The 72,089-nt window shown below is 40.9% G+C and overlaps 3 pseudogenes; 2 read left to right on the top strand and 1 right to left on the bottom strand.

Annotated features, from left to right (window-relative positions):
- Positions 1-12,732: 12,732 nt before the first annotated feature.
- Positions 12,733-65,808, top strand: LOC104666410 (annotated as a pseudogene).
- Positions 15,669-16,356, bottom strand: LOC115898303 (annotated as a pseudogene).
- On the top strand, positions 41,826-42,663 carry LOC104666402 (annotated as a pseudogene).
- Positions 65,809-72,089: the final 6,281 nt, after the last annotated feature.

The raw sequence follows: 72,089 nt of genomic DNA, 5'->3' as shown, positions 1-72,089 counted from the left end.
ATGGATAGGAAGAATCAATATCGTGAAAATGGCCATACTGCCCAAGGTTATTTATAGATTCAATGCCATCCCCATCAAGCTACCAATGAGTTTCTTCACAGAATTGGAAAAAACAGCTTTAAAGTTCATATGGAACCAAAAAAGAGCCCGCATTGCCAAGACAATCCTAAGTCAAAAGGACAAAGCTGGAGGCGTCACGCTACCTGACTTCAAACTATACTACAAGGCTACAATAACCAAAACAGCATGGTACTGGTACCAAAACGGAGATATCGACCAATGGAACAGAACAGAGTCCTCGGAAATAATACCACACATCTACAGCCATCTGATCTTTGACAAACCTGAGAGAAACAAGAAATGGGGAAAGGATTCCCTATTTAATAAATGTGCTGGGAAAATTGGCTAGCCATAAGTAGAAAGCTGAAACTGGATCCTTTCCTTACTCCTTATACGAAGATTAATTCAAGATGGATTAGAGACTTAAATGTTAGACCTAATACCATAAAAACCCTAGAAGAAAATCTAGGTAGTACCATTCAGGACATAGGCATGGGCAAGGACTTCATGTCTAAAACACCAAAAGCAACGGCAGCAAAAGCCAAAATTGACAAATGGGATCTAATTAAACTAAAGAGCTTCTGCACAGCAAAAGAAACTACCATCAGAGTGAACAGGCAACCTACAGAATGGGAGAAAATTTTTGCAACCTACTCATCTGACAAAGGGCTAATATCCAGAATCTACAAAGAACTCAAACAAATATACAAGAAAAAAACAACTGCATCAAAAAGTGGGCAAAGGGAGGCGGAGCAAGATGGCCGAATAGGAACAACTCCAGTCTCCAACTCCCAGCGCGAGCGACACAGAAGACCGGTGATTTCTGCATTTTCAACTGAGGTACTGGGGTCATCTCACTAGGGAGTGCCGGACAATCGGTGCTGGTCAGCTGCTGCAGCCTGACCAGCGAGAGCTGAAGCAGGGCGAGGCATCGCCTCACCTGGAAGCGCAAGGGGGAAGGGGATCCGTTTTCCTAGCCAGGGGAACTGAGACACACAACACCTGGAAAATCGGGTAACTCCCACCCCAATACTGCGCTGTAAGCATACAGGCATTCCAGGAGAATATATCCCACACCTGGCCGGGAGGGTCCCACGCCCACGGAGCCTCCCTCACTGCTAACACAGCAGTCTGCCGCGATCTATCCGCAAGGCAGCAGCGAGGCTGGGGGAGGGGCGCCCGCCATTGCTGAGGCTTAAGTAGGTAAACAAAGCCGCTGGGAAGCTCGAACTGGGTGGAGCTCACAGCAGCTCAAGGAAGCCTGCCTGTCTCTGTAGTCTCCACCTCTGGGGACAGCGCACAGCTGAAGACCAACAGGGGAAGTAGCGGGAGCCGGTGCAGACGCGAATGACTCTGTCTGACAGCTTTGGGGAGAGCCGCGGATCTCCCAACGCGGAGGTTGAGATCTGAGAACGGACAGACTGCCTGCTCAGGTGTGTCCCTGACCCCTGAGTAGCCTAGCTGGGAGAAATCCCCCACTAGGGGCAGTCTGAAACCCCACACCTCACAGGGGGGAGTACCCCTGAGAGGACACTTCCAAAGGAAGAATCAGACAGGTACACTCGCTGTTCAGCAATATTCTATCTTCGGCAACCTCTGCTGCTGATACCCAGGCAAACAGGGTCTGGAGTGGACCTTAAGCAATCTCCAACAGACCAACAGAGAGTCCTTCTGACTGTCAGAAGGAAAACTATCAAACAGGAAGGACACCTATACCAAAACCCCATCAGTTCGTCACCACCATCAAAGACCAGAGACAGATAAAACCACAAAGATGGGGAAGAAGCAGGGCAGAAAAGCTGGAAATTCAAAAAATAAGAGCGCATCTCCCCCTGCAAAGGAGCGCAGCCCATCACCAGCAACGGATCAAAGCTGGTCAGAGAATGACTTGGACGAGAGGAGAGAAGAAGGCTTCAGTCCATCAAACTTATCAGAGCTAAAGGAGGAATTACGTACCCAGCGCAAAGAAACTAAAAATCTTGAAAAAAGAGTGGAAGAATTGACAGCTAGACTCATTAATGCAGAGAAGATCATAAACGAAATGACAGAGATGAAAACCATGACACGAGAAATACGTGACAAATGCACAAGCTTCAGTAACCGACTCGATCAACTGGAAGAAAGAGTATCAGCGATTGAAGATCAAATGAATGAAATGAAGCGAGAAGAGAAACCAAAAGAAAAAAGAAGAAAAAGAAATGAGCAAAGCCTGCAAGAAGTATGGGATTACGTAAAAAGACCAAATCTACGTCTGATTGGGGTGCCTGAAAGTGAGGGGGAAAATGGAACCAAGTTGGAAAACACTCTTCAGGATATCATCCAGGAGAACTTCCCCAACCTAGTAGGGCAGGCCAACATTCAAATTCAGGAAATACAGAGAACGCCACAAAGATACTCCTCCAGAAGAGCAACTCCAAGACACATAATTGCCAGATTCACCAAAGTTGAAATGAAGGAAAAAATCTTAAGGGCAGCCAGAGAGAAAGGTCGGGTCACCCACAAAGGAAAGCCCATCAGACTAACAGCAGATCTCTCGGCAGAAACTCTACAAGCCAGAAGAGAGTGGGGGCCAATATTCAACGTTCTTAAAGAAAAGAATTTTCAACCCAGAATTTCATATCCAGCCAAACTAAGTTTCATAAGTGAAGGAGAAATAAAATCCTTTACAGATAAGCAAATGCTTAGAGATTTTGTCACCACCAGGCCTGCCTTACAAGAGACCCTGAAGGAAGCCCTAAACATGGAAAGGAACAACCGGTACCAGCCATCGCAAAAACTTGGCAAAATGTAAAGACCATCGAGGCTAGGAAGAAACTGCATCAACTAACGAGCAAAATAACCAGTTAATATCATAATGGCAGGATCAAGTTCACACATAACAATATTAACCTTAAATGTTAATGGACTAAATGCTCCAATTAAAAGACACAGACTGGCAAACTGGATAAAGAGTCAAGACCCATCAGTCTGCTGTATTCAGGAGACCCATCTCACATGCAGAGACATACATAGGCTCAAAATAAAGGGATGGAGGAAGATCTACCAAGCAAATGGAGAACAAAAAAAAGCAGGGGTTGCAATCCTAGTCTCTGATAAAACAGACTTTAAACCATCAAAGATCAAAAGAGACAAAGAAGGCCATTACATAATGGTAAAGGGATCAATTCAACAGGAAGAGCTAACTCTCCTAAATATATATGCACCCAATACAGGAGCACCCAGATTCATAAAGCAAGTCCTTAGAGACTTACAAAGAGACTTAGACTCCCATACAATAATAATGGGAGACTTCAACACTCCGCTGTCAACATTAGACAGATCAACGAGACAGAAAGTTAACAAGGATATCCAGGAATTGAACTCATCTCTGCACCAAGCGGACCTAATAGACATCTATAGAACTCTCCACCCCAAATCAACAGAATATACATTCTTCTCAGCACCACATCGCACTTATTCCAAAATTGACCACATAATTGGAAGTAAAGTACTCCTCAGCAAATGTAAAAGAACAGAAATTATAACAAACTGTCTCTCAGACCACAGTGCAATCAAACTAGAACTCAGGACTAAGAAACTCAATCAAAACCGCTCAACTACATGGAAACTGAACAACCTGCTCCTGAATGACTACTGGGTACATAACGAAATGAAAGCGGAAATAAAGATGTTCTTTGAAACCAATGAGAACAAAGATACAACATACCAGAATCTCTGGGACACATTTAAAGCAGTGTGTAGAGGGAAATTTATAGCACTAAATGCCCACAAGAGAAAGCAGGAAAGATCTAAAATTGACACTCTAACATCACAATTAAAAGAACTAGAGAGGCAAGAGCAATCACATTCAAAAGCTAGCAGAAGGCAAGAAATAACTAAGATCAGAGCAGAACTGAAGGAGATAGAGACACAAAAAACCCTCCAAAAAATCAATGAATCCAGGAGTTGGTTTTTTGAAAAGATCAACAAAATTGACAGACCGCTAGCAAGGCTAATAAAGAAAAAAAGAGAGAGGAATCAAATAGATGCAATAAAAAATGATAAAGGGGATATCACCACTGACCCTACAGAAATACAAACTACCATCAGAGAATACTATAAACGCCTCTACGCAAATCAACTAGAAAATCTAGAAGAAATGGATAATTTCCTGGACACTTACACTCTCCCAAGGCTAAACCAGGAAGAAGTTGAATCCCTGAATAGACCAATAGCAGGCTCTGAAATTGAGGCAACAATTAATAGCCTACCCACCAAAAAAAGTCCAGGACCAGATGGATTCACAGCTGAATTCTACCAGAGGTACAAGGAGGAGCTGGTACCATTCCTTCTGAAACTATTCCAATCAATAGAAAAAGAGGGAATCCTCCCTAACTCATTTTATGAGGCCAACATCATCCTGATACCAAAGCCTGGCAGAGACACAACAAAAAAAGAGAATTTTAGACCAATATCCCTGATGAACATTGATGCAAAAATCCTCAATAAAATATTGGCAAACCGGATTCAGCAGCACATCAAAAAGCTTATCCACCATGATCAAGTGGGCTTCATCCCTGGGATGCAAGGCTGGTTCAACATTCGCAAATCAATAAACGTAATCCAGCATATAAACAGAACCAAAGACAAGAACCACATGATTGTCTCAATAGATGCAGAAAAGGCTTTTGACAAAATTCAACAGCCCTTCATGCTAAAAACGCTCAATAAATTCGGTATTGATGGAACGTACCTCAAAATAATAAGAGCTATTTATGACAAACCCACAGCTAATATCATACTGAATGGGCAAAAACTGGAAAAATTCCCTTTGAAAACTGGCACAAGACAGGGATGCCCTCTCTCACCACTCCTATTCAACATAGTGTTGGAAGTTCTGGCTAGGGCAATCAGGCAAGAGAAAGAAATCAAGGGTATCCAGTTAGGAAAAGAAGAAGTCAAATTGTCCCTGTTTGCAGATGACATGATTGTATATTTAGAAAACCCCATCGTCTCAGCCCAAAATCTCCTTAAGCTGATAAGCAACTTCAGCAAAGTCTCAGGATACAAAATTAATGTGCAAAAATCACAAGCATTCTTATACACCAGCAACAGACAAGCAGAGAGCCAAATCAGGAATGAACTTCCATTCACAATTGCCTCAAAGAGAATAAAATACCTAGGAATCCAGCTTACAAGGGATGTAAAGGACCTCTTCAAGGAGAACTACAAACCACTGCTCAGTGAAATCAAAGAGGACACAAACAAATGGAAGAACATACCATGCTCATGGATAGGAAGAATCAATATCGTGAAAATGGCCATACTCCCCAAGGTTATTTATAGATTCAATGCCATCCCCATCAAGCTACCAATGACTTTCTTCACAGAATTGGAAAAAACTGCTTTAAAGTTCATATGGAACCAAAAAAGAGCCCGCATTGCCAAGACAATCCTAAGTCAAAAGGACAAAGCTGGAGGCGTCACGCTACCTGACTTCAAACTATACTACAAGGCTACAGTAACCAAAACAGCATGGTACTGGTACCAAAACAGAGATATAGACCAATGGAACAGAACAGAGTCCTCAGAAATAATACCGCACATCTACAGCCATCTGATCTTTGACAAACCTGAGAGAAACAAGAAATGGGGAAAGGATTCCCTATTTAATAAATGGTGCTGGGAAAATTGGCTAGCCATAAGTAGAAAGCTGAAACTGGATCCTTTCCTTACCCCTTATACGAAGATTAATTCAAGATGGATTAGAGACTTAAATGTTAGACCTAATACCATAAAAACCCTAGAAGAAAATCTAGGTAGTACCATTCAGGACATAGGCATGGGCAAGGACTTCATGTCTAAAACACCAAAAGCAACGGCAGCAAAAGCCAAAATTGACAAATGGGATCTAATTAAACTAAAGAGCTTTTGCACAGCAAAAGAAACTACCATCAGAGTGAACAGGCAACCTACAGAATGGGAGAAAATTTTTGCAACCTACTCATCTGACAAAGGGCTAATATCCAGAATCTACAAAGAACTCAAACAAATATACGAGAAAAAAACAAACAACCCCATCAAAAAGTGGGGAAAGGATATGAACAGACATTTCTCAAAAGAAGATATTCATACAGCCAACAGACACATGAAAAAATGCTCATCATCACTGGCCATCAGAGAAATGCAAATCAAAACCACAATGAGATACCATCTCACACCAGTTAGAATGGCAATCATTAAGAAGTCAGGAAACAACAGGTGTTGGAGAGGATGTGGAGAAATAGGAACACTTTTACACTGTTGGTGGGATTGTAAACTAGTTCAACCATTATGGAAAACAGTATGGCAATTCCTCAAGGATCTAGAACTAGATGTACCATATGACCCAGCCATCCCACTACTGGGTATATACCCAAAGGATTATAAATTAGTCTACTACAAAGACACATGCACACGTATGTTTATTGCGGCACTATTCACAATAGCAAAGACTTGGAATCAACCCAAATGTCCATCTGTGACAGACTGGATTAAGAAAATATGGCACATATACACCATGGAATACTATGCAGCCATAAAAAAGGATGAGTTTGCGTCCTTTGTAGGGACATGGATGCAGCTGGAAACCATCATTCTTAGCAAACTATCACAAGAAGAGAAAACCAAACACCGCATGTTCTCACTCATAGGTGGGAACTGAACAATGAGATCACTTGGACTCGGGAAGGGGAACATCACACACTGGGGTCTATCATGGGGAGGGGGGAGGAGGGAGGGATTGCATTGGGGAGTTATACATGATATAAATGATGAATTGATGGGTGCTGACGAGTTGATGGGTGCAGCACACCAACATGGCATAAGTATACATATGTAACAAACCTGCACGTTATGCACATGTACCCTAGAACTTAAAGTATAATTAAAAAAAAAAAAAAAAAAAAAAAAAAAAAAAAAAAAAAAAAAAATAAAAAAAAAAAAAAAAGTGGGCAAAGGATATGAACAGACATTTCTCAAAAGAAGACATTCATACAGCCAACAGACACATGAAAAAATGCTCATCATCACTCACCATCAGAGAGATGCAAATCAAAACCACAATGAGATACCATCTCACACCAGTTAGAATGGCAATCATTAAAAAATCGGGAAACAACAGGTGTTGGAGAGGATGTGGAGAAATAGGAACACTTTTACACTGTTGGTGGGATTGTAAACTAGTTCAACCATTATGGAAAACAGTATGGCAATTCCTCAAGGATCTAGAACTAGATGTACCATATGACCCAGCCATCCCACTACTGGGTATATACCCAAAGGATTATAAATTATTCTACTACAAAGACACATGCACACGTATGTTTATTGCGGCACTATTCACAATAGCAAAGACTTGGAATCAACCCAAATGTCCATCTGTGACAGACTGGATTAAGAAAATGTGGCACATATACGCCATGGAATACTATGCAGCCATTAAAAAGAATGAGTTTGCGTCCTTTGTAGGGACATGGATGCAACTGGAAACCATCATTCTTAGCAAACTATCACAAGAACAGAAAACCAAACACCGCATGTTCTCACTCATAGGTGGGAACTGAACAATGAGGAAACTTGGACTCGGGAAGGGAAACATCACACACTGGGGCCTATCATGGGGAGGGGGGAGGGGGGAGGAATTGCATTGGGGAGTTATACATGATATAAATGATGACTTGATGGGTGCTGACAAGTTGAGGGGTGCAGCACACCAACATGGCACAAGTATACATATGTAACAAACCTGCACGTTATGCACATGTACCCTAGAACTTAAAGTATAATAAAAAAAAAAGAAAGAAAAAGAAAGAACAGAAAAAAAAAAAAAATACAAAAATTAACCGGGCATGGTGGCGCATGCCTGTATTTCCAGCTCCTTGGGAGGCTGAGGTGTGAGGATCACTTGAGCTTGGGAGGCCGAGGTCCATAGTGAGCCGTGATGGTGCCACTGCACTCCTGCCTGGTTGGTAGAGACAGACCCTGTCTCAAAAAAGAAACAAATAAACCAAAAAAATCTACTCTGCTAGATGAGTGTTAGGATGAAAAGTGATACATGTATGTTCCTGAAATAAAGTTTGTCCTCAGTTGTAGCTGTCACTATTGATTGGAGATGTTCCTTTTTTTTTCAGTGTTTGATAATAAGTGCCTTTAAGTATAATAAGTTTCTTGTATATACTTGTTTATATATTTGGATATTAATTGTTTTAATGTAGCATATTGCTGACATAAAAATGTGTTCATTTAAAACAATTTTGAAGTTGTGCAAGATAAACTAATATGCGGAATTTTTTTTTTTTTTAGATGGAATCTTGCTTTGTCACCCAGGCTGGAGTGCAGTGGTGCGATCTCAGCTCACTGCAACCTCTGCCTCGTGGGTTCAAGTGATTCTCCCATCTCAGCCTCCCGAGTAGCTGGGATTTCAGGCACCCGCCACCATGCTTGGGTAAGTTTTGTATTTTCAGTGGAGACAGGGTCTCGCCATGTTGGCCAGGCTGGTCTTGAACTCCCGACCTCAGGTGATCCACCTGCCTTAGCCTTCCAAAGTGCTGAGATTACAGGCGTCAGCCACTGTGCCCAGTTTTAATATGCAAAATATTCTATGTAAGTATTTCCTGTATATTAGACCCCCTCTAAGAAGGGTTTCTATGTAAGCATAGTACAAATGATCTGGAAAGGCTCATAGACTTGGCAAATCTACGTTTCTTAAAACTATAAAAATAGTCCGGTTGTCCTACGGTATATGTATAGGACATATACTATAGGGGATTGGTTCCAGGACCCCTGTTTTTGCCAAAATCCTGGCATAGTCAAGTCCCCAGTGTGGGCCCTGCAGAACCTGGGTATATGAAAAGTTGGGCCTCCATATATGCAGGTTTCATTCTGCATTTGGTTGAAAAAGGTCCACATGTAAGTGGGCCCACGCAGCTTAAACTCGTGTTGTGTAAGGGTCCACTGCGTTTGAAAATCAAGTCCACAAAAAAGTTGCCATATTTTACAAAATGTTGAATTACTACCTTCCCCATATCAAAATGTTGGATTATTACCTCCCCTGTATCTTAAAGTACAATCTATTTACTACCCCATTGAGATAATGAAACTTTTAGAATTAGAATAGAACCTCGAGCCAGACATGTTGGTTCACGCCTGTAATCCCAGCTGATGTGGGTGGGTCACTTGAGTTTAGGAGTTTGAGACCAGCCTGGCCAACACGGTGAAACCCTCTCTACTAAAATTGCAAAAAATTAGCTGGGTATGGTGGTGGGTGCCTGTAATCCCAGCTACTCAGGAGGCTGAGGCAGGAGAATCGCTTGAACCCAAGAGGCAGAGGTTGCAGCGAGCTGAGATCACACCACTACACTCTAGCCTGGGCAACAAGAGCCTTAAAATAAAAAAGCCGGGTATGGTGGTGGGCACCTGTAATGCCAGGCAGGAAAATCGCTTGAACCTGGGAGGAAGAGGCTGCAGTTAGCCGAGATCATGCCATTGGACTCTAGCCTGGGCAACAAGAGAAAACTCCATCTCCAGAAAAAAGAACATAGAAGTATTTACTGCTCCTTGCTTTGTCTGAGATTCACAGGTTAAGTGACTTGCCCAACACAGGTTGTTGTTACCTTGGGCAAGATATCTTGGGCAGGATATCTTGGAAAAATTGAGACTTGACACCTGGCTTCCAGAGTACTTATTTAGAGTCCCCTTTGCACCCTACTACCTGAGCCTGGAAGTTCTAAATGAGTTTGAACAACATAGTGAGGCCCTGTCTCTACAAAAAATAGCCAGGCATGGCAGCATGTACTTGTAGTTCTAGCTACTCAGGAGGCTGAGGTGGGAGGATCACTTCAGCCTGGGAGGTTGAGGCTGCAGTGAGTTGTGATCATGCTACCGCACTGCAGAGAGGGCCACAGAGCAAGACCCTCTCTCTCTCAAAAAAAAGAAAGGGTTAAAAGTATATCTTCTTTTTAAAAAATAGAAGGCCAATATAGATATAACAGAAATTGTCATATTGTCAGATTCTTTTCTGCACTCAGACCTAACAAAACATGCTGTCTTCAACTTTACTTAGTTGAAGACAACTCTATTTAGTTGAAGAGAGAAAAGGTTCTAATTTGGGTTCCCTTTATCCAAGGAGTCTCCACTTTTACTGTGTATTGTTCAAACTGAAAAGAGACTTTGTATTTAATCTCAGATGTCATTAAGTACTTGAAATAAATTAGATTTCTAGTTAAATTAAGAGCTGCTTCAAGTTCTTAATTAGTAGTATATTCAATAATCAGGAATACACACCGTTGTTGTTGAGACAGAGTTTCGCTCTTGTTGCCCAGGGTGGAGTGCAATGGTGCGATCTCGGTTCACTGCAACCTCTGCCTCCTGGGTTCAAGCAATTCTACTGCCTCAGGCATGAGCCACCATGCCCAGCTAATTTTGTATTTTTAGTGGAGACGGGGTTTCTCCATGTTGGTCAGGCTGGTTTTGAACTCCCGACCTCAGGTGATCTGGCTGCCTCAACCTCCCAAAGTGCTGGGTGTAAGCCCCCATGTCTGGCCAGGATACACACGCTTAATTTCATGGTCACCTGTTACCATGAAGCCATTTTCCAGATATATAAAATCTCTAATTTTCACAAAACCAATATATAGAGTATGTGCTACTGTCTTTCTTTTTTCGTTTTTTGAGACAAGGCTTCCCTCTGTTGCTCAGGCTGGAGTGCAGTGGCATGAACAAGGCTCACAGCAGCCTCGACCTTTCAGGCTCAAGGGATCCTCCCACCTCAGCCTCGAGTATCTGGGACTACAGGTGTGTGCCCACATGCCTGGCTTGTTTTTAGTTTTTTGTAGAGACGTGAGTCTTGCCATATTGTCTGGATGGGTCCGGAACTCCTGGGCTCAAGTAATCTGCTGGCCTCAGCCTTCTAAAGTGCTGGGATTACAGGTGTGAGCCACCGTGCCCTGCTTGTCTTCTTTTTCAAGTTGGTCAGTTCTCCTTGCAATGAATGCCTTTCCCCTTAAATTTGAAAACCTGAGGAATTACTGACATAGAAAATTTCCGTTTCTTTCTCTCTCTCTCTTTTTTTTTTCTGAGATGGAGTCTCACTCTGTCACCCAGGCTGAAGTGCAGTGGCTCGATCTGGGCTCACTGCCACCTCGGCCTTCCGGGTTCAAGCGATTCTCCTTCCTCAGTCTTCCGAGTAGCTGGGATTACAGGTGCCCACCACCATTCCCAGCTAATTTTTGTATTTTTTAGTAGAAACAGGATTTTCACCATATTGGCCAGGCTGGTCTTGAACTCCTGACCTCAGGTGATCCACCTGCCTCAGCCTCCCAAAGTGCTGGGATTATAGACTATGAGCCACCGCTCCCGGCCTGTCCATGGATTTTTAAAAAATGTGCTTTGAGCAATCTAAAATGAAAGCAGTCTGCCTAAAATTTTTATTCATATATTTCTACTGTGTTACATATATTGATTTTGTGGAGCTATGATTTAATAAGATATTTTAACAGTAATGAAACATTTTATAATTTTGTATATTGTTATTTTCTAAAAAGTTTAGTTATTTAAGTGCAAATACAAAGGACAGGAGTGATCATATTGAAGCACTAGGAAAAAACTTTGTGGGTAAAAATTCAACTTCAAATATACAAATATTTAACTTCCCATGTGGAAATAATGTCTTTTTACAAAAGAAAAATGAACATATTTGTTTGCAAGGTGTTCTTATACACACACACACACACACACACACACATACACACACATGCCTTTAGAAATGGTAACCAGACCGGGTGCAGTGGCTCATGCCCGTAATCCTAGCACTTTGGGAGGCCAAGGTGGGTGGATCACCTGAGGTCAGGAGTTTGAGACCAGCCTGGCCAACATGGTGAAACCCTGTCTCTACTAAAAATACAGAAATCAGCTGGGTGTGGTGGCACTGTAATCCCAGCTACTCGGGAGGCTGAGACAGGAGATTGCTTGAACCTGGGAGGCGGAGGTTGCAGTGAGCCTAGACTGCACCATTCTACTCCATCCTGGGCGACAGAGCAAGACTCTTATCTCAAAAAAAAAAAAAAGAATGTGGTAACCAATCTATATTCTTTTTAGGTGATCTTTGAAAAACAAAAGCAAATCTATCTGCAAACACATCTAGGTGGGGCAAGAGTGTGTGAAAATGGGACATTAATTAAGATTGATTGATGGAATAAGTGATGTAGAAAGTAGACAAAGTCCCTTCCACAATTTTGATTAAAGTTCTTTCAATTTGTCTCATCACTCAGCTTAATAAGAAATAAAATTGAAAATAATTTACATTGTCCTACTATTTACATTTTACTAACTCCATATGTGTAGAGGCATAAGGGATTTTTAGAAGAGAAACAAGGTTGAGACTTTTAAACCTGAATTTGGATAAAAGATGAATCTTCAAAAGTGATAATTTTGGAAAACAATTTTTAAGAAAGGCATGACAGCCAGTGATTATCTAGTTAGGCAATTTGTTGCCAGGAATTGTGAAGCTTTACTATAAAAACTATAGGATGAACGATGAATCCTTGCTGCTGAGATTTTATTTGTCTTCTTTTTTAATAGGTGGACATTGTACCACTGATTACCAAAGCAGACACAATTTCTAAAAATGATTTATGGATGTTTAAGAGTAAGATAATGAGTGAATTGATTAGCAGTGGCATCCAGATATATCAGCTCCCAACAGATGAAGAAACTGCTGCTCAAGCGAATTCCTCAATATGTTTCAGTAACAATATCTGACAAAGAGGCTATAAATGAGTGTTTATCCAGAATCTAGTGTGAGAATTTTTACATTTTCTTTATTTTGAAAAGCTTCTGCTGAGAATTGATTCTTTGTAAGCAGATTTATTTAGATTTAATTCAAACACCGTGTTCCTCAAGGATATTGGCCTATAATTTTCTTCTTGGAAGTATATTTTCTTGCTTTGATATCAAGGGGATGCTGCCTCATAAAATGACTCTGGAGGTGTTACCTCTTTTTTCTATTTTTTCAAAGAATTTGAGGATGTTTTATATTAAAATTTCTTTGAATGTTTGATAGAATTTACCCATGAAGTAATCTGGTCCTAGGCTATATTTTGGAGTTTTGAAAAATGACTTCTTTAGTTTCTGTATTTGTTATTGGTCTCTTTAAGCTCTCTATTCTCCATTCAGTCTTGGTAGGTTATATGTTTCTAGCCATTTCACCATTTCTTCCAAGTTGTCAAATTGGTTGATCTATAATTGTTCATAATACTCCAGTATAATTCTGTTTATTTCTGTAAGAAATAAATTTCTGTAATAAGTTGTAATATCTTCTCTTTCATTTCTTATCTTATTAACATGTTCTCTATTTTTGCCCTTAGTCAAGGTAAGGGCTTTGATTTTGATTTTTTTTTCCCAAAATCAACTCTTAGCTTAATTGATTATTTTTTTTGTTTTATTTTTTGAGATAGAGTCTCACTCTGTTGCCCAGGCTGGAGTGCAGTGGCACAATCTTGGCTCACTGTAACCTCCATCTCCCGGATTCAAGCGATTCTCCTGCTTCAGCCTCCTGAGTAGCTGGGATTACAGGAGCATGCCACCATGCCTGGCTAATTTTTGTATTTTTAGTTCAGACAGGGTTTCACCATGTTGGCTGGGCTGGTCTCGAACTCCTGGCCTCAAGAAATCTCCTGGGATTACAGGCGTGAGCCACTGTGCCTGGCCGATTAAAATTTTTTAAATTCTCTGTTTCATTTATTTATGCTCTAATCTTTGTTATATCTTTCCTTCTGCTAATTTATTTATTTATTTATTTATTTATTTATTTATTTATTTATTTATTTATTTGGTGTAAGATTAGGTTGTTTATTTGAGATCTTTTTGGGTTTTTTTTGAGATAGAGTATCTTTCTGTCGCCCAGGCTGGAGTGCAGTGACGCAATCTCGGCTCACTGCAACCTCCGCCTGCCAGGTTCAAGCAATTCTCCTCCCTCAGCCTCTTGAGTAGCTGGGACTACAGGCATGCACCACCATACCCAGCTAATTTTTTATGTATTTTTGGTAGAGATGGTGTTTCACCATGTTAGCCAGGCTGGTCTTGAACTCCTGATCTCAGGCAATCCACCTGCCTCAGCCTCCCAAAGTGCTGGGATTACAGGCATGAGCCACCATGCACAGGCGAGATCTTTTTTTAAGAGATGTAGGTGTTTACTACTATAAACTTCCTTTGTTTTTTATTTTAGATTCAGAGGGTGTAAGTGCATATTTGTCAAATAGATATATTGCATAATGGTGAGGTCTGGCTTCTAGTGTAACTATCCTGAGATAGTAAACTTTGTACCCAACAGATCATTTTTTTTTTTTTTTTTTTTTTGAGACATGGTCTCACTCTGTTGTCCCAGCTGGTGTGCAGTGCCGTGATCACATCTCACTACCAGTAGATAATTTTTTCACCATCAACCTCCTTCCAATCTCTGCCTTTTGGAGTCTCGTTATCTATTTTGTTTCCATCTTTATGTCCTTGTGTACTCATTGTTTAGCTCCTGCTTATGGGAACATGTGGTACTTGATTTTCTGTTTCTGAGTGATTTCACTTAGGATTATGGACCCCAACTCCATCCATGTTACTGCACAGAGCATGATTTCTTTTTTTTGTGGCTGCATAGTATTTCATGGTGTAGATGCACTACATTTAAAAAATCCAGTCCACTGTTAATGGACATTTAGGTTAATTCCATGACTTTACTATTATGAGTAGGAATGTAATACACATATGAGTGAAAGTGACTTTTTTATATAATGTTTACTTTCAGGTAGATGCCTAGGATAATCACTGGGTCGAATGGTAGCTCTATTTTTAGTGCTTTGAGAAATCTCTATATTGTTTTTCATAGTTTGTGCTAATTTATGGTCCCACCAACAGTGAATAAGCATTCATTATTCTCTGCATCCACACCAACATCTGTTGTGTTTGCAGTAATAGCCATTCTGACTATGTAAGATGATTGTGTGTGTGTGTGTGTGTGTGTGTTTGACACAGAGTCTCACTCTGTCACTCAGGCTGGAGTGCAGTGAAATGATTTCAGCTCACTGCAACCTCCACCTCCTGGGTTCAAGCGATTTTCCTGCCTCAGCTTCCAGGGTAGCTGGGATTACAGGTGCTCACCACCAAGCCCAGCTAATTTTTGTATTTTTAGTAGAGTTGGGGTTTAACCTTATTGGTCAGGCTGGTCTCAAACTCCTGACCTCAGGTGATCCACTCGCCTTGGCCTCCCAAAGTGCTGGGATTACAGGTGTGAGCCACTGCACCCAGCCTTTATTGTGGCTTTAATTTGCATTTCTCTGATGATTGGTGATGTTGAGCAAGTTTTCGTATGTTTGGTGGCCACTTGTGTGTCTTCTTTTGAGAAATGTCTGTTCATATCCTTTGCGGTCTTTTTAATGGGGTTGTTTATTCTTGGTTGTTGTTGAGTTGTTTGTGTCTTTGTAGATTCTGCATATTAGTCCTTTTTCAGATGCAAAGTTTGCAAATATTTTGTTTCTATTGTGTAGATTGTCTTTTTTGTTTTGTTTTGTTTTTGTTTTTGTTTTTGTTGTTATTTAGTTTTTATTTCATAATCATAAACTCAACTCTGCAATCCAGCTAGGCATGGGAGAGAACAAGGAAAACATGGAACCCAAAGGGAACTGCAGTGAGAGCACAAAGATTCTAGGATACTGCGAGCAAATGGGATGGAGGGGTGCTCTCCTGAGCTTCAGAAGGAATGGTCTAGTGGTTAAGATAAAACACAAGTCAAACTTATTCGAGTTGTCCACAGTCAGCAATGGTGATCTTCTTGCTGGTCTTGCCATTTCTGGACCCAAAGCGCTCCATGGCCTCCACAATATTCATGCCTTCTTTCACTTTGCCAAAGACCACATGCTTGCCATCCAACCACTCAGTCTTGGCAGTGCAGATGAAAAACTGGGAACCATTTGTGTTGGGTCCAGCATTTGCCATGGACAAGATGCCAGGACCTGTATGCTTTAGGATGAATTTCTCATCTTCAAATTTCTCCCCATAGGTGGACTTGCCACCAGTGCCATTATGGCGTGTGAAGTCACCACCCTGACACATAAACCCTGGAATAATTCTGTGAAAGCAGGAACCCTTATAACCAAATCCTTTCTCTCCAGTGCTCAGAGCATGAACATTTTCTGCTGTCTTTGGAACCTTGTCTGCAAACAGCTTGAAGGAGACACGGCCCAAGGGCTCGCCGTCGACGGCAATGTCGAAGAACACGGTAGGGTTGACCATGGCTAGTAGTGCAGGAATTTCCTCGGTGGCAGCGTCTGCAAAGCCAGATTGTCTGTTTACTCTGTTGATTATTTCTTTTGCTGCACTCTTTAGTTTCAGTCCCATTTGTGTATATTTGGTTTTGTTGCATATGCTTTTCAGGACTAATTTATGACTTATTTGCCTAGGCCAATATCTAGAGGAGTTTTTCCTACATTTTCTTCTAGGATTTTTGTAGCATCTGGTGTTTCATTTAAGTCATTAATGCATCTTGAGTTAAAGTTTGCATATGATGAGAGATGGGTATTCTTTTACCTATGGGTAGCCAATGTTCGCAGCACCATTTATTAAATAGAATGACCTTTCCCCATTGTTTATTTTTGCCAAGTTTGTCAAAGATCACTTGGATGTAGGCATGTGGCTTTATTACTGGTTCTTTATTCTCTTTTCTTTCACAGTTTTTTTCTTCCTTTTTTAGCTTTATCCTTCCTAGCAATGAACTTTTTATTCTGTGCCATAAATCAATCAGTCTGTTTTTGTACCAATGCCATACTGGTTTATTTAGTATTGCATTATAGTATAATTTGAAGTCAGACACATGATGCCTCTGGCTTAGTTTTTTTTGCTTAGGATTACTTTTGCTATTTAGATGCATTTTGGGTTCCATATGATATTTAGGATCTTTTTTTCTAATCCTGTGAAAAACGCTATTGGTAATTTGATAGGAATTGTGGTGAATCTTTAGGTTGCTTTGGTTAATATGGTCTTGGTAATGATATTGATTCTTGCAATCCAAAAATTCCGTAAATTTTTGGAATAGTTTCAGTAAGATTGATACCAGCTCTTCATTGTAATTCTGGCAAAATTTGGCTGAAAATCCATCTGTTCTTTTTGTTTGTTTGTTTGTTTGAAATTATTTTATTACTGAGTCTATTTCATTACTTGTTATTGGGCTATTTAGGATATCTAATTTTTTCCTAGTTCAGTCTTAAGAGGTTGTATGTTTTCAGGAATTTGTCCATTTTCTTTCTTTCTTTTTTTTTTTTTTTAAGGAATATAAAACCATTACTGACAGCTGTTCACCAGTATTTACAATAAGGTAAACAACATACAGTTGGATAACATTCTCATTACCACAAAGTTGTTTTTCCCGGCTTTTACTAAACCAGTAAAGCAAATACTGAAAAGATTGAGTCTACACGTAAGGAATGAGTTGGGGTAAAGAAAAACATGTAAGTCTTTTAGTTTACTTTTGTAATTTAAGCCATGAAGAGGCCTTTTTTTTTTTTTTCTTTTTTTTGAGACAGAGTCTCGCTCTGTTGTCCAGACTGGAGAGCAGTGGCACTATCTCAGCTCACTGTAGTGTCTGCCTCCTGGGTTCAAACAATTCTCTAGAAGAGGCCATTTTTCATTGCAGACTTGAAGAGCTATTATTCACTGCCTCCAAGCTGCTCTGGGTTGAATGTCTGCGGCGTCTCGCCCTGTGCGCCTCCAGCTCGAGCCACATCTGAGCAGGGAGGGATAAATTTAACGATTTTATCTAGGTTTTCTAGTTTGTTTGCATAAAGATATTATATTAGTTTCTGATGATCTTTTGTTTTCTGTGGTATCAGTTGTAATGTCACTTTTATCACTTCTGATTGTGTTTTTGCTTACTTGAATCTTCTCTCTTTTTTCTTGGTTAATCTAGCTAGCACCACATCAATTTTCTTTCTTTTCTTTTTTTTTTTTTTTTTTTTTTTTTTGAGACAGAGTTTCACTTTGTTGTCCAGGCTGGGGTGCACTGGCATGATCTTGACTCACTACAACCTCTGCCTCCCAGGTTTGAGCAATTCTCATGCCTCAACCTCCTGAAGCTGGGATTACAGACACCTGCCCCCATGGCCAGCTGATTTTTTGTATTTTAGTAGAGACAGGGTTTCCCCATCTTGCCCAGGCTGGTCTCGAACTCCTGAGCTCAGGCGATTCACCTGTCTCGGCCTCCCAAGGTGGTAGGATTACAGGCATGAGCCACTGTGCCTGGCCTAGCACCATATCAATTTTCTTATCTTTTCAAAAAACAAAACAGGTTTTTTGAACTAACACAGACAAAAAATAAAGAAAATTTAAATAAATAAGAGGTCAAGAAATAGGAAATTATGTAAAGCAACCCAACTTATGAGTTGTAGGCATTCCTGAGAGAGAAGAGAAGGTAAAAAGATTGGAAACATACTTGAGGGAATAATCAGAAAAACTCTCTTGGCCTTGCTAGAAAAGTACACATCCAGATGCAAGAAGCTCAGAGAACATCTGGAAATACTTTGCAAGATGAACTTCAACAGACTATCTAAAGTCAACTAGAAGGAAAATACTCTGAAAGAAGCAAGAGAGAGTTTTCAAATCACCTATAAACGAAATCACATTAGACTAACTGCAGTCTTCACAGAAGAAACTTTACAAGCCAGAAGGCACTGGGATTCTATTTTCTGTCTGTCTTCTGCTTAGTCTAGCCTATTGTTAAAGCTTTCAACTGTAAATCGGTCCTGCAGTGTGTTTTTCATTTCTACAAATTCCATTCTTTTAATTTAAAGATATCTGTACTTAATTCACATTCTGCATTGCTCTGATATCTTTGTGATGATTTTCAATCTTCTCTTGGATCTCATTGAGCTTCCTTATAATCCATATTTTGAATTCATTATCTTTCACTTCAGAATTGTCATTTTGGTTGGTTAGGATCCATTGCCAGAGAGCTAGTGCATCTTTTGGTAGTGTCAAAACATTCTACTTTTCTTTTTTTTTTTTTTTTTTAAATTCATGATGCCAAAGTTCTTATGATGGTTTCTTCTCATCTGGGAAAGTTATCACTTCTTGTTTTTGAATTTACTTTAATTTAGGTGGGGCTTTCCCCCCTTGTGGGTGTAACTATAGCGTCTATTGGGTAGGGGGCTTTGGCTTTGTTTCTTTAACCCTGTGCCCTTCTGTCAGTAGACTTTTTATTGTTTTGTGCCATTTAACCTCCATGCCAGTAAGTGGCACTCATGAGTAAGAGCCAGCTATGGCAGAAGCAGATGGTGTGTGTTTGATATCTGTTTACTGTGATTTCATCTCTGTTGTTTCAGGTGATAGGCTGGTCTATGTAATGCCTAGACTCTGAGTTGCCTGTTCAGCCTAGAGGGGAAGACAAAGCTTGGCAGAGCTGGACCACAAAGCTTACCCACCAACATCTCAATGATGAACGTCAACAGTAGCCTTTACAGGGGTGGCTGGGATAGCTCCTGGTGAAATGCTCACAGGTCTCTGTAGGGAGGGAGGAGCTGTCCCAGCTCTGCCTCCTATGTAGGTAGGAACATGATCTGTTTCCCTATCCTACCCCTGTCCCACAGAGCTCATGACTCTTAGTTCAGACAGACACTGTCATCTACCTCCAGGTCATAATGTAGCCAAGAGCCATTGAAAATGCCTGTCTGGTGACTCTTCATAGGAGCAACCTCAGGGTAGGACCTCTTCCCTCAGCCTAATACAGACAGCCCTGTGGTTTACCTGTTCTCTCATGCAGGAACGCTGCTACTTTGTGTACATAGGGAAAGCAGCTTCACCTTTCAGCACAGGAGGGTGGGTTTCAGCTGTTGTGTCGGCCGGCTGGGTCAGCACAGCCTTAGTCTCTAGAAGGGGTGATCAGGTGCCAATGGTGGACTGGGCTAGCCATTTTCTTGATTCTCAGATCCCAAATGGTGTTCTGGATGGTATGCATAAGTACTGGAGGGACTGGATCAGAAACAGGCTGGCATATGTGTCCTCAGGTACCCAGGGTTCAGATGCTGGCTGTGATAGAGAGGGGCAGGCTGGCCCCCACACAACTGGCAGAAAACTTAGGCAGGGGCAGGAAGAATTCTCAGGCAACTGCAGAATGCTAAAGCAACAGCAGTGCCAGGGCTGATTGCAAGTACCTGGGGCTGGGCTCTCAGAAGAGTGCCAGGCCACAGCTGAAATGATCAGATAGGAACATTGTTCTTAATTATTTTTCTTTGAGACAGAGTTTTGCTCTTGGTGCCCAGGCTGTAGTGCAATGGTGGTGCCTCAGCTCACTGCAGCCTCTGCCTCCCGGGTTCAAGCAATTCTCCTCCCTCAGCCTCCTGAGTAGCTGGCATTACAGGCACCTGCCATCACACCAGCTAATTTTTGTATTTTTAGTAGAGATGGGGTTTTGCCACGTTGGCCAGGCTGGTCTTGAACTCCTGACCTCAGGTGATTTGCCTGCCTCAACCTCCCAGAGTGCTGGGATTACAGGTGTGAGCCACTGCACCCAGCCTGTCCTTTATTCTTAAAGGACAGTTTTTTGGGGGTAAAGTATTCCTTTTGGTCTTTCTCTTTCTTCCAGTACATTGAATCATCCCACTGTTTCTTGACCTGAAAGATTTCTGTTGAGATATCTGTTGATAGTCTTATGCGGGCTCCCTTATATGGGACAAGATGTTTTTCTCTGGCTGCTTTCAGAATTCTCTTTGTGATATAGGTCAGAGTATACAAAGATTCAGTTTGCAAAATGAGTAATTTCTTTTTTTTTTTTTTTTTTTTTTTGAGATGTAGTCTCACTCTGTTGTCCAGGCTGGAGTGCACTGGCAGCGATCTTGGCTCACTGCAAGCTCTGCCTCCTTCTGAGATTTCTATAATGCGTACATTGGTTTTCTTGATGATTTTCTGTAAGTTCCATATGCTCTCTTCACTTTTTCCGTCCTTTTTGTTTTTGTTCATCTAATGATAATTTCAAATAATTTGTTTTAGAGTTCACTCATTCTTTCTTCTGCTTGATTGAGTCTTGCATTGAAGTTGTCCACTAAAATTCTCAGTGCAATTATTTTACTTTGTAGAACCAGAATTTTTGTGTTTTTTATTTCTTGATTGAACTTCTAATTTTCATGTATTGTTTTCCTGATTTCATTTTGTCATTTATCTGTATTTGCTTGAAGCTTATTTAGCTTTTTTTATAGACAATGATTTTGAATTTTGCCGGGTGTGGTGGCTCACACCTGTAATTCCAGCACTTTGGGAAGCCCAGGTGGGCGGATCACCTGAGGTCAGGAGTTTGAGGCTAGCCTGGCCAACATGGTGACACCCCTTCTCTACTAAAAATACAAAAACTAGCTGAGCATGGTGGTGCGTGCCTGTAGTTCCAGCTACTCGGGAGGCTGAGGCAGAATCGCTTGAACTTGGGAAGTGGAGGTTGCAGTGAGTTGAGATCACACCACTGTACTCCAGCCTGGGTGACAGAACGAGACTCTTGTCAAAACAGACAAACAAACAAACGTAATTATTTTGAATTTTTTTCAAGTAGCACATGGATCTTCATTATTTTAGGGCCTGTTAATGGCTTTATATTAGGGATTTTTTTCTCTCTCTCTTTTTTTTGTGGGGGGGGGCGTCATGTTTGACTTATTCCTCATGATCTTCATAGTCTTGCATTGGTCTTTGCTTATTTAAAGGAGCAATCTTGTCTTCTTATCTTTACAGACTCGTTTTATTAGGTAAAGACACTCTCATCTTAGGCTCCCAACTGGTGTAACTACGTTAGGGACCATGGTCATGTGGGATGGATCGGGTCCTGGTCTTCTGTGAGTTCTGCAGTCAGTCTATGTGGGTGACGCTCCTGGAAGGACTTTGGACAAGGAGCTTCAGTGCTTCAGGCATGTGGGGTTGGAGCCAAGTCCACAGAGAAATGCGGATGCTTATAGGTCTGCTGAGTCTGCACTTAGTGTATTTGCTACTAAGGTGTGAGCCTGTCTTCTTAAAGGGGCTTTCCTTGGTCTTCAAATGTACTAGAATATCATAATCTGCTATCTGGATTCCAAAGCTCCCACAATGGCACTTTTGTCCATAGATGCTTGCCAAATTAGCGTTTTCTCGGGGGATAAGAACTGGGATCTCCTATTCTTTTATCTTGCAGGTGTCACTCTCCTTTAATTATTTAATCTTGGTTTCTCTTAGATCTGTGGACCTAATTATAATGACTATTAGAAATGAAATATTTTTTGGATAAATCCAACATCTGAACAGTCTCACAGCCAGTTTCTGTTGACAACTTTGTTTCTTTTTTTTTTTGATACGGAGTCTCGCTCTGTCACCCAGGCTGGAGTGCAGTGGCCAGATCTCAGCTCACTGCAAGCTCCACCTCCCAGTTTTACGCCAGTCTCCTGCCTCAGCCTCCCGAGTAGCTGGGACTACAGGTACCCGCTACCTCACCCGGCTAGTCCTTTGTATTTTTTCATAGAGATGGGGTTTCACCGTGTTAGCCAGGATGGTCTCGATTTCCTCACCTCGTGATCCGCCCGTCTCAGCCTCCCAAAGTGCTGGGATTACAGGCTTGAGCCACCATGCCCGGCCTGTTTCTTTTTTTAAGGGTATATTTTATTTTATACATTGCATGTAATATTTTGTTACAAATGGGGTGTTTTAGATACTGCATTGTGACAACTTAGGGTGCGAGTTCTATCTCCTCCCCTAGAGCTTGTTATGTATTTGTTCAGTAACTGGCAGAATTGTTTGAGTAAAGTCTGTTTCTCTTCCTACAATGTTAAGCTTCTGATGTTGCTCCTCGTTAAGGTACAGTTTTAGGCAGGCCCATAGCCGCACTGAATGAAGTGGTTTTGGTTGCCCTGTCTCTTTTCACATGATCATACCCAACTGATAAGCTCCACTAATTGCCAGCGGTTGCTCAATTGTTTGCAGCACTGCCCTGTTAAATATATTATTCTGTAAATGAATTCTATCAAATTGTCTCCTTTTAAGGAATGGGAGAAAAATGATGTCTACTAAAAATCTTTTTACTTTGTGTTTCCCACAACAGGATACCTTGCTTTAGGCTCTGCTCAGTAGACAGTTTCCAACTGTACAACAGCCTGAGACTGATGCTGACAGAAACCAATTAGTGCATATTGTTAAGTCTTAAAATGAGATGCAGGGTAGATCCCTAATTAAATTTACTACAATATCATCTCGCTGTCATTTTTATAACAGGAGTGAGAGTAATAGAGTAAGCTCTATTGGTGCTAGAGAATTCAATTGATATCATTCTTGTTCTCTAGGCGCTGTTACCCTTTGCTGTGATGGGGAGTATGGATGAAGTGAAAGTTGTAGAAAGGATGGTCAGAGGCCATCACTACCCTTGGGGAGTTTTGCAAGGTAAAAATGAAAGAGGGCAGGCTTTGGAATGATTAGTTAAATATATGTGTATCATTCATAGTCTCAAAGTAACATTTTAACTTGGGCTAATATTGGTAACTCTTATAATCTGTAAGTTAACAGTTACTAATGAGGAACATAAACTCTGTTTTATTTAAACTAATGCTTACTTTGACCATGATTCATTCTCATAGAAGTTTGCTGAACCCTGCTTTAAGCCAAAATCTACAGAGGCTGGGAAGAACCTCTTTGTTTATCCAGTGCTCCCAATGCACCATGTACATATTATCTGTCTGTGTGTCAATCATGACATTGAGAATGCTGGAAAGCACTTTAAACAAAATGGAAGCAAAAATACTAGTGTGTAGACATGTTACATAAACTCATTACTACCTAATGTAGAAACCATTTTAAACTGGTCACTAGAAAAAAGAGTGATAAACTTTTTAAAACAAGAAAGTACAATTTACCTTTGGCTAAAGATTATACCTTTGACATTTATATTATTATTTAGCGTCATACTAAGTTAGAATAGTGTAGTAAGCAGTAATTTATTGTCTGATTCATATACTTGTGGTACTAATTATTGGAGAATGGAAAATTTCTACTTGTACTGGTTTCCAAATGATATTTTTTGTTTTTTTTTGTTTGTTTTTTGAGACAGAGTTTTGCTCTTGTCACCCAGGCTGGAGTGCAGTGGCACGATTTTGGCCCACTGCAACCTCCACCTCCTGGGTTCAAGTGATTCTCCTGCCTCAGCCTTCCCAGTAGCTGGGATTACATGCGCCTACCACCACACCTGGCTAATTTTTGTATTTTTAGTAGAGATGGAGTTTCACCATATTAGGCTGATCTTGAACTCCTGATCTCAGGTGATCCACCTGCCTTAGCCTCCCAAAGTGCTGGGATTAAGGCATGAGCCACCGTGCCCAGCCCCAAATGATGTTTTTAATAAATTGACATATTAGAAATTTTAAAATTTGTTAAGGATACTTAAAACTTAATGTTTTAATATTTGTTGTATTATGTTGTATTACATATTAGTATATGTTATAAAATATATAACTATACTATATGTGGATGTATAAAATTTGGTCACAGTATTAATCACAATAAACCATATATTGTGGTCAGTTTTCTGGACATGATAAATACAGGAGAGAGCCATACAAATTATTTTTCATTAATTAATCTTCATTGACAAAACTATATATACTTTTCATGTACAACATATTGTTTTGAAATACATATACATTGTGGAATGGTTACATTGATTTAATTAACATGTGTTATCTCAATTATTTTTGTGATGAAAACTTAACATCTATCTTAGCAATTTTCAAGAATATAAAATATTGTTATTAACATAGTCACTATGTTGTACAATAGATCTCTTTAACTTTTTCTTATCTAACTAAAACTTTGTATCCTTTGACTAACATCTCTCCTACCATACCCTCTACCTAACTCACATAACCACCATTCTACTCTCTGTTTCTACAAGTTTAACTTTTAAAAATTTGATCTATTAGTGAGATCATTTACTATTTGTCTTTCTGTGCTTGGCGTATTCACTTAGTGTAAAGTCCTCCAGTTCCATCCATGTTGCTGCAAATGATAGGATTTCCTGATTTTTAAGGCTGAATAGTATTCCATTGCACATGTATGCCACAGTTTTTTCTTCATGCATCTATTCATGGACACTTAGATTGCTTCCATATCTTGGCTCTTGTGAATAATGGTAGTGTAGGTATCTCTCTGACATACCGACTTCATTTTTGGGAGGTAATATATCCAGTAGTGAGATGGCTGGATCATATGGTCGTTGTTTTATTTTTAATTTTTTGAAGAAACTCCATGCTGTTTTTCATAATAGCTATCCTAATTTACATTGCCACAAACAGTGTACAAGGGTTCTCTTTTTTTCCATGTCCTCACCAGCACTTGTTTGTCTTATTGATAATAGTCATTTTAGCATGGATGAAGTAACAGCTTATTGTGTTTTTAATTTTTTTTTTTTTTTTTTTGAGATGGAGTTTAGCTCTTGTTGCCCAGGCTGGAGTGAAATGGTGTAATCTTGGCTCACTGCAACCTCCGCCTCCTGGGTTCAAGCAGTTCTCCTTCCTCGGTCTCCCAAGTAGCTGGGATTTTTTTTTTTTTTTTTTTGTATTTTTAGTAGCGACAGGGTTTTGGCATGTTGGTCAGACTAATCTCGAACTCCTGAACTCAGGTAATCCACCTGCCTCAGACTCCCAAAATGCTAGGATTATAGGCATGAGCTACCACACTGGGCCTGTGTTTTTTAATTTTTAATTTTTATGGATACATAGTAGGTGTATATATTTATAGGGTGCATGAGATATTTGATACTGGCATTCAATGTGCGGTAATCACATCAGGGTAAGTAGAGTACCCGTCAACTCAAGCATTTATCCTTTCTTTGTGTCACAAACAATCCAATTATACTCTTAGTTATTCTAAAATGTACAGTAAATTATTGTTGACTGTAGTCACCCTTTTGTGCCGTCAAATACTAGATCTTATTCATTCTATTTATATATTTGTACCATCCCCGCTTCTCTCCCTCCCAATCCTTTCCTAGTTGCTGGGAATTAACATTCCACTCTTTATCCCCATGGGTTCAATTGTTTTAATTTTTAGCTCCACAAATGAGTGAAGGGAAGACATGTCTTCCTGTGTCTTGCTTATTTCACTTAACATAATGTCCTCGGTTCCATCCATGTTGTTGCAAATGACAGGATCTCATTATTTTTTGTGACTGAATAGTACTCCATCATGTATATGTACCACATTTACTTTATTCATTCATCTGATGATGGATACTTAGGTTGCTTTCAAATCTTGGCTATTGTGAATAGTGCTGTAACAAACATGGGAGTGGAGCTATCTCTTTGATATACTACTTTCCTTTCTTCTGGGTATACACCTACTAGTGGGATTGCTGGATCCTATGGTAGTTCTATTTTTGTTTTGTTTTTTTTTAGGAAACTCCATACTGTTTTCCATAGAGACTGTACTGATTGACATTCCAACCAACAGTATACAGGGATTTCTTTTTCTCCACATCCTCACCAGCATTTGTTATTGCCTGTCTTTTGGATAAAAGCTTTTTTAACTGGGATGAGATGATATCTCATTGTAGTTTTTATTTGCCTGTCTCTGGTAATGAGTGATGTTGAAAACCTTTTCATTTGCTTGTTTGGCATTTTAAAAAACCCACAACGAGCAGTTACTTCACACATGTTAAAATGGCTGTTGTCAATAAGACAAAAGAAGACATTTGTATGTCTTCTTTGGAGAAATGTCTATTCAGATCTTTTGCCCATTTTAAATCGGATTATTAGATTTTTTCCTATTGAGTTGTTTGAGCTTCTTAAATATATTCTGGTTATTAATCTCTTGTCAGATAAATTGTTTGCAAATATTTTCTCATTGTGTAGGTTATCTCTTCACTTTGTTGATTATTTCCTTTGTTTTGCAGAAGGCTTTTAACTTGAGATGATCCCATTTGTCTATGTTTGCTTTGATTGTCTGTGCTTGTAGGGTATTACTCAATAAATGTCCTAAAGAGTTTCCCCATTGTTTTTTGTAGTAGTTTCATAGTTTGGGGTCTTAAATTTAAGATTTAATCCTTTTGATTTGATTTTAATATGTGGTGAGAGATAAAAGTCTAGTTTCTTTCTTCTGCATGTGGATATCCAGTTTTCCCAACACGATTTATTGAAGAGCTTATCCTTTCCCCAATGCATGTGCTTGGCACCTTTGTTGAAAATGAGTTCTCTGTGCCTGTATGGATTTATTTCTGTGTTCTCTATTCTGTTCAATTGGTCCATGTGTCTGTTTTTATACTGGTACCATGCTGTTTCACTTATAGCTTTGTAGTATAATTTGAAGTCAGGTAATGCGATTCCCTCCAGTATTGTTATTTTTGCTCAGAATTGCTTTAAGTATTATTATTATTTTTTTTTGGTTCTATATACATCTTAGGATTGTTTTTTCTTTTACTATGAAGAATGTCATTGGTATTTTGATAGGGATTGCATTTAATCTATAGATTGCTTTAGGTAGTATGGACATTTTAACAATATTATTGATTCTTCCAATCCATGAACATGTTTTGTGTCCTCTTGCATCAGTGTTTTATAATTTTCGTTGTAGAGATTTTTCATTTTTTTGGTTATGTTTATTTCTAGGTATTTTATTTTATTTATAGCTACTGTAAATTAGATCAGTTTTTATTTCTTTTTCAGATTGTTCACTTTTGCTATAAAAATGCTACTGATTTTTGTAGGTTGATTTTTGTGTGTTGTAACTTATTAATTTTGTTTATCAGTTCTAATAGTTTTTTTTGGTGGAGTCTTTAGGTTTTTCTGAATAGGAGATCAAATCGTCTGCAAACAAAGATAATTTGACTTCTTCCTTTCCAGTTTGGATACCCTTTATATCTTTCTCTTGTCTTATTGCTCTAGCTAGGACTTCCAGTTTAATAACAGCAATGAAAGTGGACATCCTTGTCATTTTCCAGACCTTAGAGGAAAAGCTTTAAATTTCTTCCCATTCAGTATGATACTAGCTGTGGGTCTGCGATACATGGCTTTTATTATGTTGAAGTATTTTCCTTCTATCCCCAGTTTTTTGAAATTTTTTATGATGAAGGGATATTGAATTTTATCAAATGCCCTTTGAGCATCAATTAAAATGATCATATGGTTTTTGTCCTTCATTCTGTTGATATGATGTACAATATTGATTGATTTTTGTGTGTTGAAGCATCATTGCATCCCTGGGATAAAGCCACTTGGTCATGATGAATGATTTTTAATGTGTTGTTGAGTTCAGTTTGCTAGTATTTTTTTGAGGGGTTTTTCAACAACATTCCTCAGAGATATTGGCCTGGAGTTTTCTTGTTTTGATGTATCAGGGTAATACTGGCCTTGTTGAATGAGTTCTGATGTATTCCCTCCTCCTGTATGTTTTAGAATAGTTTGAGTAGAATTAATATTAGTTCTTTATTTTGGTGAAATTCAGCAGTGAAGCCATCATATCCTGGACTTGTCTTTGCTGGGAGACTTCTTATATCGGTTTTGATCTCATTACTTGTTATTGGTCCATTCAGGTTTAGAATTTCTTCATGGTTCAATCTTGATAGGTTGTATGCGTCTAGGAATTCATCCATTTCTTCTACGTTTTTTAATTTATTAGGCATATAGTAGCTCATAGTAGCCTCTAATGAGCCTTTGGATTTCTGCAGCATCAGTTGTAATGCCTCCTTTTTTTCTTTCTTTTTTTTTTTAATTTTTTTTATTTTTAGAGATGGGGGTTTCCCAGTGTTTCCCAGGTTGGTCTCAAACTCCTGGCTCAAGCAATCCTCCTGTCTCAGCCTCCCAAAGTGCTGGGATTACAGTCGTGAGCCACTGCACCTGGCCATAATGTCTCCTTTTTCATCTCTGAGTTTATTTATTTGGGTCTACTCTTTTTTTTTTTCCCCTAGTCTGGCTAAAGGTTTGTAGATTTTGTTTATATTTTCAAAAAATAAACTTTTCATTTCATTGATCTTTGGTATTTTTTCATTTTTAATTTCATTTATTTCTGCTCTGATTTTTATTCTTTCTTTTCTTATACTAATTTTGGGGTTGGTTTGCTCTTGCTTTCTAGTTCTTTAAGATGCATTGTTAGGTTGTTTATTTGATGTTTTTCTACTTTTTTTAATGTAGGAACTTGTCACTATAAACTTTGTTCTTAGTACGGCTTTTGCTGTATCCTGTAGGTTTTGGTATGTTACATTTCCATTTTCATTTGTTTCAATAAATTTTAAAATTACCTTCTTTATTTCCTCATTAACCCACTGGTCATTCAGGAACACATTGCTTAATTTCCATGTGTTTGTGTAGTTTCCAAAGTTCCTCTTGTTATTGATCTATACTTTTATTCCATTGTAGTCAGGGATAATACTTGATTTCATATTTTGTGTTGTTTAAGACTTGTTTTGTGGCCTAACATATTCTCTATCCTTGAGAATATGCTACATGCTGAGGAGATGAATGTGCATTCTGTAGCCATTGTATGAAATGTCCTGTAACTATCTTTTAGGTCCATTTGGTCCATACTGCAGATTAAGTCTAATTTTTTTGCTGATTTTCTGTCTGGATGATCTGTCCAATGCCAAAAATGGAGTGTTGAAGTCTCCAGCTATTATTGTATTATAATCTTTCTCTTTCTTTAGCTCTAATAATATTTCCTTCATATATCTAAGTGCTCCAATGTTGGGTACATACATATTTATAGTGGTTATGGTCTCTTGCTGAATTGATCCTTTTATCAATAAGTAATGAATCTTCCTTGTCTGTTTTTACAGTTTTTGTCTTGAAATGTATTTTATCTGATATAAGTATACATTTTCGTGTTCGTTTTTGGTTTCCATTGGCGTGGAATTATCTTCCTGTCCCTTTATTTTTAGTCTATGTGTGTCTTTTTAGGTGAAGTGTGTTCTAGTAGGTAACAGATCGTTGGTTTTTTTTTTTTTTTTTTAATACAATCAGCCACTCTATCTTTTCTTTTCTTTTTTTTTTTTTTTTTTTGAGACAGAGTCTTGCTCTGTCACCCAGGCTGGAGTGCAGTGGCACAATCTCAGCTCACTGCAACCTCCAACCTCTACTTCCTGGGTTCAAGTGATTCTCCTGCCTCAGCCTCCCTAGTAACTGGGATTACAGGCGCCCACCACCATGCCTGGCTAATCACTCTATATCTCTTGATTGGAGAGTTTAATCCATTTACATTCAATGTTATTATTGATAAGTAAGGACTTACTCTTGTTATTTTGTTATTTGTTTTCTGGTGGGTTTGTGGTCTTCTCTTCCTTTTTACCTACTTTCTTGTCTTCTTTTTAGTCAAGGTGATTTTCTCTGATGGTATGCTTTAATTTCTTGCTTTTTATTTTTTGTGTATCTGTTGTACGTTTTTTGATTTGTGGCTACCATGGAGCTTGTATATAACATCTTATAACCCGTTATTTAAAACTGATTACAACTTACCCCTGATTGCATAAATGAACAAAGAAACTAACAAGCAAAAACTAATAAAAACTTTACACTTTAACTTCATCCCTCCACTTTATTAACATTTTTTAAATTTCTATTTATATCTTATACTGTCTATGTCTTGAAAAGTTGTTGTAGTTATTATTTTTGATAGTTTACCTTTCAGTATTTCTACTCCAGATATGAATGCTTTACCCACCACAATAAGCTTGTTTTAACATTCCATGTGTATCTGTAGACTTACTATTAGGTTGGTGCAAAAGTAGTTGTAGTTTTTGCTATTAAAAGTTATGGCATTAAAAGTAATGGCAAAAAACACAGTTCCTCTTTTTTTTTTTTGAGACAGAGTGTAGCTCGTGTCGACCAGGCTGAAGTGCAATGGTGCGATCTCAGCTCACTGCAACCTCCGCCTCTCGGGTTCAAGCAATTCTCCTGCCTCAGCCTTCTAAGTAGCTGGAATTAAAGGCATGCACTACCATGCCCGGCTAATTTTTGTATTTTTAGTAGAGATGGGGTTTCATTATGTTGACCAGGCTAGTCTCAAACTCCTTACCTCGTGAGCCTCAGCCTCTCAAAGTGCTGGGATTACAAGCATGAGCCACCATGCCTGGCCCACATTTCCTCTTGAGTCAACCTAGTATTACCAGTGAGTCTTGTACCTTCAAATGGTTTCATAATATATATATATTATTTCATAATATGTATATAAATTCTCTTTAGTATTTATTTTAGGATAGGTTTGGTGTTAATGAAATCCTTCAACTTTTATTTGTCTGGGAAAGTCTTCATTTCTCCTTCATGTTTGTAGGATATTTTTGCTGGTTATACCATTCTTGGCTAAAAGGTTTTCTTCTTTAGCATTTTACATATGTCATGCAACTCTCTCCTGGCTTGTAAGGTTTTCACTGAAAAGTGTGCAACCAGACACGTTGAAGCTCTATCGTATGTTGTTTGTTTGTTTTCTCTTGCTGCTTTTAGGATCCTTTCTTTATCCTTGACCTTTGGGAGTTTGATTATCACATGCATTGAGGTAGTCTTCTATGGGTTAAATCTGCTTGGTGTTCTATAACCTTCTTGTACTTGAACATTGATATTTTTCTCTAGGTTTGAGATGTTCCCTGATATTATCCCTCTGAGTAGTCTTTCTCTTCCTATCCCTCCCTCTCTCTGACTCCTTTTAAAGGCCAATAACTCTTAGATTTGCCACTTTGAGGCTATTTTTAGATCTCGTAGACACACTTTATTTTTAGTTTCATTTTTCTTTTCTTTTTTTTTTTTTTTTTTGAGTTGAAGTCTCACTGTGTCGCCCAGGCTGGAGTGCTGTGGTGCAATCTCAGCTTACTGCAAGCTCCGCCTCCCACGGTCACGCCATTCTCCTGCCTCAGCCTCCCCAGTAGCTGGGACTACAGGCGCCCACCACCATGCCCAGTTAATTTTTTGTATGTTTTTTAGTAGAGATGGGGTTTCACCGTGTTAGCCAGGATGTTCTCGATCTCCTGACCTCGTGATCTACCCGCCTTGGCCTCCCAAAGTGCTGGGATTACAGGCGTGAGCCACCACACATGGCTTCATTTTTCTTTTGTCTCCTCTAACTGTATTTTCAAATAGCTTTCTTCAAGCTCACTAATTTTTTCTTCTGCTTGACCAGTTCTGCTGTTAAGAGACTCTGATGCATTCTTCAGTATGTCAATTAAATTTTTCAGTTTCAGTATTTCTGCTTGATTTTTAATAATTATTTTAATCTCTTTGGTGAATTTATCTAATGTAATTCTGGATTTCTTCTCTCTGTTATCTTGAATTTTATTGAGCTCTTCTAAAACAGCTATTTTGAGTTCTCTGAAAGGTTACATATCTCTGTCCTGAGATGTGTGATTGGGATTGGTCATTAGTGCCTTATATGGTTCATTTGGTGAGGTCATGTTTTCTGGGATGGTCTTGATGCTTGTCATTGTTCATCTATGTCTGGGCATTGAAGAGTTAGATATTTATTGTAGTCCTTTGCATTCTGGGCTCAGTTGTGCCTGTTCTTCCTGAGAAGATTTTCTAAGTATTCAAAGGGAATTTATTAGGACTTATTAATTATTACCCTAAGCCCAGTAACACTGTGATTCTAGCAGACTCATACTGCCTTAGTGGTCTTGGATAATATCTGGGAGAATTCCTTGGATTATTAGGCAGAATCTCTCAAACACTTTTCTCACTTTCTCCCAAACTGAAGGAGTCTCTCTGTCTGTGCTAGGTTGCTTGGGGTTGAGGGAGGGGTGACATCGTTGATCCTGTGGACACCACAGCTGGTACTGTGCTGGGTCATGTATGAAGCCAGCAAATTACTAGGTCCTACCCAAGGCCCATGGCAACGACTGCCTTGCTACTACTGATGTTTAAGGCCCAAGGGCTCTTCAGTCAGCAGGTGGTGAGTCCTGCCGGGCTGGGTCTGTCTCTTCAGTGCAGCAAGTTCCCTTCTGTCCCAGAGTGGGTCTAGAAATGTCCAGGAAGTAGGGCCTGGAATTGGGGGCTTCAGGAATCAATTTAGTGGTGTGCTTTCCTGTGGCTGAGCTGCTACTCAAGTTGTAAGACACAGTTCTCTTCTAATCTTCCTTCTCTTTCCCACAAGTGGAAGGAGTCTCTCTTTGAGCTGCACTGCCTGGGGTTGAGGGAGGTGTGATACAAGCACTTCTTGGCCACCAAAAGTGATGTCTCACTGGGTCATGCACATTCCCATTCCACTGGCTCTGAGTGAGTTCAGCACCTGGATTCACCCAAGGACTGCATACCTTGTGGCCTGACTGCCTTTCAAATTTATTCAGGACCCCAGGGCACTTTAATTAACTAGTGGTAGAGGTAGCTGGAACTGAAGTTCCTATCTGTCTCTGGCATGGGAGATTCCTCTTTAGTGGGAGCTAGGTTAAATGCTCCCTTTGGCCGGGAGTGGTGGCTCACACCTGTAGTCCCAGCACTTTGGGAGACCAAGGCGGGCGGATCACCTGAGGTCAGGAGTTCGAGACCAGCCTGACCAATGTGGTGAAACCCTGTCTCAACTAAAAATACAAAAATTAGCTGGGCATGGTGGTGTGCAGCTGTAGTCCCAGCTACTCGGGAGGCTGAGACAGGAGAATCACTTGAATCTGGGAAGTGGAGGTTGCAGTAAGCCGAGATCACACCACTGCTCTCCAGCCTGGGTGAAAGAGTGAGACTTCATCTAAAAAAAAAAAAAAAATGCTCCCTTTGTGGGCACTAGAAGAATTCTGCCCTGTATTGTGTTCCACTGTGACAGGGCAGTCACTGAGTTCCAATGCAAAGTCCCATAATCACTTCACTGTCCCTCCCCAAAGCACACAGATTCTTTCTTTGTTCAGTATGGTGCTGCTGGGGGATGAATGTCAGATGGTATAGGCTATGCAAGACTCTCTTTACTACAATCTTCAGTGCCTCTTTTCTTGATATAATATTAAAACCAGGTACTGAGATTGCTTTCATTCTTACGAAGGTGCTTTTTTGCATAGATAATTGTTTAATTTGGTGTTTATGTAGGGGAATGATTGATGAGGGATTCTATTCAGCCATCTTGCTCCACCCCACTCCCCATTTTAGCAATTTCGAAATATATAGTAGCTTATTATTAACTATAGACACCATGCAATGCAATAGATCACTGAAGCTTATTCCTCCCATCTAACTACAACTTTGTACCAGTTTGATCAATATTTTCTGTTTCCCCATCCCTCTGTCTCCCCACTTTCCTCCTGCTCACCACCTGTCTATTCTCTATTTCTGTGAGACTTTTAGTTACCACATGTAAGTGAGATTATACAGTATTTGTCCTTCTGTGCCTGGTCTATTTCTCTTAGCATAATGTCCTACAGTTTCATTCATGTTTTACACATGACAGGATTTCATTCTTTTTAAAAGCTTTATAGTATTTTATTGTGTACCTTGTTGATGGGCACTTAGATTGTTTCTGTATCTTGGCTATTGTGAATAATGCTGAAAAATAAAATGATTAAGAATAAATCTAACCAAGGAAGTAAAATATCTGCACACTAAGAAGAGTAAAACTTGGTCAGGCGCAGTGGCACATACCTGTAATCCCAGCATTTCGGGAGGCTGAGGCGGGTGGATCACTTGAGGCCAGGAGCTTGAGGCCGAGAGCCTGAGACCAGCCTGGCCCACATGGCAAAACCACTTCTCTACTAAAAATACAAAAACTTAGCCATGTGTGGTGGTGGGCACCTGTAATCCCAGCTACTCAGGAGGCTGAGGCAGGAGAATCACTTGAACCTGGGAGGTGGACGTTGCAGTGAGCTGAGATTGCACTACTGCACTCCAGCCTGGGCAACAGAATGAGTCTCTGTCTCAAAAAAAAAAAAAAAAAAAAAAAAAATGCTGGGTGCAGTGGCTCACACCTGTAATCCCAGCACTTTAGGTGGCTGAGACAGACAGATCACCTAAAGTCAGGAGTTCAAGACCAGCCTGGCCAACATGGCAAAACCCCTTCTCTACTAAAAAAAAAAAATAGAAAAAATAGACTCGGTGCAGTGGCTTATGCCTGTGATCCCAGTACTTTGGGAGGCTGAGGCGGGCGCATCTCCTGAGGTTGGGAGTTCGAGACCAGCCTGACCAATATGGAGAAACCCTGCCTCTGCTAAAAATACAAAATTAGCTGGAGGTGGTGCTGCATGCCTGTAATCCTAGCTACTCAGGAGGCTGAGACAGGAGAATTGCTTGAACCCAGGAGGCAGAGGTTGCGGTGCGCCGAGATCGCGCCATTGTACTCCAACCTGGGCAACAAGAGCAAAACTCCATCTAAAAAAAAAAGAAAATTTAGCCAGGCATGGTGGTGCGTGCCTCTAATCTCAGCTACTTGGGAGGCTGAGGCAGGAGAATCTACTTGAACCTGGGAGGTGGAGGTTGTAGTGAGCCGAGATCACACCACTGCACTCCAACTGGGCAACACAGCAAGACTCCGTCTCAGAAAAAAAAAAAAGAACTGTAAAACAACTTGATTTAACATTGGAGAGGAGATTTTAGGGGGGCGGAGCAAGATGGCTGAATAGGAACAGCTCCAGTCTCCAACTCCCAGCGCGAGCGACACAGAAGACCGGTGATTTCTGTGTTTTCAACTGAGGTACTGGGGTCATCTCACTAGGGAGTGCCGGACAATCGGTGCTGGTCAGTTGCTTCAGCCTGACCAGCGAGAGCTGAAGCAGGGCGAGGCATCGCCTCACCTGGAAGCGCAAGGCGGAAGGGAATCCGTTTTCCTAGCCAGGGGAACTGAGACACACAACACCTGGAAAATCGGGTAACTCCCACCCCAATACTGCGCTTTAAGTGAACAGGCACACCAGGAGAGTGTATCCCACACCTGGCCGGGAGGGTCCCACGCCCGACGGAGCCTCCCTCACTGCTAACACAGCAGTCTGCAGCGATCTATCCGCAGGGCAGTGGCGAGGCTGGGGGAGGGGCGCCCGCCATCGCTGAGGCTTAAGTAGGTAAACAAAGCCGCTGGGAAGCTCGAACTGGGTGGAGCTCACAGCAGCTCAAGGAAGCCTGCCTGTCTCTGTAGTCTCCACCTCTGGGGACAGCGCACAGCTGAAGACCAACAGGGGAAGCAGCGGGGGCTGGTGCAGACGCCAACGACTCTGTCTGACAGCTTTGGGGAGAGCCGTGGATCTCCCAACGCGGAGATTGAGATCTGAGAACGGACAGACTGCCTGCTCAGGTGGGTCCCTGATCCCTGAGTAGCCTAGCTGGGAGACATCCCCCACTAGGGGCAGTCTGACACCCCACACCTCACAGGGTGGAGTACACCCCTGAGAGGAAACTTCCAAAGGAAGAATCAGACAGGTACACTCGCTGTTCAGCAATATTCTATCTTCGGCAACCTCTGCTGCTGATACCCAGGCAAACAGGGTCTGGAGTGGACCTCAAGCAATCTCCAACAGACCAACAGACAGTCCTTCTGACTGTCAGAAGGAAAACTATCAAACAGGAAGGACACCTATACCAAAACCCCATCAGTACGTCACCATCATCAAAGACCAGAGACAGATAAAACCACAAAGATGGGGAAGAAGCAGGGCAGAAAAGCTGGAAATTCAAAAAATAAGAGCGCATCTCCCCCTGCAAAGGAGCGCAGCCCATCGCCAGCAACGGATCAAAGCTGGTCAGAGAATGACTTTGACGAGATGAGACAAGAAGGCTTCAGTCCATCAAACTTCTCAGAGCTAAAGGAGGAATTACGTACCCAGCGCAAAGAAACTAAAAATCTTGAAAAAAGAGTGGAAGAACTGACAGCTAGACTAATTAATGCAGAGAAGATCATAAACGAAATGACAGAGATGAAAACCATGAGACGAGAAATACGTGACAAATGCACAAGCTTCAGTAACCGACTCGATCAACTGGAAGAAAGAGTATCAGCGATTGAAGATCAAATGAATGAAATGAAGCGAGAAGAGAAACCAAAAGAAAAAAGAAGAAAAAGAAATGAACAAAGCCTGCAAGAAGTATGGGATTATGTAAAAAGACCAAATCTGCGTCTGATTGGGGTGCCTGAAAGTGAGGGGGAAAATGGAACCAAGTTGGAAAACACTCTTCAGGATATCATCCAGGAGAACTTCCCCAACCTAGTAGGGCAGGCCAACATTCAAATTCAGGAAATACAGAGAACGCCACAAAGATACTCCTCCAGAAGAGCAACTCCAAGACACATAATTGCCAGATTCACCAAAGTTGAAATGAAGGAAAAAATCTTAAGGGCAGCCAGAGAGAAAGGTCGGGTTACCCACAAAAGGAAGCCCATCAGACTAACAGCAGATCTCTCAGCAGAAACTCTACAAGCCAGAAGAGAGTGGGGGCCAATATTCAACGTTTTTAAAGAAAAGAATTTTCAACCCAGAATTTCATATCCAGCCAAACTAAGTTTCATAAGTGAAGGAGAAATAAAATCCTTTACAGATAAGCAAATGCTTAGAGATTTTGTCACCACCAGGCCTGCCTTACAAGAGACCCTGAAGGAAGCCCTAAACATGGAAAGGAACAACCGGTACCAGCCATTGCAAAAACATGCCAAAATGTAAAGACCATCGAGGCTAGGAAGTAACTGCATTAACTAACGAGCAAAATAACCAGTTAATATCATAATGGCAGGATCAAGTTCACACATAACAATATTAGCCTTAAATGTTAATGGACTAAATGCTCCAATTAAAAGACACAGACTGGCAAACTGGATAAAGAGTCAAGACCCATCAGTCTGCTGTATTCAGGAGACCCATCTCACATGCAGAGACATACATAGGCTCAAAATAAAGGGATGGAGGAAGATCTACCAAGCAAATGGAGAACAAAAAAAGGCAGGGGTTGCAATCCTAGTCTCTGATAAAACAGACTTTAAACCATCAAAGATCAAAAGAGACAAAGAAGGCCATTACATAATGGTAATCAATTCAACAGGAAGAGCTAACTCTCCTAAATATATATGCACCCAATACAGGAGCACCCAGATTCATAAAGCAAGTGCTTAGAGACTTACAAAGAGACTTAGACTCCCATACAATAATAATGGGAGACTTCAACTCTCCACTGTCAACATTAGACAGATCAACGAGACAGAAAGTTAACAAGGATATCCAGGAATTGAACTCATCTCTCCACCAAGTGGACCTAATAGACATCTATAGAACTCTCCACCCCAAATCAACAGAATATACATTCTTCTCAGCACCACATCGCACTTATTCCAAAATTGACCACATAATTGGAAGTAAAGCACTCCTCAGCAAATGTAAAAGAACAGAAATTATAACAAACTGTCTCTCAGACCACAGTGCAATCAAACTAGAACTCAGGACTAAGAAACTCAATCAAAACTGCTCAACTACATGGAAACTGAACAACCTGCTCCTGAATGACTACTGGGTACATAACGAAATGAAAGCGGAAATAAAGATGTTCTTTGAAACCAATGAGAACAAAGATACAACATACCAGAATCTCTGGGACACATTTAAAGCAGTGTGTAGAGGGAAATTTATAGCACTAAATGCCCACGAGAGAAAGCAGGAAAGATCTAAAATTGACAATCTAACATCACAATTAAAAGAACTAGAGAGGCAAGAGCAAACACATTCAAAAGCTAGCAGAAGGCAAGAAATAACTAAGATCAGAGCAGAACTGAAGGAGATAGAGACACAAAAAACCCTCCAAAAAATCAATGAATCCAGGAGTTGGTTTTTTGAAAAGATCAACAAAATTGACAGACCGCTAGCAAGACTATAAAGAAGAAAAGAGAGAGGAATCAAATAGACGCAATAGAAAATGATAAAGGGGATATCACCACTGACCCCACAGAAATACAAACAACCATCAGAGAATACTATAAACACCTCTACGCAAATCAACTAGAAAATCTTGAAGAAATGGATAATTTCCTGTACACTTACACTCTCCCAAGACTAAACCAGGAAGAAGTTGAATCCCTGAATAGACCAATAGCAGGCTCTGAAATTGAGGCAACAATTAATAGCCTACCCACCAAAAAAAGTCCAGGACCAGATGGATTCACAGCTGAATTCTACCAGAGGTACAAGGAGGAGCTGGTACCATTCCTTCTGAAACTATTCCAATCAATAGAAAAAGAGGGAATCCTCCCGAACTCATTTTATGAGGCCAACATCATCCTGATACCAAAGCCTGGCAGAGACACAACAAAAAAAGAGAATTTTAGACCAATGTCCCTGATGAACATCGACGCAAAAATTCTCAATAAAATACTGGCAAACCAGATTCAGCAGCACATCAAAAAGCTTATCCACCATGATCAAGTGGGCTTCATCCCTGGGATGCAAGGCTGGTTCAACATTCGCAAATCAATAAACGTAATCCAGCATATAAACAGAACCAAAGACAAGAACCACATGATTATCTCAATAGATGCAGAAAAGGCTTTTGACAAAATTCAACAGCCCTTCATGCTAAAAATGCTCAATAAATTCGGTATTGATGGAACGTACCTCAAAATAATAAGAGCTATTTATGACAAACCCACAGCTAATATCATTCTGAATGGGCAAAAACTGGAAAAATTCCCTTTGAAAACTGGCACAAGACAGGGATGCCCTCTCTCACCACTCCTATTCAACATAGTGTTGGAAGTTCTGGCTAGGGCAATCAGGCAAGAGAAAGAAATCAAGGGTATCCAGTTAGGAGAAGAAGAAGTCAAATTGTCTCTGTTTGCAGATGACATGATTGTATATTTAGAAAACCCCATCGTCTCAGCCCAAAATCTCCTTAAACTGATAAGCAACTTCAGCAAAGTCTCAGGATACAAAATTAATGTGCAAAAATCACAAGCATTCTTATACACCAGTAACAGACAAACAGAGAGCCAAATCAGGAATGAACTTCCATTCACAATTGCTTCAAAGAGAATAAAATACCTAGGAATCCAGCTTACAAGGGATGTAAAGGACCTCTTCAAGGAGAACTACAAACCACTGCTCAGTGAAATCAAAGAGGACACAAACAAATGGAAGAACATACCATGCTCATGGATAGGAAGAATCAATATTGTGAAAATGGCCATACTGCCCAAGGTTATTTATAGATTCAATGCCATCCCCATCAAGCTACCAATGAGTTTCTTCACAGAATTGGAAAAAACTGCTTTAAAGTTCATATGGAACCAAAAAAGAGCCCGCATTGCCAAGACAATCCTAAGTCAAAAGGACAAAGCTGGAGGCGTCACACTACCTGACTTCAAACTATACTACAAGGCTACAGTAACCAAAACAGCATGGTACTGGTACCAAAACAGAGATATAGACCAATGAAACAGAACAGAGTCCTCAGAAATAATACCACACATCTGCAGCCATCTGATCTTTGACAAACCTGAGAGAAACAAGAAATGGGGAAAGGATTCCCTATTTAATAAATGGTGCTGGGAAAATTGGCTAGCCATAAGTAGAAAGCTGAAACTGGATCCTTTCCTTACTCCTTATACGAAGATTAATTCAAGATGGATTAGAGACTTAAATGTAAGACCTAATACCATAAAAATCCTGGAAGAAAATCTAGGTAGTACCATTCAGGACATAGGCATGGGCAAGGACTTCATGTCTAAAACACCAAAAGCAACAGCAGCAAAAGCCAAAATTGACAAATGGGATCTAATTAAACTAAAGAGCTTTTGCACAGCAAAAGAAACTACCATCAGAGTGAACAGGCAACCTACAGAATGGGAGAAAATTTTTGCAACCTACTCATCTGACAAAGGGCTGATATCCAGAATCTACAAAGAACTCAAACAAATATACAAGAAAAAAACCAACAACCCCATCAAAAAGTGGGCAAAGGATATGAACAGACATTTCTCAAAAGAAGACATTCATACAGCCAACAGACACATGAAAGAATGCTCATCATCACTCGCCATCAGAGAAATGCAAATCAAAACCACAATGAGATACCATCTCACACCAGTTAGAATGGCAATCATTAAGAAGTCAGGAAACAACAGGTGCTGGAGAGGATGTGGAGAAATAGGAACACTTTTGCACTGTTGGTGGGATTGTAAACTAGTTCAACCAATATGGAAAACAGTTTGGCAATTCCTCAAGGATCTAGAACTAGATGTACCATATGACCCAGCCATCCCACTACTGGGTATATACCCAAAGGATTATAAATTATTCTACTACAAAGACACATGCACACGTATGTTTATTGCGGCACTATTCACAATAGCAAAGACTTGGAATCAACCCAAATGTCCATCTGTGACAGACTGGATTAAGAAAATGTGGCACATATACACCATGGAATACTATGCAGCCATAAAAAAGGATGGGTTTGTGTCCTTTGTAGGGACATGGATGCAGCTGGAAACCATCATTCTTAGCAAACTATCACAAGAAGAGAAAACCAAACACCGCATGTTCTCACTCATAGGTGGGAACTGAACAGTGAGATCACTTGGACTCGGGAAGGGGAACATCACACACTGGGGCCTATCATGGGGAGGGGGGAGGAGGGAGGGATTGCATTGGGGAGTTATACATGATATAAATGATGACTTGATGGGTGCTGACGAGTTGATGGGTGCAGCACACCAACATGTCATAAGTATACATATGTAACAAACCTGCACATTATGCACATGTACCCTAAAACTTAAAGTATAATAAAAAAATAAAAATAAAAATAAAAAATTGGAGAAGAGTTTGCCTTCCTGCCCATATCTGTTGCTTCTGACAGCCTCCACTGAGCACCATGGCTCCTAGGAAGGGCACCAGTTGTGTAGCCAAGACCAACTCCTTAGGGAAGTGGAAGCTTACCTCCTTTGTTAAAGACTTTTACCGTGAAATGGAAATACGAATCAAGCAAGTTGAGTCAGACACGCAGAACCTCTTCAAGGAGGTGGATAAAGTCTACAACATCCAGATCGTGCAGCTCCCTGAGGCATTGCGCAAAGATCAATGGCTTGGTTATTTCTCCCTTGGAGGAAACAAACAGATTGGAAGAGGCAGCAGCAGCTGACCTGCATATCACCAAAATAGACAAACTAACCATGGAAGCTATTCAGACACCCCTGAAACCTGCTAAAACATGAAAGGTGATACAAGTAGATGAAATGATAGTGGAAGAGGAAGAAGAAGAAAATAAACATAACAATCTTCAAACTGCAAGAGTCAAAAGGTGTCCTCTATCCAAAAAGAGAACTCAGTCTGTACAAGGAAAAGACAGAAGGGAAAAGTCAAGCTGTGCTATCACTGTTACCCCATCTTTGGGCCGATTGGACATGTCCATAGTGAAACCAACTCCAGGCCTGACACCCAGGTTTGACTCGAGGGTCTTCATGATCCCTGGCCTGCACACTCCTGCCACAGGAGAGTGGATTTACAACATCTCAGGAAATGACATCCCTCTTGTCCACAGCAAAGAGATCTTTCTCACTGTGCCAGTGGATGGCGAAGAGCGCATGTGATTATTGGCCAGTGACTTGCAGAGGCTTAACATCGCCCAGCTAGATCCAGAGGCCTTGGGAAACGTTAAGAAGCTCTCCAACCATCTTGCCCAAATCTGCAGCAACATACAGACCCATAAATGAGAAGCCAAAGTTGACACGGTGGGCTTTTTTTTTTTTTTTCTTGGGACAGAGTTTCACTCTTGTACCCAGGCTGGAGTGCAACAGCGTGGTCTTGGTTCACTGCAACCTCTGCCTCCCGAGTTCAAGAAATTCTCCTGCCTCAGTCTCCTGAGTATCTGGGATTACAGGCACCCTCCACCATGCCCAGCTAATCGTTGTATTTTTAATAGAGACAAGGTTCCACCATGTTGGGCAGGCTGGTCTCGAACTCCTGACCTCAGGTAACCCCCTGCCTTGGCCTCCAAAAGTGCTGGGATTACAGGCTTGAGCCACTGTGCCCAGGCAAGACTTCTTCCCTTCAGGCTTGTTGTTTGAGTGTGAAGTTCCAAAGCAAAGAGTTCTCATTATGGTACATAAACTCAGATCCAAATATCAACCAATTCTTTAAATACCTTCTTATTTTCCTCACCACTATATTAATTCTAGTTACCGCTAACAACCTCTTCCAACTTTTCATTGGATGAGAAGGCGTAGGAGTTATATCTTTCCTATTAATTCGCTGATGACACGCTCGAACAGACGCCAACACAGCAGCCGTCCAAGCAATCCTATACAACCACATTGGCGACATCGACTTTATCCTAACCATAACATGGTTTCTCCTACATTATAACTCATGAGACTTTCAACAAATATTTATCCTAGACTCCAACCCAAAACTCCTCCCACTTGTAGGTCTTCTCCTAGCAGCAACAGGAAAATCAGCTCAACTTGGCCTACACCCTTGACTACCCTCCACCATAGAAGGCCCAACCCCAGTTTCAGCTCTACTCCATTCCAGCACCATGGTTGTTGCCAGAGTATTCCTACTTACCCACTTTCACCCTGTAATGGAAAATAACACATTAATCCAAAGCCTTACGCTGTGTCTGGGGGCCATTACTACCATGTTCACAGCAGTCTGTGCCCTAACACAAAATGATATCAAAAAAATTGTAGCCTTCTCTACCTCAAGTCAACTAGGTCTAATAATAGTCGCTATCGGCATCAACCAACCATACTTGGCATTCCTACACATCTGCACCCATGCCTTCTTCAAAGCCATACTATGCATTTGTTCCGGATCTATTATTCACAACTTAAACAATGAACAAGATATTCAAAAAATAGGAGGACTATTCAAAACAATACCCCTCACTTCAACTTCTCTAACCATCAGCAACCTAGCACTCACAGGCATGCCTTTTCTCACAGGCTTCTATTCCAAAGACCTTATCATCGAAACCGCAAACGTATCCTATACCAACGCCTGAGCCCTATCTATTACTCTCATTGCCACTTCCCTAACAAGTGCCTACAGCACTCAAACTATTTTACTCACCCTAACAGGACAACCTCGCTTCCTAACCTCAGTTAACATTAACAAGAACGACCCTACCCTGTTAAACCCAATCAAACGCCTCACAATCGGTAGTCTACTCGCAGGATTTCTCATCACCAACAACATCCCTCCTATCTCACTTCCCCAATCAACTGTACCCCACCACCTAAAACTCCTAACCCTATACATAATTACTCTAGGTCTCCTAGTAACCCTAGACCTCACCCTCATAACCAATAAACAAAATATTCACCCCATCACACATACTCAAATTCTCTAATATACTAGGATATTTTCCCATTACAATCCACCGCATAGCCTCTTACCAAAACCTACTTATAAGTCAAAATCTAGCTTCCCTTTTACTAGACTCGATCTGACTAGAAAAATCCATACCTAAGACAATCTCTCACACCCACATTATCACCTCCATTATCACAACTACTCAAAAAGGCATAATCAAATTTTACTTTCTCTCCTTCCTCATTCCCCTCATCCTAACTCTATTATTAATCACATAACCTATTGCCTCGAGTAATCTCAATCACAATATACACACCAACAAACAACGTTCAACCAGCAACCACCACTAACGCCCATAATCATATAAAGCACCTGCACCAATAGAATCCCCTCAAACTAACCCTGGCCCCTCCCCCTCAAAAATTACCCAACTTCCTATGTTACTAAAATTAACTACCACTACCAACTCATCAAAATCTAAAACTCATAAAACTAATCCTACCTCCATCACTAACCCCACTAGAAGACTCCCCAAAACCTCAAACCCTGAACCCCATGATTCAGGGTATTCTTCAATAGCCATAGCCGTAGTATAACTAAAAACAACTATTATAACCCCAAATAAATTAAAAACACCATTAAACCCATGTAAGTTCCTCCATAGTTTAAAATAATTAGACAACCAATCACACCGCTAACAATTAATGCTAAACCCCCATAAATAGGAGAAGGCTTAGAAGAAAACCCCACAAACCCCATAACTAATAGCACACTCAATAAAAATAAAATATATGTCATAGTTTCCACATGGACTTCAACCACGACCAATGATATGAAAAATCATCGTTGTATTTCAACTACAAAAACATTAATGACCCCAACACGCAAATCTAATCCTATCATAAAAATAATCTAGTCCCTCATCAACTTAGCCACCCCATCCAACATTTCTATATGATGAAACTTTGGCTCACTCCTTGCAACCTGTCTAATTCTGCAAATTATTACAGGCCTATTTCTAGCAATACACTATTCACCAGACATCTCCTCTGCCTTTTCCTCAATCGCACACATTACCCGAGATGTAAACTACGGCTGAACCATTCGCTGTCTCCACGCTAACAGTGCCTCCATATTCTTTATCTGTCTCTTTCTACATGTAAACCGAGGCCTATACTATGGCTCATTCCTCTTTCTGGAAACCTGAAACATTGGCATCATACTTCTACTCATAACTATAGCAACAGCCTTCATAGGCTATGTCCTCCCATGAGGCCAAATATCATTTTGAGGTGCTACAGTAATTACAAACCTACTATCAGCAGTTCCATACATCGGAACAAATCTCGTCCAGTGGGTCTGAGGCGGATGCTCCATTGACAACCCCACTCTCACACAATTCTTCACCTTTCATTTCATCCTACCTTTTATCACTGTAGCCCTCACAACCCTACACCTATTGTTTCTACATGAAACAGGGTCAAATAACCCCTGCAGAATTTCCTCCCACTCTGACAAAATCACTTTTCACCCCTACTACACAATCAAAGATATCCTAGGCCTAATCCTTCTCCTCCTTATCTTAATAACATTAGTAATATTCTCACCTGACCTTTTAAGCGACCCAGATAACTACACTCCAGCCAATCCACTAAATAACCCCTCCACACATTAAACCAGAATGATATTTTCTATTCGCATATGCAATCCTACGATCAGTACCCAATAAACTAGGAGGGGTCATAGCACTCCTCCTATCAATCCTTATCCTAATCATCATACCTATACTACATAAATCCAAACAACAAAGTATAGCATTCCGCCCCCTCAGCCAGTCTTTATTCTGACTCCTAACCACAACCCTACTAACCCTCACTTGAATCGGAAGTCAGCCAGTAAACCAACCCTTTATCGTTATCGGACAGATAGCATCCATAATATACTTCACCACAATCCTAATCCTAATACCACTTGCCTCCCTAACCGAAAACAACCTACTCAAGTGAACTTGCCCTCATAGTACAAACCAATACACCAGTCTTGTAAACCGGAAATGGAAACTTCTCCCTAGGGCAATTCAGAAAGTAAGTACTCAACTTCACCACCAACACCCAAAACTGGCATTCTAACTTAAACTACTTTCTGTATTCTAAGGGGTGCAAACTTTAAACACAATTTAAGTACCAATTTATTTTAATGTGCTCCTATGTAATTCGCGCCTTACTGCTAGTCAACATGTATATTATATAGTACTATAAATGCTTAACTGTACATAGCACATATTTTTACATACTTACATAATCATCCTTGAAAACATGCTTACAAGCAAGAACTCTCATAAATCAGTCAACTATAACACATACCATCAAGCCTCAAAGCCCAAGTAACACCACTGGAATATCAACTAACCTAATTATTCACTTACCGTACATAATACATTACATCGTTCACTGGACATAGCACATTTCAGTCAAATCAATTCTCGTCGCCACGGGTACCCCCCGCAGTTAGGTGTCCCTTGTTCACCATCCTCCGTGAAATCAATATCCCGCACAAGAGTGCTACTCTCCTCGCTCCGGGCCCATAACTCGTGGGGGTAGCTATACTGAACTGTATCCGGCATCTGGTTCTTACTTCAGGACCATATAGTCAAGATCGCCCACACGTTCCCCTTACATAAGACATCTCGATGGATCACGAGTCTATCACCCTATTAACCAGTCACGGGAGCTCTCCATGCATTTGGTATCTTTTATCTCGGGTATGCACGCGACCCCATCGCAGAATGCTGGCCCCGCCACACCACATGCCGCGGAACCTGTCTTTGATTCCTGGTCCATACCGTTATTAATCGCACCTTACATCCAATATTCCGACCCCGCATAACTACCATAAGGTGTTATTTAATTCATGCTTGTAAGACATATCAATAACTAATCATACAACACATCCCTCGCCACACTAAAAAATTACAACAAATTTTCGCTCAAACCCGCCTGTGGGAATTCAGGAAGGGGAGACATGCTGTTCCCACACCCGTTAGGTAGGGCTGTGCTCTTCAGCCCTCCATCCCAGCTGACTCCAGCAGTTGCTTGCAGGGGCCCTGCTGTGGAAACATCCTATCAGTCTCCAGCTGAATCCTCCCTGCCCTCTGAGCTGCTGCCTTCTGCCCACTGTACCTCAGCATCCTCTTTGCCCTGCCCTGCCTGCAACCGAGGTGGTGCACAAGAACCCTGTGTTCTCCGGAAGACTCCCTCCACCACCCCTACCCAGAGAGCCTTTGCATCTGGCATTTCTGTTCTCTGTGCTTGAGACTGGGAGGTTTGGGCTCAGAGAAGTGCGCTTTGGGCCACGAGAGGGCTGGTCCAGAAAGCGGGGGGCACTGTGCAAATCATCAGATCAGGACAGTTGGCAGCAGTAACCTCAGCAGGGAACACGCACATCTCCCCTCCGGTACTCATCTCTCCTCCCCCTCCTCCCTTTCTTCCTCCTCCTGCTATTGGAGGTGACTCAATGGGACTTTGGGATCTTTCACCTGCTGTGCCCAGTAGTTCTTTCGAAACCCACTTGTGAAACAGTGTTTGTTTGTTTGTTTGTTTTCCTTTTTTTGAAATGGAGTCTCAATCTGTCACTGAGGCTGGAGTATAGTGGCATGATCTTGGCTCACTGCAACCTTCATTTCCCAGATTGCAGAAATTCTCCTGCCTCAGCCTCCCAAGTAGCTGGGATTACAGGCATGTGCCACTACACCTGGATAATTTTTGTATTTTTAGTAGAGATGAGGTTTCACCACATTGGCCAGGCTGGTCTTGAACTCCTGACCTCAAGTGATCCGCCTGTCTCGGCCTCCTGAAGTGCAGGGATTACAGGTGGGAGCCACTGTGCCCAGTCAACACAGTGTTTTATGTTTATCTCTGTTTACTGAAGACCAAATACTGGTTTGGAGACAGCTTCCATGTCTTGCTCTTCTACCTCACTAGTCAGTGGGAGTTTGGGTAAGGGAATTGTAGAGCTTAGATTCTAGGTTTTTTATGTGATTGATCACAAAATAATCATCTCTAAGCTATCTATGGCCCAGTGTTCCCTGCCAAGTCTGTAGGTTTCAGTAAGCACTTCTCTTTTGTGGAGCTCCTGTTGGCAGGGGCGGGTGTGATTTGCCTGGTGGCCTCATTCCCTGTGTTTAGCCTGTGCCTTGGGCATGGACTTTGTTAAATGGAGTCAGCAGTGAGGCCCTCGTGCTGCAGCCAGCCTCTGTGCCCCAGAGAATCATGTGCTGTATTCTAAGAATTTGAGAACTACAGTCCTCACTCACAGGCTTGAAGGCACATAGTTTTCTCAAGTAGGGCTCTTTGTAGTATTATTTATTACTTTGCAACAAGACCATGTTTGTAATATAGTCCTATTCAAGTTGAATTCTTTTGAGTTCTTTTATTCTCCTTTCCTTGAGATTTTTGTATATATTGTGTATCTACTATATATATATATGTATTTTTTATATGTATTGTTCTTCTGAGTAATGGTATCTCTAAGCTGATTTATTCTAATCAGAGCTAGTCCCTGCTTTCAATAAATTCTGGTTTTGTGTTTAAAAAATATTGGAGAAGACACAAATAAATGGAAAGTTACCCCATGTTCATGGATTAGAAGAAATAATATTATTAAAATGTCCATATTACCCAAAGTGGTCTACAGATATAATACCATTCCTATCAAAATTCCCAAGTCATTTTTAACACAAATAGGAAAAAATCCTAAAATGATACGGAACTAGAAAAAAACCCTGCATAGTGAAAACAGTCTTGAGCAGAAAACAACAAAGCTGAAAGCATTGTATTCCTTGATTTCAAGATATATTATAAAGTGATTGTAATCCAGACAGCATGGCACTGGCATAAAAGCAAACACATCAATCAATGTAACAGGATAGAATGTTCATAAATAAACTTAAGTAGTTATAGTCCATTGATTTTTGACCAAGGTGCCAAGAACACATACTGGGTACAGTATGATCTTTTCAATAAATAGTATTGGTTAAACTGGATATTCACATGCGGAAAAATAAAACTTTACTCTTATCTCACAACATGTACAAAAATCAACTCAAAATGGATAAAAGTCTTAATACTTGAAATTGTAAAGCTATTAGAACAAAACATAGGGGCAAAGCTCCATGACATTGATCATGACAATTATTTCTTGAATAGAATTCCAAAAGCTGGCCGGGTGCAGTTACTCATGCCTGTAATCCCAGCACTTTGGGAGGCTGAGGCGGGTGGATCACCTGATTTCAGGAATTTCAAACCAGCCTGACCAACATGGTGAAACCTCGTCTCTACTAAAAATATAAAAATTAGCTGGGTGTGGTGGTGGGTGCCCATAATACCAGCTACCCAGGAGGCTGAGCAGGAGAATGACTTGAACCCAGGAAGCGGAGATTGCAGTGAGCCGAGATCTTGCCACTGCACTCCAGCTGGGGCAACAGAGCGAGACTCCACCTCAAAAAACAAACAAACAAACAAAAAACTTCAAAAGCACCAGCAACAAAACCAAAAGAAATAACTAATAGCATGAAGATACAACCCACAAATTGGAAAAAATATTTTCAAATTATACATCTGATAAGGGACTAATGTTCAAAATATATAATACTTTTGCCATGACTCTAACAACTCAATAGCAAGAAAACAAATAACAAAATAACACAATGAAAAATGGATGAAGGATCTGAACAGGCATTTCTCAAAAGAAGAAATACAAATGGCCAAAAGAAATATGAAAAAAAATAGCATCTCTAATCATCAGGAAAATGCGAACTAAACACATGATGAGGTATCACCTCATGTCTGTTAGAATGATTGTTATCAGAAAGACAAACCATCACCAGTGCTGGCAAGCATGTGGAGAAAAGAATTCTTTTTTAAAAAAAAATTTGTATTTTTGGTTCAGGGGTACATGTGCAAGTTTGTTGTGTAGGTAAATTGCATGTCATGGGGGTTTGGTGTACAGATTATTTCATCACACAGATAATAAGCATAGTACTGGCCGGATGCAGTGGCTCGAGTCTGTAATCCCCGCACTTTGTCAGGCCAAGGCGGTTGGATCATCTGAGGTCAGGATTTGAGCCTAGCCTCACCAACATGTCGAAACTCTCTCTCTACTAAAAAATAACCAAAATTAGCCGGGCATGGTGGTGGGCACCTGTAATCCCAGCTACTTAAGAGGCTGAGGCGGGAGAATCACTTGAACCTGGGAGGCGGAGGTTGCAATGAGCCAAGATCGCACCATTGCACTCGGTAACAGAGAGAGAGTCCATCTCAAACCAACAGAAAAAAGTGCTCGCTTCGGTAGCACATACACTAAAAAAGAAAAAGAAAAAAAGAGTAAGCATAGTACCTTTTCTATCCTCACTGTCCTCCCTCCCTCAAGGAGGCCCCAGCATCTGTTGTTCCCTTTTTGTGTTCATGTGTTCTCAATATTTATCTCCCACTTATAAATGAGAGTGTGTGGTATTTGGTTTTCTGTTCCTGCATTACATTGCTTCAGATAATGGCTTCAGCTCCATCCATGTTGCTACAAAGGACATGATCCTGTTCTTTTTTTTTATGGCTGTGCAGTATTCCATGGTGTGTATGTACATTTTCTCTACCTAGTCTCCATTGATGGGCATTTAGGTTGATTCTGTCTTTGTTATTGTGACAAGTGCTGTGATACACATGCCTGTGTCTTTATGATAGAACAATATATATTCCTTTGGGTATAAACCTGGTAATGGGTTTGCTGTGTCAAATGGTAGTTCTGTTTTAACTTCTTTCAGAAATTGTCAGGCCAGTCGTGGTGGCTCACATCTGTAATCCCAGCACTTTGGGAGGCTGAAGAGGGTGGATCACTTGAGGTCAGGAGTTTGAAACCAGCCTAGTCAACATGGTGAAACTCCATCTCTACTAAAAATACAAAAATTAGCTGGGTGTGGTGGTGGATGTCTGTAATCCCAGCTACTCTAGAGGCTGAGGCCAGAGAATCACTTGAACCCAAGAGGCGGAGGTTGCAGTGAGCCGAGATCACACTGCTGCCCTCCAGCCTGAGTGACAAGAGTGAAACTCTGTCTCAAAAAAAGAAAAGAAAAGAAATTATCAAACTGCTTTTCACGATGGCTGAACTAATTTGTATTCCCACCAGCAGTGTATATACGTTTCAAAGAGAAAAGGGAATTCTTAAACATCACTGTTGGGAATTTAACTTGGTACAGTCATTTTGGGAAATAATATGAAGGTTCCTCAAAAACTAGAAATAGTATTACTGTATGATGCAGCAGTACCACTTCTGGGTATGTACCCTAGTGGAATGAAATTGATCTGTCAAAAGACATCTCACATTTTTATTTCAATCTTTTAAAATATATTAAGACTTATTTTGTGGCCTAACATATAATCTCTCCTGAAGAATGTCTTGTGTTTGAAAAAAATGCGTATTACTTTGCTGTTGGATGAAATATTCTACATATATCCATTAGGTCTATTTGGTCTAAAGTGTAGTTTAAAGCTGACATTTTTAAACAGATGTTCTGTCTGGATAGTCTATTCATTTCTGAAAGTAGGGTGTGTAAATCCCTTACTATTATTGTAATATAGTGTATCTCCCCCTCAAGTCAACTAATATTTGCCTTATATATTTAGAAGCTCTGATATTGGATGCATATATATTTACAATTGTTAGTTTTTTGATGAACTGACCTCTTCGTCGTGATATGATGACCTTCTTTATATCATTTTACAGTTTTTGACTTCAAGTCTGTCTTCTGTGATAGGAGTATAGCTCTCTGTGCTCCCTCTTTTAGTTTCTAATTGCATGGAATATCTTTCCAACTAAAGTATGTACAATTGTAAGGCCTTTTTGCTAGCAGAATTTACTTTGATAAAATTATTTACACTAGTGATGTTATATTACATATTCTGTTAGCACTCCAAAATACCCAGAGGTAGTTTATAACATACTAACACAATTGTTAATAAAAACCAATAGCATATATGCATATAAAATATTATTTCACTCTTTCCTGCTTGTTCTTCAGGTAATAAGTTTAAAGCAAATTTGCTAACCTATAAATCATCTCTGCCTATAGTTGGTATGTATAGTGTAACCATACTTACATGGTTAAAAGAATTATAGCTATTGATCAAATTGTTCAGTTATGTGTTATTTTAAATGTGTTTTTTATTCATGTGTTCATTCATTATTTCATGATTTCATTCATTCATGATTGTCAGGGATTGATAATGAGAGTTGTTGATTCACTATATTTTTTTACTAGTGGAAAATGAAAATCACTGTGACTTTGTTAAGCTCTGAGATATGCTTCTTTGTACCAATATGGAAAATGTAAAAGAAAAAACCCACACTCAGCACTATGAAAGTTATACCAAAAACTGGAGAAAATGGGCTTTACAGATGTGGGCCCAGACAATCAGCCTGCTGGTGAGTAAAAATATTGCCAGCACAACCAAATGGATGATTTAGGAGTCCCCTACAAGCAGAAGATACAACAATTTGGGTATGAGAATAATTATACTTCTCCCATCTTGAGCCATCCTAAAGAAAACATCCTGAATGTTAGGTGTTTTTATCATCTTTTGATGAAGATAGAGATAGTAGGAACAACATAATGCGAGATCTCATTTTTATGCTGAAATATGTGTATTCAATATGTGTATATGCTGAAATGTGTATTGAAGAAAAAAACCCAGTATTTTGTTCTATTTTTTGTATTTATATGAAATGTGTATGTATTATATGAAAGAAAGGATAGGCTGGGCACGGTGGCTCATGCCTGCAATCCCAGCACTTCGGGAGGCCGAGGCAGTTGGATCATCTGAGGTCAGGAGTTCGAGACCAGCCTGGCCAACATGGTGAAACGCTGTCTCCACTAAAAATAAAAATTTAGCCAGGCGTGGTGGCATGCACCTGTAATCCCAGCTACTGGGGAGGCTGAGGCAGGAGAATCACTTGAACCCAGGAGGTGGAGGTTGCAATGAGCTGAGATCGCATTACTACAGTCTAGCCTCGGCAACAGAGCTAGACTTGGTCTCAAAAAAAAAAAAAAAAAAAAAAAAAAAGGATAAAGAAAAAGATGGAAAAATATTAGCAAAGTTTGACAAAAGATATCAAGAAGAGTTTGATGGAGGAACCAGCTGAAAAGCAGTAGTGCAGTGTCCTGGAAGTTAAATGAGAAAAATTTGAGAGCAGATATATTGCTCTAACTTGAAGATGAATAGAACTGGGTGCAGTGGCTCCTGCTTGTAAGCCCAGTACTTTGGGAGTTCGAGGCAGGCAGATCACCTGAGGTCAGGAGTTTAAGATCAGCCTGGCCAACATGGTAAAACCCTGTCCCTACTAAAAATACAAAAAAAATTAGCTGGGTGTGGTGCTGGGTGCCCATAATCCCAGTTACTTGGGAGGCTGAGGCAGGAGAATTGCTTGAATCTGGGCGGCAGAGGTTGCAGTGAACTGAGATTGTACCACTGCACTCCAGCCTGGGCAACAAAGTGAGACTCTATCTCAAAAAAAAAAAAAAAAAAAAAAGAACAGGACTTGTGCTGCAAAAAAAATATGGAAATATGGCACTGTAGTGTATGTAATTCAGTTGTATCATTTGTTGTTCTTTGCAGACACCCAAAATTTAACTATCTTAAATTAATAATATTTTGAAAGGCTCTTTGCTTTATTTTAGACAATTTTTGACAATTGTCTCATACATTAGAGGTTTCCCTGAATTTTACTGTCAAAAGATGTGAAGAAGATATGATATACTGGAAAGTGGTGGGGATAGAATTCACTCATACAAGTGTTGGAAATTGTAGTATTCTTTACATGTACTCTCTATATCACATTTCTCTTTAGTTTTCAAGAAACCTTTGAAGCCAAAAAACAAGAGTTCTACAATCAATGTCAGAGGGAAGAAGAAGAGTTGAAACAGAGATTTATGCAGTGAGTCAAGGAGAAAGAAGCAACATTTAAAGAAGCTGAAAAAGAGGTCAGTACTGACAGTTTGATATAATTTGCATTAATTTTTAGGTGCCCTATTAATTTGGGGGTTTTAATCTCAAGAGTTTAGTTGATGTTTTTGGAGGATATTTGCTATTTTTCAAAAAGTAGCTTTTTACCATGTAGATTTGAAGATAGCCTTTACAAAATTGTAGTCTATAATGTTTTTTCTAGAGAACTTAAATAATTTTCCATTTAAATAACCCTTAAAATAATTTTATAACAATTTATTTATTGGCCGGGCACGGTGGCTCAAGCCTGTAATCCCAGCACTTTGGGAGGCCGAGACGGGCAGATCACGAGGTCAGGAGATCGAGACCATCCTGGCTAACACGGTGAAACCCCGTCTCTACTAAAAAATACAAAAACTAGCCAGGCGAGGTGGCGGGCGCCTGTAGTCCCAGCTACTCGGGAGGCTGAGGCAGGAGAATGGCGTGAACCCGGGAGGCGGAGCTTGCAGTGAGCTGAGATCCGGCACAGTACTCCAGCCCGGGCGACAGAGCGAGACTCCGCCTCAAAAAAAAAAAACAAAAAAAAAATTATTTATTTTATTTACAATTTAAATTTTCATGCATAAAGTTTAATTTGCGACAAACCCAAGCTGTTTATTTTGAGAAGAGTCTTGTACTATCTAATGCTATTAATGCACTAGAAGATTGTCTTCACTTTTATAAATAAGCAAATGTTGACTAGTGCTGGCCTTGATTAATGAGAAAATTTTAAGTTGGCAAATTATGTAAATTATTTATTTATTTTATTCCATGCCATTTCTAATAAAATGGAAAAGAAGGCTATTAATATAGTTTTAATTATTTGCCACAAATATGTTTTTGGTGAAGACATATTTTTGAAACCATGATTTCTTTCTCTCAAGTGTAGGTGGCTTTAGTTTAAGAACATTTAGTTTTATTAGGTAAATTGGAACATGAACTTCCTTTTTCATAAAAATAAAATGGTAATTAGGTGCTAGAGGCCAGATGTCTCACTCAAAGACAGTTGAATTATAAGTAATAAAAATTTTGGCCGGGTACAGTGGCTCACACCTGTTAATTCCAACACTTTGGGAGATGGAGGCAGGCAGATCACCTAAGGTCAGGAGTTTTAGATGAGCCTGGCCAACATGGTGGAACACTGTCTCAACTAAAAATACAAAAATTAGCCAGGCATGGTAGTGCATGCCTTTAATTCCAGCTACTTGGGAGGCTGAGGCAGGAGAATTGCTTGAACCTGGGAGGCAGAGGTTACAGTGAGCCGAGATTGCGTCACTACACTCCAGCCTGGGCGACAGAGTGAGATGACTCCTCAAAAAAAAAAAAAAAAATCATTAGCTTAGATATAGAAAAAAAGTCTGGATGTATACATGGGTAAGTCATGGTATCCAAGGACAACAGACATAGCTGGATCTCATGAAGACTTAAATCAAAACTAGGAAGTGACCAGATGCCAAAGCAACCATTTAAATTTTCTCTTTCTCTTCCACTTCACTTCCCTTAGTTGTGAACCTTATTCCTGTATGTCTGCTTCTTTTTTCTTTCTGGAGATTAGTTTCTTTTCCATATCTCAACTATGTGTTCTCTTAGGGTTGATTACATATATTGATTATTGTCAATTAATGCTGCAATAAACATGAAAGTGTAGATATCTCTTTGACACACTGATTTTATTTCCTTTGAATATGTAACTATTAGTGGTGTTGCTGAACCATATGGTTCAGCAATTGTTTAATGAAGTCCCATATTGTTTTTCATAATAGCTGTACTGATTTACATTTTTATCAAAAAATTGACATGTAGTGGCAATTATTCATTGAATAAATGGACCCAGCAATAGTGCATTAGCTATGTTATATGCATACATTAAAAATGCAGATATATTGACTTTCGAAAGATAATGTAACTTCTTATTGCTTTTGAACATGTTTGTGAGTTATATTACTGAGGGATCTTTTATCTTCTCATTCTTTCATCTTAATCCAATGTTATTAAAACTGAAATCACCAATATTATTCCATATCTAAAAATAATATCTACCTCGTAAAAATTATCACTCTGGGCCGGGCTTGGTGACTAATGCCTATAATCCCAGCACTTTGGGAGGCCAAGGCGGGCAGATGACAAGGTCAGGAGATCAAGACCATCCTGGCTAACACGGTGAAACCCTGTCTCTACTAAAAAAAATACAAAAAATTAGCTGGACGTAGTGGCAGATACCTGCAGTCCCAGCTACTCGGGAGGCTGAGGCAGAAGAATGGCGTGAACCTGGGAGGCGGAGCTTGCAGTGAGCTGAGATCACGCCACTGCACTCCAACCTGAGCGACAGAGCGAAACTCCAGTCTCAAAAAAAATAATTATCACTCTGCTGCATTTGAGAATAGACTTTTTAGGTAATAATGATATAATCCATAGGGTTTTTGGGGGGCACAGAAGGATTCATGGTAACAGAACATTTTATTTTCTATTTTCCCAGAGCTATAAAACATGATGTTATAACAGTATAAGGCATATTTTTATACTTTTCATAATTTTTTCTAAAAAAAATTAGTGTTTGTTTCCTATATAACTTTTAGCTTTATAAGTAAATATTTGTCTCTTTCAGCTCCAGTATTATGTGAAACAGAGTTTCCAGATTTATGTAGCATGGAAAGTTTTTATAAGTCAGAGTTACTGATTTTTGCTATTTTCTCAATTATTTAGTTCTTTTATCTTTAGTTGATTTTTTTTTTTTTTGTAGTGACACATTTTGTTTCCATTCTCATTTTCTTTTGTTTATATTCTATGTATATTTCATTTTTGGTTACTATGAGAATTACACATAACATCCTAGAGTTATACCATTCTAATTAGAATTTATTTCAACTTAAGTTCAATCACATACCAAAATTCTACTGCTATATAGCTCTACTGTTTTTATGTTATTGATGTAACAAATTATATCTTTATTCACTGTATACCACCTAACAGATTTATAATTACAATTTATGCATTTGTCTTTTAAATCCTGTAGAAAATAAAAAGCAGTTACAAACCAAAATTACAATAATACTGTTTTTATGTTTGTTTACGTATTTACCAGAGAGCTTTATATATTCATATAGCTTGCTTATTTGCTTATATGGTTACTGCCTAGAGCTCATTTATTTCAATCTGAAGGACTTTAACACTTCTTGTATGACAGATTTAGAGATAAATGGATTTTTTTCAGCGTTAAAAAAACAAAATCTGGAAATGTCTTAATTTCTCCCTCATTTTTGAAGGACAAGTTTTCCAGCTGTAGATTTCTCAATTGACAAATTTCTTCATTATTTTAAATATATAATCCACTGCCTATGGCCTTCAAGGTTTCTGCTGAGAAATCAGCTGCTAATGTTATCCAGATCCCTTGTCTGTGAAAGTTGCTCTTGTCTCTGAGCTTTCAGTATTCTCACATTGTCTTTTTGTTTGTTTGTTTGTTTTTTGAGACAGAGTCCTGTTCTGTCACCCAGGCTGGAGTGCAGTGGTGTGATCTCAGCTCACTGAAACCTCCGTCTCTTGGGTTCAAGTGATTCTCCCATCTTGGCCTCCCAAGTGGCTGAGGCTACAGGCATGTGCCACCATGCCCAGCTAATTTCTTTGTATTTTTAGTAGAAACGGGGTTTTGCCATGTTGCCCAGTCTGGTTGCAAACTCCTGGCCTCAAGCAATCTGCCTGGGACTACCATTTACCCAGCAATCTCATTACTTGGTATATACCCAAAAGAAAATAAATCATTCTACCAAAAAGGCACGTTCACTTGTATGTTTATCCCAGCACTATTCACACTAATAAAGACATGGAGTCAACTTAGATGCCCATCAATGGTGGATTGGATGAAGAAAATGTGGTACATTTACACTGTAAAATACTACACAGCCATAAAAAAGAACATGTCTTTTGCAGCAACATGGACATAGCTAGAGGCCATCATCCTAAGAAAATTAACGTAGCATCAGAAAACCAAGTGCTGCATGCTCTTATTTACAAGTGGGACATATGAACATACATTGGGTACATATGGACATAAAGATGGGAAGAGCAGACACAGGGTACTACTGGAGGGGGCAGAGCAAAGAGATAGGGAAGGCAAGGACAGAAAAACTACCTGTTGGGTACTATGCTCACTATCTGGGTGATGGGATCATTCATACCCCAAACCTCAGCATCACACGATATACTCATGTAACAAATCTGCACATGGACTCTCTGAATCTAAAATAAAAGTTGATTATATTTAAAAAATTACACGAATATATATACTTATTGGCACTCTTAAAGGCTGTCAGGGCTGGGCTTGATCTAAGCACAAAATGACTCAATCACAGAACCAACCCAACCACAAAAATTGATTGATGTAATCACATTAACTGATTTTTTTTTTTTTTTTTTTTTTTTTTTTTGAGATGGAGTTTCACTCTTGTTGCCCAGGCTGGAGTGCAGTGGTGCAATCTCGGCTCACTGCAACCTCCACCTCCCAGGTTCAAGTGATTCTTCTGTCTCAGCCTTCTGAGTAGCTGGGAATACACGTATGCACCACTACATCTGGCTAATATTTTGTCTTTTTAATAGAGGTAGAGTTTCACCATGTTGGTCAGACTCGGTCTCAAACTCCTGACTTCAGATGATCTGTCCGCTTCAGCCTCCCAAAGACATTAATTGATTTAACTGCAAAGATGTTATGATGGAAAAGTGAAACCATCATAGAAATTTTGGATATCTAAAATAGCATATTTAGATATTTTTAAAAATATTTTGAAATAATACAAAATAAAAACAAAACCTTTTTATTGTGCATCACAGAAAGACACTTTCCTCAAAAATACATAGATCACACGAATTCATCACATAATACACTTTTTTTTTGTTTTTGAGATAGAGTTTTGCTCTTGTTGCCCAGGATGAGTGCAGTGGTGTAGTCTCAGCTCACTGCAACCTCCACCTCCCAGGTTCAAGCCATTCTCTTGCCTCAGCCTCCGAAGTAGCTGGGATTACAGGCGCCTGCCACCATGCCCTGCTAAGTTTTTGTATTTTTAGTAGAGAGGGCGTTTCACTACGTTGGCCAGGCTGGTTTCGAATTCCTAACCTCAGGTGATCTACCCGCCTCTGCCTCCCAAAGTGCTGGGATCACAGGCATCAGCCACTGCACCCAGCACAAAATATACATTTGTAACACACAAGTCAAGAAACAGAACATTGACAGCACCCCAGAATCCCCCCACAGCCCTTCCCAAACACTGTCTTCTCTTTCCTCCTGAAGGGAACCCCCATCCTGACTTCTAACACTGTAGATCCCCTTAACTGGCTTTGTTTTTGTTTTAGTTTTTAACCTTATATAAATGGAATTATGCAGTTTGCATGCTTTTGTGTTGGGCTTCTTTTGCTCAACATTATGCTTATGAGATTCATTTACACTGCTATATATAGCTGTGGTTTCTTTTTTTTTCATTACTGTGTACTGTGCCCTTCTGTGATACACCACAGTTTATTTAGTCCTTCAACTGCGAATGGACATTGGGTTGTTTCAGCCTGGGCTATTACAAATAATGCTGTCATGCCCATTGTTTTTAGATGTCTCTGGGTGCACATTTATATTTAGAGAGAGACATTTAAAAGCAAGATTAAATATATATTCTTGTTGTTCCACAATCTTCTTGACTCTTTTAATTGTAGTAATTCTGGTGGGTTTGTAGTAGTATCTCATTATGGTTTTAATGTGCATTTTCTGATTTATTAATGAGGCTGAACACTTTTTCGTGTTTAATGGTCATTTAATGATTCTCTTCTGTGAAGCATCTGTTCCAAATGTTTTCCTATGTTTCTACTGGGTTGTCTTTTCTTTATCGATTGGCTGGAGTTTATATATTATTGACATAAGTCCTTTCAGAGTTGCGGGTGCTGCAAATGTATTTTCTTCTCTGTGGCTTTTTAGTCTTTTAGTTATGTCTTTTTGACAGCAAAATTTCAGTGTGGTCAAATATTAATCTATTAGTCTTTTCCTTTATGATTCATGCTTTTTTTTTTTTTTTTTTTTGAGATGGAGTTTTGCTTTTGTTGCCCAGGCTAGAGTGCAATGGTGCAAACTCGGCTCACCGCAACCTCCACCTCCCAGGTTCAAGCTATTCTCCTGCCTCAGCCTCCCAAGTAGCTGGGATTAGAGGCATGCACCACTACTCCTGGCTAATTTTGTATTTTTAGTAGAGACAGGATTTCTCTATGTTGGTGAGGCTGATCTTGAATTCCCAGCGTGAGGTGTTCTGCCCACCTCAGCCTCCCAAAGTGCTGGGATTACAGGTGTGACCTACCGCACCTGGCCCGATTCATGCTTTTGAAAGGCAATTTAACAGACCGTTTCCTAATTTGGTGTCCTGAAGATATATGTCTCTATTACCCTCTAGATTAGTGCTGTCCAATAAAAATAGGAAGCCATACATGCAATTTAAAATTATCTAGTATTCACATTAAGAGAACAAAAATAATCAGATAAAACTAATTTTAGGGCCGGGCGCGGTGGCTCAAGCCTGTAATCCTAGCACTTTGGGAGGCCGAGACGGGCGGATCACGAGGTCAGGAGATCGAGACCATCCTGACTAACACGGTGAAACCCCGTCTCTACTAAAAATACAAAAACTAGCCGGGCGAGGTGGCGGGCGCCTGTAGTCCCAGCTACTCGGGAGGCTGAGGCAGGAGAATGGCGTAAACCCGGGAGGCGGAGCTTGCAGTGAGCTGAGATCCAGCCACTGCACTCCAGCCTGGGTGACAGAGCGAGACTCCGCCTCAAAAAAAAAAAAAAAAAAAAAAAAAAAACTAATTTTAGTAATGTTTAACTCAGTATATCCAAATTATTATTTCAAAATTTTAATGTTAAAATACAGATATTTTAAGTTTTTTTCCTACTAAGTGCTTAAAATCCAGTGCAAATTTTACACTTAATAGCACATCTCAAATGCTCAATAGTCATACATGAACAGAGTATTTCTAAAAGATTTATTGTTTTTACCTTTTCATATTCAGGACTATGGTCTATCTACAGTTTATTATTATTATTGTTATTATTATTTTGAAGACAGAGTCTCACTCTGTCATCCAGGCTGGAGTGCAGTGACATGATCTCAGCTCACTTCAACTTCCGCATCCCGGGTTCAAGCGATTCTCCCACCTCAGCCTCCCGAATAGCTGGGATTACAGGTGACACTACCACGCCTGGCTAATTTTTATCTATTTTGAGAGACACAGGGTTACCATGTTTGCCAGACTGGTCTCAAACTCCTGACCTCAAGTGATCCACCTGCCTTGGCCTCCCAAGGTACTGGGATCACAGGTGTGAGCCACTGTGCCCAGCCTGCAATTGATTTGCATGTAGTGTGATGTAGGAGTCTAGCTTAATTTTTTTTCCAAATGAGTATCCAATGGATTCAGCACCAATTTCTTGAAAAGAAATCCCCTCTGCTCCTTTTTTCTTAAAGTGACCGCATATGCATGAGAGTCTGTTTCCAAACTCTATTCTATGCCCTTTGTCTACTTGTTTATGCTTTTACCAGCACTACACTAGATTAATTACTATAATTTTCATCATAAGTGCTGATATCTGTTAAGAAAGAATGTATTCTTAGGAAAGTCTTGGCTATTCTTGGGCCTTTACATTTTCATATAAATTATAATCAGATTATCAAGTTCCCCCAAAATTTGGAATTTTGATTGACATTATATTGAATCTAGATATTAGCTTGAAGAGAGCACATTCAGAAAAAGATTGGCCAGGCATGGTGGCTCACACCTATAATTCCAGCACTTTGGGAAGGTTGGGGTGAGTGGATCACTTGAGGTCAGGAGTTTGAGACCATCCTGGCTAACATGGTGAAACCCCATCTCTACTAAAAATACAAAAATTAGCCAATCATGGTGGCGGGCGCCTGTAATCTCAGCTACTCGGAAGACTGAGACAGGAGAATTGCTTGAACCTGGGAAGCAGAGGTTGCAGTGAGCAGGAATGGTGCCTCTGCACTCCAACCTGGACGACAGAGGGAGACTCCATCGCTAAATAGATAGATAGAGAGAGAGAGAAAGAAAGAAAGAGAGAGAGAGAGAGAGAGAGAGAGAGAGAGAGAGAGAGAGAGAGAGAGAGAGAGAGAGAGAGAGAGAGAGAAAGAAAGAAAGAAAGAAAGAAGAAAGAAAGAAAGAAAGACAGAAGAAAAACAGAGAAAGAAAGAAGAAAGAAAGAAGAAAGAAGAAAGAGAAAGAAAAAAGAAGAAAGAAAGAAAGAAAAGAAAGAAAGAAAGAAAGAAAAAAGAAGAAAGAAAGAAAGAAAAAGAAGAAAGAAAAAGAAAAAGAAGAGAAAAGAAAAGAAGGAAGGAAGGAAGGAAGGAAGGAAGGAAGGAGAAGGAAGGAAGGAGGAAGGGAAGAAGGAAGGAAAGAAAAGAAGGAAGGAAGAAGAAGGAAGGAAGGAAGAAAGGAAGGAAGGAAGGAAGGAAGGAAGGAAGGAAGGAAGGAAGGAAGGAAGGGGGGAGCCTGGATGACAAGATTCTAGATAATGGCCCTACTTAGGACCCAAGTTCCCTTTTGCAGCACAAGTGGTCAGCCCAACTTAGTGCGGTTTTTCTCTTATGAGCATGGATTTCCAGAAGTAGAGCTTCACTCTAATATCACTGAGCATTGTTTTGTAGCAATGAATGCATGGAACTGCCTCATTCTTTTTAAGAGGTTGTTGTATGAAATAACCACAGGTTATTAAACTTGCCCACTATAGATGGGCATTGGGATATTGCTAGTCTTCTGTGGTTACAAATACACTGCAGTGAACCTCCTTGTACACCTGCCCTTTTGCACAGGTGGAATTGCTAGGTCAAAGGATACACAGGTGTGTTTGTGATTTTAAATGATGCCATCAAACTTCCCCCTATTATGGTTGTACCAACTGACCCCGCATTGCAGGGAACAGAACCCACGAACTCTGACTCCAAAGCCAAGGCTGTCTCCCCATCAGGTTCATGACTACACCAAATGTCATGTTGAGGTCCAAAGGAAGTGGATAGATGAGCAGAAAGAACACTCAGGGGGCTGTAGGCAGGTAAAAGATTATTTTATTCAGCAGCAGCTCTCATCAGCAGCTTTCTTACGCTGTCTTCCCTTGTTTCAGCTGCTTAGTTCAGCTCCCACACATAGCTGTACCACCAGCTCTCCCTTGCCTTCAGGGTCAACAGCTTAACTCTTCCACTCTCTCTGGGCATGAGCAAGCCAAGCTGTGTCCCTCCAGCCAATAGGCAGCAGCTCCTGGACAGACTGGGCCCTTGTGGAACACTCCTCAGCCCCCACAACCCCCAGCAGCTAAAAGAGGCAGAGTAGCTTTGAGTCCTAGGCCTTCAAAGATATAACCCATCCTTTGTCCACCATCCAGCAGTCTGCATGCACTCTGGCCCCCGCTAGAGGAAGAGGCCCCATTATTGGGGTGGGTTAAGACTTTGGCCCCACTGCACTGGGTGCAGCCTCTATGAGCCTACCTTCCTGGCTGCTTCCTACTGAGCAGCCTTCAGCCCTGAGGATGGACAGCAATAGGAGACCTTGGCATCCCACTGCTCCCTTATGCAGCCTCCTCCACCAGCAAAGTTTCTTTTCCCATGTCCCTGCTCCATACTGGAATCAAGGGACACCTGGTCAGGCAAGACCACGACCACGGCATCTCAATTCCAAGGAGCCTGGGGTGTGTGGGAAATGGTGCCTTCAGGAGCAAGGGCTAGAAGACAGCCTAGGAGTGCCTCATGCACACTGCAGAGGGTTCTCCAAGGGGGGCAGCTGGAGCAAGAGCCTCAACAGGGCCTGCTCTACCCACCAGCATCGGGGGGCTCTGTGTGCTGAAAAGCCCAGCAGGTTCCTGTTTGGCACCTGCAAGAAACCATGAATCCAGCTCTTGGAATGAAGGTAGGGCCTGGAAAACCATCTGGATGGGCCCCTGGATAGACAGTGGGCACAGGCAGGCAGGGGAAGATGGGTGACCTGCATCACCACACACTCTCAGGATCCAGACTGTTTATCAGCATGTCATCTACTATCATCTCAAAAATCACCCCTGTCAGCCAGTTACAGCAAGTGTCAACTTCCTAATGCACAGTATATAAACTGCAGAGACACACATCAAACCCAGGGGGTCTGACTGGATATTCAAAGACTGCCCAGGGTGACCTCATACTGGTAAGCCCCCAGGAACTACTCTATAGGGAACTTGACAGTTAGGTTGAACCCGTTAGGTTGAAATGCAAAGTTGGCTTTAAAAACAAATAGAAGGTGTGGATGACAAGATTCTAGGTAATGGTCCTGCCTAGGACCCGAGGTCCCCTTTGCAACACAAGTGGTCAGCTCAACTTGGTGCTGTTTTTCTCTTACGAGCTTGGATTTCCAGAAGTAGAGCTCCTGCCGGCTTCCTTTAAAAACGCACACCCTCCTTTAAAAATGCACACCGTCTTGCAACACGTGTCAGGCGTAGCTCCCACTACCGGAAGAAGTGACCTGCCCTTTGGCTGAGAGAGCTTAGGCCATGGTCCTCACGCTCCACTATGCACCAGAAAGAAATTATTGCTCATTTTTAGGTGGGATAATAATATTATGGTTATGTCTTTAAAAAGATTCCCTTATGTTTTAGATTGGGGGACCTGTCTATGGATGAAATAATTTTATGTCTGGGATTTTATTCAAAATAATACTGGGGACAGTGAGTAGGAGTAGAGATGCAACAAGATTGGCCATCTATGGGTAACTGTTGAAGCCGGGCTGTGGGTGTATAGGGTTCATTTTACTATCCTGTCTACTTTCGTGTATGTTTAAAGTTTTCTATAATAAAAAGCAGAATGAGGAGGAGGAAGAAACACACAGCAAGGTGAAAACACAGCTCTTCAGGTTCTGGCTCAGGAGTGCGAATGAAGGCTGAGGGCCCGTGAATCTGCTTTTCTCAGGCTCACTGCAGGCCAGTGAGAAACCTCAGCTTCAGGGTCCCAAAGCCTGTTGAGGACAAGAGTCAGAGGCCAGAGGTCTGCTGGAGCAGACCCTGAAAGGGTCCCTGTCTGTAGTCAGCCATCATTTAGGCTGCAGTGGGCTCATCAGTGCCAGGAATATGAATGGCCTCACAGTCTATTTATTCTTGCCCAGCATCACTGTCAAGATCACAGTAAGCAGCGTGGCAGGATCTACGCATGGAGCCGGCTGAATCTTTATTAAAATCTTTTTTTTTTTTTTTTTTTGCGCACGATGTTCCCAATTTGTTTCTTTGTTCCTGGCATCTAGAGTCATGCAGTTTCTGATATTTGTCTTGGAGATGGAGGAAGTTTGACATGTCATGGTGGTGGAAAGGTAGTATTTATATCCTGAAAAACCTTTTACATCCAGCGAGAAATATCACCCCATAGTCCAGGCTGCTGTGTCCGAGCTGCCTCCAAGGCTTGTCAGTTAGGAGGCCCTGGTGAGGTTCTCAGCATGGCTGGCAGGTGCTGTGGCCCAGAACTTAAGTGAAAGTCCAATCTGACTCATGTTTATCACCTAGAGCGGGTGTTCTACATCTATGTGTTCTTAGGACCCCAGAGCTGGAAGAGGTGACCCAGGGCCTCAGGCGCCACACACCTCCTACAACCCTTCGGCCAAAGCATCTGTCTCCTTACACACTTTACTCACTAGGGGTCTAGGGATGGCCTTTTTTTTATTTTTATTTTTATTTTAAGGTTTCTGCTTCTTAAAAAACAAAACAAAACAAAAGACATTGGGAGGCCAAGACAGACAAATCCCTTGAGGCCAGGAGTTTGAAACCAACCTGGGAAACATGACAAAACCCCATCGCTACTAAAAATACAAAAATTAGCCAGGGATGGTGGCATGCACACCTGTAGTCCCAGCTACCCCGGAGACTGAGGTGGGAGAATCCCTTGAGCCTGGAAGGTGGAGGCTGCAGTGAGCTGAGATCATGCACTGCATTCCAGCCTGGATGATAGAGCAAGACCCTGTCTCAAAAACAAACCCAAATTTTTTAAAGTTTGAAAAGCACTAACTTTGATATATGGGGAAGAAATGAAAATGTGGCAAGAGAGTATGTACAACTAGAACCAGTGGGAATGTAAAATGGTACAACCATATAAAAGAGCTTAAAAATTCAATATATGCCTACCCTTTGATCCAGCCATTCCACTCCTATATATTTGTCAGGATAAATGAAAGCATATGTTCATATAATGAGTTATACACAAATGTTCATAGCAACTTTATTTGTAAAATCCCCAAACTGGACCCAAACAACCCAAATGTCCACAGATGAACTGATAGATAGTGGCATATTCATGAAAGGGAGCATGATTCAGCAGTGAAACAGAACAAACTGTTGATATACACAACAACAGACGCATCTCAAAGTCATTCTCTTGAGTGAAAGAAGGCAGACAAAAAATACAAACAATACAACTCCATCAATATATGATTTTAGAAAATGCACATTCAACTGTCGTGACAGGAAGCTGATCTGTTTTGGAGTTTGTCGGGGAAAGGGAGGTAGAGATGACAAAGGGGCATGGGCACCACTCGGGGTGAAGAACATGTTCACTCTCGATTGTGGGGTGGCTTTACAGGTGTACACATATCTCACAATTCATCCAATTGCACACCTTAAATCAATTATACCTCAACACATTTGTGGGAAAAAATTTAATAGAAAAAGTAGCTTTAATAAAATGTGGTCAGGAAAAGAAAAACCCTCTCCAGGGCTGAGACAGAAATTCATTCCAAACCAGGTTTTTCCGGCGATCTCTGTCTCCTGAGCCCCACAACGTGAATGGCACCCTGCTAGGTGCTGGAAGAGGCACAAAGCTAATGGTTTAATTGGGAAGATAAGATCTTGACACATCAACCGCCACAGGGCGACGTGACAGGTGTCTCATGTAGATCAGCGAGAGCTGCAGGTGTTATGACTTGAGATGATCAAAGAAGGCTCCTTGGGAGAAGCAACATTTGAGTTATGTCTTGAATATATAGAGTTTTGAAAGATGAAGATGGAGCAAGCCATGTTCCAGGCAGAGAGGCCAGCATGAAGAGATGTACAGATGGAGAAGGGCCACTGTTTAAAAAAAAAAAAAAAAGGTAAATTCAGCAGCAATGGTTTTCATCGAGAGGAATAATCGGAGAACATTATGGAGGCTGAATGATGGAAGTCCTTGAGTGCCAGATGACAGAGCCTGGATTTACAAGGCAGCCATGGAGGGCAGAGGAGAAACATCGCTCATTCATTAATTAAGCCTTTACTGCGAACCTGCCATGTGCCACGTCCAATATGGGGGGCCTTGGGATACAAAGATGAACCCTGCCAGCAGAGCATGCATCTGGTGAGAGATCGTGATATGTAAACACATAAACAAAACCAGATGGTGTTGGTGCCTCAAGCAGAGCCTCCAAGGGCACGTACTATCCAAGATTCTTTTACTTGAAGTGATAGACATTGAACTCCAATTGGCTTAAGTAAAAAGGAAAATTTACTGGTTCACATACATGAAAGTTCCTGGGGGCATCAGGTACAGTTGGATCCAGGAATTCCATCCATGTCATCAGCACTGCTGCTTATCTCTCAGCCTTGCTTTCCTCTAGGTTGGAACCATCTCAGGTCAGCTTTCTTTAAGGGGTAGCCTGAGGATCTCAGCAGTTTATGCTATGTTTAAATCCAAACAAAAGATCTCTTTCCCAATAGTTTCAACTGAAGTCCTGGAATTGCGTCTCATCATCTCTTAATTTCTCTAGCTTAGTCACATGCCCTTTCATGAAACAATCCCTGTGGCAAGAGTGATGCCATGCTCTGATTGGTCATCAGTGACATGCCTGGAGTGGGGGTCAACTCCGCCACATGTGCTGAGACTGGGGAGAAGTTTTCTATAGTAGACAGCATTGGCTGCATAACCCCACACCCCCAAGCTCCTTTTCTCTTTATCTCCATTTTGGAGGCTAGCCTTTCTCGTCTCCTTTGCAGCTAAAGAGAATCTTAACACAGCTCTAGCTCATGAGATATAAATGGAAGTATGCTGGGGACAACTGGAAAAACTTTGGCTTTTCTCATTAAAAAAAAAAAAAAAAAGAACAAATGCAAATTGTGCTTCCTTCCTCCATTCCTTCATTCTGCCTTGAGTGCTGATGTGATGCCTGGAGCTGCGAGCATGAGGATAGAAACGCTGAATCAAAGCAGGCAACCACTTCTCTTCAGACTTAGTACTATGTGAATGAAATAGATCCTTATGTTGCAGCCACTCTGCTTCAGCTTTCTTATTTGCAGCTGAATGCATTCCTAACTTATCCATCCCCATATGAAAGTCTGGGTGCTGTCATCTGAGGAATGAGAAACCGGGGCTGGAGAGACAAAAACAATTTCAGGGAGGGTGCAGAAGAGGGCAAAGCCAGAGGAGGCTGCAGGCAGGTAGCAAGACAAAACTGAGTCTCTAGAAAAGGGGGACACATTCAAGAGAAACTGAGAAAGAAGAATTGTTAGGTAGAGGAAAAAAGTTAGGAAGGAGGTAATGACAAGAAAGGTTTGAGTCTGGACACCTAAAATATCCTCAGAATCCCTGGCATGCAATAGAAGCATGAGCCATGAGCCATTCCTAGGGCTGTAGATACACACACAGACAGGACGACTTAGACCCAGCTCTTGTGCAACCTGGTGGGCATCACCTTCTCCCAATCTTCACATGGGCAACCACCCAGGCCAGAGGTGGGAGGAATCCTGATGAGTGCTGTTGACATCTTTCATGATGAGGAAGAGAACTATCACAGGACAAGTCCTGTCATGAAATAACTTGCTTCTTCAGTTGTAAATCATAAGCTGTAAGGTAGCTCGTAATAAGAGCATTTATAGGCTGGGTGTGGTGGCTCATGGCTGTAATCCCAACACTTTGGGAGGCTGAGGCAGATGGATCATCTGAGATCAGGAGTTTGAGACTAGTCTGGCCAACATGGTGAAACCCTGTCTGTACTAAAAATACAAAAATTAGCCATGCTTGGTGGCCAGCACCTGTAGTCCCAGCTACTTGGGAGGCTGAGGCAGGAGAATCACTTGAACCCGGCGGGGGGAGGTTGCAGTGAGTTGAGATTGTACCATCGCACTTCAGCCTGGGGGACAAGAGCAACACTTCGTCTCCAAAAAAAAAAAAAAAAAAAGCGTTTATAATAAACATAATAATGAGCATAATAATTGGCTTTTACTGAGCCTTCACCTGGTTCCAAAAACTTGTTAGGCATTCTACAGATACCACCTGATTAATAACCACAACAACCCTATAAAATAGTATCATTCCCATTGACAGATGAGGAAACTAAGGCTCAGAGAGGTTAAGTAACTGGCCCTTTTTATACAGCTGGTAAGTGGCAGGGCCAAGAGTTGGAGGACAGCACACACTCTTTTAGTTATTGGCATCACACGAGAGAAGTTGCTTCACTGCTGCCTTTGATGTAGTCGAAGAGATTAATCAAATTCTCTAGGTCAAGTTCCCCATTTTGGCTTGCTATTTCATAAAAGCACAGGCCTGGTTATCCTTCCATCAGCACCTTCCTGAAGAACCATCGCTCCTCCCCTTTATACTTGTCACCACGTCCCTGGCAAGGCCACCTAGGTGGAGAATGGGAATTTGATAGATTTGTTAAAACCTTGCTGGGAAACAGGGAAGCTGTCGAACGAGCCTGGGCTTCCTCCATCTATGAAGTCCAATATACATGGTCATTGCTACTCTTATCATAATAGTTAATACCCCTTGAGTGTTTTCTCTTTTTAAAAATGTATTAATTAACCTTCACACAATTCCTTGAGATTGATGCTATTATTATCTCATCTTACAAATGAGAACTAAGGCCTGGAGAGCTTAAATAACCTGCCAAAGATCACACAGCAAAGACAAAAGTTCTCAGGTAAAAGGGTCTCCTGCTCTAGTTACACACAGATCCTGTGTAGGCCTGGGCCAGTGTGTGTCTTTATGTCTTTGTTTTTAACAAAAAATTTTAAGCCAGACATGGATTACACCTGTAATCCAATGCTTTGGGAAGCCAAGGCAGGAGGACTACTTATGCCCAGGAGTTGGAGACCAGCCTGGGCAACATAGTGAGAGACCTTGTCTCTACAAAAAATTTAAAAAATTAGCCAGGTGTGGTTGCGCACTTCTGTGATCCCAGCTACTTGGGATGTTGAGGCAGGAAGATTGCTAGAAAAAAAAATTTATTTTAAAGAACCAACCAAGGAAAAGTACGTATGCAACCAAGCAAATGATGGCCCTCCAAAGAAATGAAAGGGGCACTCTCTAAATCTGGCCAGCATTTCCTTCCTTGAATGGAAATAGTGGTAGAGGGGATAGAAATGCAGCTTTTGATTGAATTTAGGAGAGAAAACACTTGGTAAAAATAATGGCATGAAAAGTAACCACTAGGACCCGAGCACCCCAGTACACCTACATGAAATAAATCATAGCTCACAACTACATGAGATTTGCAAGGTACTGCAGAATGGGGTGTGTTGGTAGCTTTGACCTGTGCTTGGTCAAGTGTTTCATGGCATGTCATGTGTCATCTTCCCTGTGAGGATGGTGTGTGGGGATGTAGGAAATACAGGCAGACCAGTGGCCAGCCTGTGAGTCCCCAGATGTCTGTCCGGTTCCAGCAGAGCACAGCTCTTCCTTAGGGAGAGAGGTCCAAGCCTGCATCAAGCTCACAAATCCAAAGAAGGCACTCGATTATGTAGAGTTTGATTTAGAAATGTCCCCAATCTAAAAGTCCTTGTCCCCTTTGGGGACAGCCATGTCTCCCATCACACAATGAGTGCCAGAAAGCAGCTCTGGAATTCCCCTCTACATTCTTCTTTTCATGAAGACTGGAACTAGCTAGGCCAGATTATCAAGAGCTCCCAGCAGATGAAGCTCAGGGCTTGCTCAGACCTGGATGGGGCAAACGCACCCACTGTACTGCAGGCACTGTCCTCCAAGCTGCCAGTAAGCCCCATACTCGGATCACCATGCAGAAGTTATGTGAGGCCCAACCCACTCGAATGAGTCTTGAAAAATAATCATCAGCATTGTGGAGAAGATGTGATGAAAGATACTAATTAAAGGCGGGGGGCGGGGGAAGGTAATACTCTCCCAATCCATCTCAGGAGCCCAGAGCAGAGAAGGTAGAGAATATCCTTTCAGAGAGGGGAACTGGGGCAGACCCATAGGCTCCAGCCCCCCCACCCCTGACCACACAGCCCCAGTGTGTTGACTTACTAAACAGCACAGCTGTGGAGCTTCAGAAGAGCCACATGGGGCTGGTGACACGCATGCTCAGTCCCTACCTGAGTGAACTCAGGGGGCCACATACAGCCACTGCCTTACTTGCTGGGGTTGTGCCCAGGCTCTAATCTTTGCAGGATCCATGAGGAACCAAACTCTGAAATGGACATGGTTGGTCTGACTGGAAAGGAATGGGAAAATGAAGTCCACTTCCAGGTCTAGCTTAGCTGCCCAAGCATCCCGGGGTCCAGCAGCCCCATTAATGGTTCTAGGACTTTGTTGTAGAAACAGAAAAGCCCCCTAAGGAAAACACTGTCCTGAGGAAGAAAATGCCAAAAATACCGTCATCCCCTGCTGCCCCATATTCCTAAGAAGCCTCCCAGATTGAAGCCAATAGGCATTTAGCTAACACCACCTGATGCCATTGGCCAGGCCCCTCCTGGCTCAGGGTCAAGGAGTCCAGGGAGGGAGGATGGCTGTCTCTGATCTCCCTCACCCCCACCACTTAGCCATGAGACCATA

The sequence above is a fragment of the Rhinopithecus roxellana genome, chromosome 6 (assembly GCF_007565055.1).
Source record: "Rhinopithecus roxellana isolate Shanxi Qingling chromosome 6, ASM756505v1, whole genome shotgun sequence".
Classification (NCBI taxonomy): Eukaryota; Metazoa; Chordata; class Mammalia; order Primates; family Cercopithecidae; genus Rhinopithecus; species Rhinopithecus roxellana.
Note: the sequence above shows the minus strand (reverse complement) of the source record. Positions and strands in the feature narration are given on the sequence as shown.